This window comes from Chionomys nivalis, chromosome 22 (assembly GCF_950005125.1).
Source record: "Chionomys nivalis chromosome 22, mChiNiv1.1, whole genome shotgun sequence".
Lineage (NCBI taxonomy): Eukaryota > Metazoa > Chordata > Mammalia > Rodentia > Cricetidae > Chionomys > Chionomys nivalis.
The window spans coordinates 38575231-38647319 of record NC_080107.1 but is presented as its reverse complement, the minus strand read 5'-3'; the positions used below and the strand labels follow the sequence as shown (position 1 = coordinate 38647319).

General features: G+C 38.2%; 1 protein-coding gene across 4 annotated transcripts; it reads left to right on the top strand.

The window, feature by feature from the left end:
* The first annotated feature begins 21701 nt into the window (after positions 1–21701).
* On the top strand, positions 21702–44900 carry Hnmt (histamine N-methyltransferase). Of its 4 annotated transcripts, none has more exons than XM_057755124.1 (7): positions 21702–21751; positions 22242–22388; positions 26702–26754; positions 35409–35516; positions 36449–36576; positions 39542–39635; positions 43909–44900. In XM_057755124.1, exons 2-7 carry the CDS (start codon positions 22252–22254, stop codon positions 44262–44264), a joined length of 876 nt encoding a protein of 291 aa, XP_057611107.1. In that variant the 5' UTR covers positions 21702–21751; positions 22242–22251; the 3' UTR covers positions 44265–44900. The 4 variants fall into 4 exon arrangements, with proteins under 4 accessions (XP_057611107.1, XP_057611105.1, XP_057611106.1 ...); XM_057755122.1 differs by lacking the exon at positions 21702–21751 and adding an exon at positions 21922–21988; XM_057755123.1 differs by lacking the exon at positions 21702–21751 and adding an exon at positions 21972–22067.
* Positions 44901–72089: the final 27189 nt, after the last annotated feature.

The following is a 72089-nucleotide window of genomic DNA, read 5'->3' as shown; positions in this document are numbered from 1 at the left end:
TGTGTCCTAGGAATGGAAAACAGGCAAACTGGCGCTGGATTCTTGAAAAGTGCATTGGAAAAGCAGTTATCTCTCCCCCCCCATCTCCTATCTTTCTAGGAAATTCCATGTAGACCATGAGCACAGGTCTTGTCTTAGACACTTTGGTTTATGTCTCCAGCTCTCTAAGGGTCACAAAAACCACATTGTAGTCCCAATCTCACAGCCCAGCGTGCAGGCTGATGTATCTTGTTGGATTATTTACTCTTTTTGCTGTGATAAAAAGGCCATTAATAAAAGCAACTTAGAAAACCTTTATTCGGGTTTATATTTGGGTTTATAGTTCTAAATGTAAAGTCCACAATGGTAAAAGAGATATGTCACTAGGTGCCACAGCAGAAATCTGGGAGATCACACCCTCAACCCCCAGAAAAAGCAGAGAGAGTGAGCTGGATGTGGAAAGAGGCTAAAATCAGTCCCTTCAGGAATGTTGTACCTCCTATCGGTTCCATAACCTTCCCAAACAGCACCATCAACCAGGAACTGAATGTTTAAATACTTGAATCTCTGGGGGACATTTCTCATTTAAATTGCTGCACATGGTGTGAGGAACACAGCCTGTGCCATTGATCCTAATGCAGCAAGTTTCTAAGAACACATTTCCTGGGGCAGAGAGATTGCTCACTAGGAGTCCTGGCTGATCTTTCACAGGACAAAGCTTGGAATCCAGTTTCCATAGAGTATCTCACAGCCTCTTCTAACTCCTACTCCATCTGACGGCCTTTTCTTCCCTCTGTGGGCAGCAGACAAGCCTGTGGAGTGAAGCCGTACATGCAGAGAGGCCAAACATTGATACACATACAATAAAAGCAAAGCATAAGCTGTTTCTTCTTGTCAGTTAATCCTCCCAGGAGAATTCAACCCCATGACTTCGCCTTTTTCGGAATTGTTTCCTCGCAATCTAGAATGAGTCAAAGTGTTATTCTAATATTTTATTTCTTGAAAGCAGAAAAATGCCTTCACCATTTGTTTTCTTCCTACATAATGCACTTATGTGTACTTTCAGAGTGAGCATTTTTATCGTCTTCGTTTGTCATTGTATTTAGATTATCAAATGCAGATGTATTGGCTTCTGACACAGTTTGCTGAAAATGACTGCTTTGAAACATGAAAATAGGCTGTTGCCAAAGTTGTTGCCTTTCAATTTATGCTTGGGATGAAGAACCCAAGGAAGGTTCCATTTGTGTAAGTTGCAGAGGGGCTAACAAAGACTAATGAATAATGGCATACGGAAAACGAGAAACATGATCTGGGACAAAGGCCACAGACACTGCAGTACTGACAGCGTTCTTGCCATGAGTAGAGGTGATGGTGTGTTTATGAAGAGACTCATTATGTCTGCCTTTAGATCCACAAACAAAGAAATTTATTTAAAAACTGGAAAAATCAATTTCAGTGCAATGTCTTGTATTGCATACTATTCACCATCTTTTTAAAAAAGTATAAACAAAATACATTCACACATAAATAATGATACAATTTAGAATTATAACATAGAATTTAAAAATGAACTGTTTCTTAGTGTTTTCAGAAGATATTTAGAGGTAATATATCAGCAATTCCAAGGGATTCTCAAAATTATGATTATTTTAAACACAAGTCTAAAAATCTTCACTCTAGGACTTTACTAGCTAAGATTATTGTTTAAGGAATAAAGTACATTAAGTATTAGTTGTAAGTAGTGATAGTTTATTTTCATTTTAATAAATAAAGCTTGCCTGAGGATCAGAATGCAAAGCTAAGCCACTAGAAGCCAGGAAGTAGTGGCACACACCTTTAATCCCAGGACTCTGGGAGACAGCAGCAGATGGGTTTCTGAGAGTTCAAGGCTACCCTAGGCTATACAAGATCCATCCAAAAACAGATCCAGGTGGTGGCGGCTCACACCTTTAATCCCAGTACTAGGAAGGTGGAGACAGGAGTGATATGGCTGGGCAGAGAGAGGACTTTAAAGGGAAAGAGACGGGAGTGTGGAGTCTGAAGATTTGTGAAGATAGAATCTTGCCCGTTAGATCTGAAGATTTGGTAGAAGTAAAAGATCTCTGTAATGGTTGGCTGCTTTGTTTTTCTGATCTTCAGCTCGAACCCCAATATCTTTCTCTAGGTTCTTATTATTTATGCTACAGTTATACACACACAAAAAAAAATCCCCCCACAAACAAACAACCAAACAAACCTACAGCCCATAAGAATATTCAAACAAGGAAAACCATGATTTAAAATTAAGATTTCCTAGTCAAGTCATGAAGGAGAGTTAGAGGAACATAGGGAGACAATGAAAGCAAAACTAGGTGCCCTGAGCTGCCAACTTCTTCTTCCCAGAGGACATTGTGAGTAGAAATGGCAGGAAGATATGGGGGAAATACTTAGATAGGATCAATATGAGAAGAAGGAGGACCTAGCATCCATTTATCAAATTTCCAGCCTAAGGCTTCTTCCATTCTAAAGGGATGAAATTATGATTTTCCTTTTTTTATGGTTTGATCCTCTGATTTTCCTGGATATACAGTTCTTTTTCCATGTCAGGAAACCAGCTTGGAGATTGCATAGATTCCTATTAGCACCCTATTACAGTAATAGTCCTTTGTGGAGTCACATGTGGACACTGCCATCCATGGACTTATTTTCGCATTGAAAGTATTTTACATCTTGAGAGTATGTTGAAAGGACAAAAACAATATCACATAACTCAGCTTACTAGTATGTCTTTTATTATACTGTTCCCACATGCACATTTTTCTATGTAGGTCCATTAATACATTATAGGCTAGGATTCATATATGAGAGAGAATAGGTGGTTTTATTTATTTGGAATTTGGATGATTTTGCTTAATATCACACATTCTTAGGACATCCATTTTCATGCAAATTCTATGATTTCACTTTTCTCCAGAGGCTGAATGATATTCCATTTTAGATATGTACCAGAATTTCATTATCCATTGATCTTCTGATAGACAACTAGGTTAGTTTCATCTTCTTGCTATAAAGGGTCAAGCAGCAGTAAACACGGAGGTGTGCATATCTCTATTGTAGGGTATGAAGTTCTCTCACTGTATGCGCGCCTGAGTGAAGTAGCTGTGTCGTACAGTGGTTCTAGCTCCACACTGACTTCCATAATAGCTGTATTAACATGGAATTCCACCAGCAGTGAAGGGTTTTTCTTTAAATCCCTCCAACATTTGTTATCAGATTTCTTGATGACAGCTGTTTTGGCTGGGGTGAGGTCATTTTTCAAAATAGTTTTAATTTGCATTTCTCTGATCACTAGGGATCCTGAACATCTTTAATTTTCTTTTTGAAAACATCATATATAACATTACATCACTCCCACCCCTCCTGTTCCACCTCCTCCCATTTCTCCTCCTCCAAAATCCATGATTTCTTTAATTACTATCATTACACACACACACACACACATATATTCTATGTATGTGTCACGCACACCTCACAGTTGTGATTTGGCAACTCACACAAATGAGAGCTCATTCCTGGAGAAAACCCAATCTCTCTGTCTCTGTAGCCATTGGCTCCCTGTAGCTTTCCATCTGGAGGTGGGGTATATGGAATGGCCTCTGTCTGTATTAGCATGTCAACTGGTGGCATTTTGCTGGCCTTGTTCAGGCATCCATACTGTTGAGAGCGCATATGTGAACCTTTTAGAAGTTATTGGACACTTGTATTTCTTTATTAAAAAACTGTATATTAAATTCATTAGCCCAAAGGCCCATATGAAAACCTAGTAGTAAAGGAGAAGCTTTCAAAATATGTAAATAAACAAAAGGAGTGTCAATAGAGTTACTATCTAATGGGGGAGACCATATCCTACCTAGACATTATGTGGTACCAAATGAAAGTACCAGGAATGAATTGTTTCTTTTTGAATTGTTAGCCAAAGCTGTCTTATAGGCCCTCTGAGCAATTGACAATGCTAATGGTTAGTCTTCAAAGCTGCATGGTAAGACAAACTGCTAAAGAAACCACAAAATTATGTCACAGGACATGGAGAAATTGAGCTTGTGCTCAATGAGACAGTCCACTCATACTAGTTAACATTTATAGTGCTGGAGGGTGCTAAGCACACTGTTGGAGGAGAAAAGTCGTCACCAATATCACCCAGTTAGGAACCCTAGGAGCTACGATATAGACTGACCTATCAGACATGCCCGCCTGTGCAATGATGGCACAAGTGTTATGGGAATAACCAATCATTATTGTTATTAGATTTAAGACCTGTTCTGTGAGATGGAGCCCATACCTGACGGTTAGTAAGGCTAAGAATCTGCGACTAGATCAATCATGGGCACTAGTGGAAAGCCTACTACAATTATTCTGTTAAATGAACAGTACAATAAAAAAAAGCCCTAGTAACATATTTCTGTAGCCATCGACAACTGCATTGTCCAATATAGAGAAGCTTTTTTCTTTTTTTTAAATAGTAGATGGTAATTGACACTGAACCCACAACTAGATAACATGCAGAGATTGAGAGATGTTAGATCACTCACTCAGTCCTGAATGAGAGGTCTTTATCCCACCCCTCTCCTCAAAGCTCAAGGTCAAAGAGAGGGAGTAGGCAGAAATATTGTAAGAACCACTGGTGGTGGGCAACTCAAAGAAAATGTTATCCAGACACAACAGATGCGCATATACATTCACAGAGAATGTAGGAGAATGTGGGAGACCTACAGAAATTCAAGCTGCACAAAATCTCAGCATGGAGAAGGGGAAGTGGGAACAAAGACCTACCCCTAATCAACAAGCTGTTTCTTATTTGTATTTGCTAGGAAAGGAAAAATAACTTTCTCCAACAGAGTGATGCTGGGTTTATCAACAACACTCCAGCAGAGGTCTCATGCTCAGGAGTAGTTGGCCAGCATAAAACAACCTCAATATGTTTCTGTGCTTTTAAAAAAAACCTGTTTTTGTTTGTTTTTGTTTTTGTCTTTAAGAGGGAGAAATAATGTGAAGTTGGGAGAATCTGTGAGGAGTTGAGGGAAGGGAGAGAAAAGAACATTTTAAAAAATAAAGATATAAAAAAAATATATGTATTTTTAGCCTGGTTATCATTAATTGTCTTAATCTGTTTTTTTTCTTAAAATGCTGTTATATCTCTATCAGTTCTGAAACATTATTTGTAAGGTATAGTAATCTTGATTTACAGTTATCTATTCTCAGAGCTGATGGTTTTTTTCATGCAATGCTCTCCTGGGCTTTTACAGTTGCTGATGAAAATTCTAGGTAGTTCTGATATTTGTGTCTTTGTACTTGAGTTAATTTTTTCTTATGCTGCTTATTGGGTTACTTCTTCACTCTGAATTTTTGACATGTTTGCAGTACTGATTATGGAGACTCTCTTCTATAGTCATACCTATTTAGAGCTGTATATACCTATAATTTTCTGCTATAATTTTGTTGGTTTGTTTATTCCATTTAATTTTGCCTCTGACCTTTCTTCTACACCATGGTACCCCAGATTTGGCATCTGGAATGCATCTCAAACTTCTTGATAATATTGTTCTTGCACCTTAAATTTTCCCCTTCATTTATGTCTGTCTCTGGTATTGTCTTTACTCTCTCTGTTCACCATTCTTGAGCTTTATTATTCTGTATTGTCTTGCTTGTTGTGTGTGTGTGTTTAATATGACTGATCATCTTCATTTGAATTCCGTGTAGTTCTTTTTCAGTAGTCACATTTCCTTGGTAAAAAATTTGGTTCCATGTTTTGGAACTTTGCTTCCAGTTTACCTGCTATTTCCTTTACTTCAGGGATTGTCTTATTGAGGTTTTCTGTAGGATTTCTTGCATGTGTTTGTTTGAATAGTCGATAGGATCATTCATTCTTCTACAGTTCATTGAGACTGGCAACCTGATTTTCCTGATTCTTTTATAGTGTACTTCTTATAAAATATCAGAGTTTCATATACAACTCAGTTTCTCTAAAGAACTAAAACAATAAAATTATTAAATACAAAAGTGATTGGATATACATCTGTAAGTTGGTTTTGGTTAGCATGAATAGAGACCATTATAGCCTTTGGAATTTTTTGTTTTTGTTTTTAACTTTTTAAAAACATATTATTTTTATTGATTCTTTGGGAATTTTACATTTTGTACCCCAATCACACTTACTTCCCAGTCTTTCCATATCTGCCCCCAACTCTTGTGACCCCTGTTCCAAATAAAATAAAATAGAAAATAAATAAGTCCAGTTAGTGTTATCTATATATTCACTGGCACATGGTCAAACTCTTAGTGGCCTGCCTTTTAAATAGAACTGAATCCTTCCCCTCCCATACCTTGGCTAAAAGCCATCAATTGTGGAGCACTAACATCAGCATCTTTATCACACTTTTTCAGAGATCTTTGCAATGGTTTCCTGTTTATGTTGTTATCTTGGGGAGAGGTTTGGGGTGGGAGTAGGGATTGTTACAGAAGCTTTCCATGTCTCCCTTTCTCAGCTGTGCACCTACAGACCAATACTGCAAAAGTAGCTTCCTTGTTCATTACAGTCAGCAGGAGCATGGCTTCCAAATGGTTTCTGGTAACAGCATAGGCCATGAACTTGCAGGCTGCAATGAAACCATGGACCCAGACAAAAGAGCAGCCTGGCCAACAGACATCAACATGTCTTCAGGCTGCAGCACAAACCATGGACATCTATCTGCATGACCTTCAGTAGTAACGTGAGCCATAGACATCAACACAGATCCTGGCTGCAGTAGGGTTTCTGGACATCAACATGGGCTTCAGGCTGTAGAACAGATATGGGCATCCACATGGCTATAGCTGTTATCATGGGACACAGCGATCAACTCGGCCCCCCAGCCACATCAGGTCGATGGACACACACAATGCTCCCAGCTGCAGCACCAACTAGGGATATCAACACAACCCCAAGCAGCTGTATGGGCTACATACTTCAACATAGACCCTGACCTGCAGTGTGGCCCTTGAGCTTTAACATAGTCTCAGGTTGCTCACATTCACATGGTCCCCCATGTAGCAAAGCCTGAGGCCATCACCGAGGTTTCAGTCAGCAGCACAGGCAGTGTACAACCAATAGATCTCAGGTTTCCTCATATCCTGGGACCACAGATTCTAACATGACCTCTGGTGGCATCATGGACCATGGTGTTCTTTTGAGGAGGTCCAAGTGAACCATTCCTCACCTTGAGCCTCTGATGTGGCCCAGAGCCAGGGCGATCCCTTGGCCTGTTCAGGTGCTGCTATACACCACCTTGCTGACCATATCAGGTGATGACAATATGTCAATCTCAGGGCTTTCTCACATCTTGTCAGTTCTGCCTCATCTCCTGGTGCGGGAGAATTGTCTGTATTCTGTCAATCATGTTTTAAATAAATGCTGATTGGCCAGGCAGGAAATATAGGTGGGACGGCCAGACAGGAAGTAAAGGTGGGACAATGAGAACAGGAGAATCCTGGGAAGGAGGAAACCCATTTCTCTGCAGTCCTGCCCAGACCACCGAAGAAGCAGGATGTGACCTGCCCCACTGAAAAAGGTACTGAGCCATGTGGCTAACATAGATAAGAATAATGGGTTAATATAAGTCATAAGAGGTAATACAAAGCCTGAGCTAATGGGCCAATCAGTTTATCATTAATATAGACTCTCTGTGTGATTTTCTTTGGGGCTTGCCAACTGTGGGAACTGGGAAGGACAGAAACCCCCAAAAGCAGGACCTCATGTTACAATCTCCTGTCCCACCTCTCTCTGCAGCACAACTTTCCCATCTCTCCATCCCATATTTGTATATCTTAGTGGTGCACACCACCCATGTCATGAGGCAGGGCTGCCTGGCTGGCTTCTGCCACCTGCTGCAAGGCAGAGCAGCCTCTTCTTGAATTTTTTTTTTAAATTCAATTTCATTTTACTTATTTTTTTTCATTTAAAAATTTTAGTTGAATGATTTGTATCTGCACTGGTGTTTATGTTTCTTCTTTGGTCGTTTGCAGAATGCATTCCTGTACCAAAGACACTAGAATGTAGTGGTGAAAGTTCTATATAGGCACCAGCTGGATTTCTCCATTTTCAGTGTAGGTGATCTCTTCAGCAATGGGTCCTAGCTGTCAGTTTGTGGGAGCAACCTATAATCTTGACAATAGCCTGAGTGATTTGGGGATTCCCATGGGAGCTCTGTGACAAACAACTCAATTAGATGTATCCCAATCCCAGTACTGGAGGCTTCCTTTGCTGTCAAGAGATAGCTAGTCAGGACTCTGTCTCCCCAATTATTTGGTTTATTTAGATTGCCTTCATATATCTATATATTTTAGGGAGCTTTTACTCTATTATGTTTCCATACTACCCCCCAAAGAGCCCTTAATTTTAGATATCTACATTCCAGATACCCCGCCATTCATCCATAACCATACATTCTATTTCCCTTTCCTAACAAGATCTATCACTTATCTCTAGTCCTCTAGAACCGCTGTGGTTCTTATAGATTACAGCTTGGTTATTATTGACTTAACTGCTAATATATACATATAAGAGAATGCATACTACATTGTCTTTCAAGTCTGGTATACTTCACTCAGGATGATTTATTCTAGTTCCAAGTATTTATCTGCAAATTTCATGATGTCATTTTAACAGCTAAGTAATACTCCATTGTGTAAATGGACCACATTTTCTTTATCCTTTTTGTTGTTGTTGTTGAGGGACATCTAGGTTATTTCTAATTTTTGCATATTATGAATAGAGTAGCAAAGAATGGTTGAGCAAGTGTCTTTGTGGTAGGATGAAGTTTTGTTTTTTTGTATGTATAAGAGTGATATAGCTCGATCTTGGGGTAGATTGATTAAGTCACATCATGTAAACTTTCTTGTCAACTGGTTTTTGATTTGTTCTCTGTAGGGACATAGCCCCACCCATTGGGGGCGTGTTCGCCTCGGGCTAATGTTTACGGATAAATCTGCCGGGCGTGAGCCCAGCAGCCCTTTTCTTTTGCTCCGCTTTTCCAGTGCTCCGCGGGAATCTGTGGTCCTGTAAGTCTATTTCCTTATTAAAGCTGTATATATCTATATAATCTGTCTGCATTCATTTGCGCCGCCACAGTTCTCATAGAAACTGGCAGAAATAGATGTATAATAGGAAGAAGAACTTTGTCATTTAATCTCTTATAGTTATAAATTACAAGAATGGCTATGTTTCTCCCTTGTTTTAGTTCCTCCTAGAACTGAAGGTAGTAGGTACCTTAAGTATCTACCACCCAAAACACAGGACCCTCCCACACCACTCCCAGATGTTTCCATGTAACCAGATCTGTCATAGCTCTCCAGGCTTGAACTGGGAGGCACATCTTATACAGCAATACACTCCCTCCTGTGCATATGACTTTACACTGTCCAAGCCACTTCCAAAGTCAAGGTACAATATGCTTATACATTCTCTCTTCTGCTCCAACTTGCTATTTTTATATCAAATTTACAACTAAATAAAGAATTCCATGTACATAGATCTCACTTAAAAATTACCAACTGTATGAAAGATCATGCCAGTATCCTCTTCAGTGCCTACCAACATGGCAGAAATATTTTGCAATGAGAATTTCCTGAACTCCAGGGTACAGAATTTAAAAAAAAAATCATAAATTTCGCCAAAGAATTCAAGGATTTTAAAGATCACATAAAAACACAGGTTGGTAAAATTAAGGAGAAAGAACTTAAGGAGATTAAATACCTGAGTTTTATTCAAGAAAACACAAACATAAGGCTTGTGGAAATGATGAAGACAACCCTGGACTTGAGAAGGGGTTTCATTAAGGAGGTAGAAACATTGAAGAGGATTCAAGCTGAAAATGAAATTGAATAACCTAATAACTCAACAGAAAACAGGAAAGCCTTTTAAAGTGAATTAAACAGTAGAAAGGATATCAGGACTGAATATGAAGTACAGAATCTAGACAAAATAAGCAAGGAATATGAAAAAATTAAAACACAGAAAAGGAACACACAGGAAATGTGGGACCCCACGCAAAAATCAAACATTAGAATTATTGGCGTAGATGAGGGAGAAAAATAGCAAGTCAATGGCATAGACTAGATATTCAACAAGATCATGAAGAAAACTTTCCCAAAGAAAACACACACTCATAAAGATATAAGAAGCACACAGAACAAAAATAGACAAGACCAAAAAAGAAAGTCCCAAGAGAATATCATAGCACTAAGTATACATAAAAATAAATTGTTTTGAAGATAGCAAGAGAAAAAAATGCAAGTCACATATAAAGAAAAACTGATTAGAATAACCATTAATTTTTCAATGGAAACTTTGAAAGGCAAAAGAACCTGGAACACTGTGTTTGAAGTTCTAAAGGATTATATAGCTAGCCTAGAGTATTATATATATAAATATATAATTTTAGATTATATATATAAATCAAAACTATCTGTCATAATTGAAGGAGAAAGAAAAACATTCCAAGACTTAACAGTCTAAAATAAATTATATAAAACAAAACAAACCTAAAGAAAATACAGAAAGCAATATTTAGGGCCAAAGAGAGAATTGCACATAGCAGAGAAACTATGGATAGCAATACAAAGCTATAGTTATTAAAACTACAACACCAAAAAATCAAGAATATAGTGATCACAATTAGCACACACATTTCAATAACAACTTTAAATATCAATGACCTCAGTTCTCCAATCAAAAGATAAAGCTGATTGAGTATATATAGAAAAAAATCCATCTATTTATTGTCTGTAAGAAACACATCTTTACTTTAAAGATAGGCACTTTTCTTAGAGTAAAGAGATAGAAGAAAGTACGTCAAACAAATGGGTCCAGGAAGCAAGCAGGCATCACTATCTAAATATCCCACAAACTGGACTTCAGCCTAAAACTAATCAGAAAAAATACACTATAAGACCTGCTTCTATTTATATTTTGTTTCTAAAATTTTTCATAAAATATATTTTGATTGCATTCTTTTCCCTACCCCAACTCTTCCTAGACACTCCCTGTTTCCATCTAACTTCATGGTTTTTTTCTAAACAAACAACCCAACAAAACAAACAAAAACCAACCAACCAAACAAACAAAAAGCACAGAGTATATTTTGTGTTGGCCAACTACTCCTGAGCATGAGACCTGTTCTGGAGTGTGGTTGGTAATCTCAGTGTCAGTCCATTGGAGAAAATAGTTTCATTTTCCAAGCAGCTATCAATTACAAATAGATTAGTCAGTGTTGGGACTTTGGGTCCACTTCCCCTTCTCAATGCTGGAATTTTGTCTGACTTGTACTTAGTGTAGGTCTTGTTCATGCTTTCAAAGCCCCTATGCGTATTGGCCCTGTTGTGTCTAGAAAATGCCATTTCCTTGAAGTTGTCTACCAACTTCAGCTCTTATAATCTTTCTGTTTTCTTTTCTGCATAGATTCTGAGCCCTGAACAGAGGAGTTTGACAGAGACATATCATTTAGGGCTGAGTGCACCAAATTCACTCTCTACACATTAACAGTTGTGGGTCTCTGTGTTAATTATCATCCACTGCAAGAAGAAACTTCTCTGATAAGGGTTGTACTGATCTGTGCTTATATCAATGTGTTATTAGCAGTCATTTAATTGCTAGGTTCATTTAACATCATAATAGTAGGATTTCCCTTAGGAAATGAGCTTTCTAATGTCAGGTTTTTGCTCTTATTAACGGTATCCATTATGCGTTCAATCTTATGAAGTGGGCTTTATGTCCAACCAAAAAGTAGTTGGTTAACATCATAACAGTTGTGCCTCTATTGCTTCAGAACATTTTACAGGCTGGTCTCTATTGTAGCTCACAAAGTTTGTAGCTGGGTGAGATTTAAAATCCTTCCTATATATGTATATATTTTAGGAAGCTTTTATGGTAGTAGATTTTTTGCATGGCTTTTCAAAATGCCTTGAGGTTTAGTTATTCCTCCCATATTCCCCATTTTACCTTGTTCTCCCATATATCACTCCACTTAATATTCCTAATTTTGTTTAAGGTTGAAACAAGACCATACCCAAATCTGTTAAACTCTATACCCACTGCCTCAGATAAAAGTAGAATCCTGGAGATCCAGATGGGGCCTCATTTCTTTCTCCACTTCACCCACACACCTTACCTCTGGGAGGAATTGCCACTATACTATCTTTTATTCTGAGTCCTTTGGGATACCAGAGCTATTCATGAGAATATTACACAAACATGGATCTGCCTTTCCCTTCAGGTACTCAGTCTTTGACAAGGATGACCAGTTTATTGGCTACACCTTCTTATAGAAAATTTATGATATATCCATTTTAAATTTAAAATTTATATATGTCAGTTTCTACAGGCCCCTGAGGTCTTGTCCCAAGAAAATGAAGAGGCCAACATAATTCTGCATACAGTCGTGTGGTGTATTGAATAAAAATGGCTCCCCAAAGGCTCATATATTTCAATACTTAGTCACCAGGGAGTGGCCCTACTTGAGAAGAAATAAAAGTATTTGAAGTTGTGGCCTTGTTGGAGGAAATATGTCACTGGGGGGTGGGCTTTGAGGTGTCAAAAATCCCACACCAGGTCCAGCATCTTTCCACAGTACCAATTTTGCTGCTTGCTTTCTGACACGAAGATAATCCTCTCTGAAACTGTAAACAAGCTCCTAATTAAATGTTTTCTTTTTTTTAATAAGAATTGCCGTGGTCATGGTGTCTCTTCACAGCAATAGAACAGTGACTAAGACAGAAGTTTATACCAGGAATGGGGATTGTTGTTATATGCCTAAGTATGCTGTTTGTTAGATGAATATAGAAGACTTTGTATTAAAAAAAAAAGCAGTTGAATGTTTTAAGTAGAATTTACTGGGCCATTCTAGCAGGAGCATGGAAGACGGCAATGCTGACAGCAATGTAAATTATACCCACCTCAAGAGGTTTCAGAGGGGAAGAATATTAGTAAGTGACCTAGATATCATTATTGTGATATTTTATTAAAGAATGTGACTGCTTTTTGCCTTTGTTATAAAATTCTGCCTGAGGAGAAATTAAAGTCTTAGATTAATGGTGTTGGCAGAGTAAACTTCAAGACAGCCTACGATTGAATGTGCCCTGTGGTTATTAGTAATCACTCTTATGCAGATCTATAATGAAATGAAGCAAGCTGGATATAGAGAAATGCAAAATGTACAGTTTCAGGGGAAAAGGAGCACCAGAAAGTGATGAACTCTGACGTCAGACTTGGAGATGCAGTTTGGAATTTGCCTAGCTGGTTTTTGGTCTTGTTTTCATGCAGTATTTCCTCACTATGATCTCGTCCCTCACATTTGGAGTGGTAATGTATATTCTATGTCATTATTTGTTAGAAGTATGCGACCTACTATTTTATTTTGATTCTATAGGGGTTACAGTTAAGAGATTGCCTTGAGTCTCAGAAGAGACTTTGAACTTTTAGACAGTTTTGAAACTGCAATACTCTGGGACTTTTGAAGTTGTAAAGAATGTGTTTTGCAATATGATAAGCCTATGGGGTCCAGGGAGTGGAATGTGGTGGTTTGAATAAGAATGGCCCCCATGGGGCAGTGGTAGCACACACCTTTACTCCCAGCACTTGGGAGGCAGAGGCAGGTAAGCAAGCCTGGCTAAGTTATCTCTGTTATCTCTGTCATCTTTCTCTTCCTGCTTTCAGGTGCAATCTTGATCTCTGTCCCAGGTGCTGGTCAACTTTTTGTTAGTTTGACACAAGCTAGAGTCATCTGGGAAGAGTGAAGCCCAGTTTTGAGAACTCCTCCCTCTGAACTGGAGGCATGCCTAGGGGCACAGTTTTGATTATTGGTTATTGATGTGAGAGGGTCCCAGCCACTGTGGGCAGTGTCATCCAGCCAGCAGGTGGTGCTGGCTTCTAAGGAAGCAGGCTGACAAAGCCAGGGGGAGCAAGCCAGTAAGTAGCACTCCTCTGTAGTTCTGCTGAGCTGAGCTCCTTCCTCCCTCTAGGTCCTTGCCTTGAATTTCCTCAATAATTATAAGCCGGCAAACCCTTTCATCCTCAAGTTTCTTTTGGTTACAGTGTTTCCCACAGCAATATCAAACAAACTCGGCAGATACTATTAGCAGGTTTGTGGAGTATTGCCACGATGACAACCTGACCTTATTACTTTCAGGAGAATTGTAGGAGGCGTTTGGAACTTTGGATTAGACAAGCTGTTGAGTTTTCAAAGCTTAATTGGCTATTGTGGGAGCTTGAAAGAAAAGAACGTTGAGGGCAATGCAGATGTTGGAGTCTCGCTTGTGATATTTCAGAGGGAGTCCCTAAAAGACTATCGGGGCTATTTGAGTGTGAACAAAGCCTCCTAAAAAGAAGCTGTGTTTGGCAGAAACTGATTGGCCAATTAGAATTTTAGTGCTATGGAGAAATTGGAATGTTGCATGTACAAAAGGCTGATTATCTTATTCTGGGCTAGTTCTAGCTCCTCGTCCAGCTCCTTGCCCACCTCTGTGTCAGAATTAGCATCTTATGATTTATGTAGTAGATAAAAATAATAATACTACTTTTTAGACTCTCCTGGCTTAGAGGACCACTAGCTTCCACCAACCAAAACGCTAAGAATGGAGTCTCATCAGATAGCATCTCCCTTCTCACTGTACTCTCCTTTAAGATGTACCCACCAAGGCATTTTAAGCTTGACTTGATTTAAAAATTTCCTTATTCTAAAAGCTTCCTGAAACTGCTTTTACATTGGAATGTGGAATTTGGGGTAACTGAAATATGTGTTTCTGGGAAATGGTCTCTCAAAGAGTTAAATATCTCCTATTCTCTTTAATTTGAGAGCTGTGGTTTGATGCTTGTGTTTACAAGTGAGATATTTTGTCTTAAGGATCAGTGGCTTCTGGTGAGCTGAAGAATCAGAGCCAAGTTCTATTGAAGTGAAACCTTTGCTTTACTGGGATAATTGATGCTTCTTGGCTGGAGCTGAGATATCAGCTGTGATGAAGATGAGGTAAGCATTCTTGGGGTATAGCTTTCTGGGGGTGTTTTCTCAGGGTTAGCACAGAGACCTGTGTTTCAGAGGAAGCCAAGGCCTCACCTTAAGTTGGCAGCTGACTAGGTAATGTGTTAGAGTTCCCTATAAGGTACCACAGAAACAGCAGGGTTGAAAAGGTCATGGAGAGCAGCTGAAGTTTAGCTCAGTGAAAGGCCCAGAGCCATTGCTCAAGGTGCAGCTTCGGCTGCAGTGGAAATTCCAGGGATAAAGGGGACATTGAGAGAATCTGAGCCTCAGTACCACGTGACTAGCTTGGAGTAGCTGCAGAGATGACAGGAGAGGTTATCAGTAAAGGTGCAGTTTCTGTCAGAGTGGAGAACCTAGAATACTGGAGATGCCAGAGCAGGGGGATGACTGCCAAGGACAACGGGCACTGTGCTGTGGCCTCCCAAAGCTACAATCTGAGTGTTTCAGATGGGGGATGATTGCCAAGGACAACGGGCACTGAACTGCGGACTCCCAAAGCTACACTCTGTGTGATTCAGATGGCAGAATCAGAGACGTGCAGCTGCCTGGACAGTTTGCTGTCCACAGGATCATGAGCTTCAGATGCTGGCACTGAGCTAAAGCATTCGATTGATATTTCTGAATGTTGGTTTTGCTTTGAATTTGATTCTAATTGTTTCCTTTTTTTTCCTCTTGGAAGAAGTATTTGACTTGTTTTTAAAGTTGAGAAATTGTAGACTTTTAAAGAGATGTTCGATATTTTATAGAGATTGGACTTTTAAAATGTTGAAATTTTAAAGAAATGGGACTTTTAAAGTTATTCTGTGTTTTATATTGTGATAGTAACATGAGTTCTTAGGCATGAATGAGAAAGGAAACAATATGGTTTAATGATGTGGGGGGGGGTAGGTAGGGCTGGAGCGATGACTCAAAGGTTAAGAGCACTGACTGTTCTTCCAGAGGTCCTGAGTTCAATTTCCAGCAACTTACAACCATCTGCAATCAGATCTGGTGCCCTCTTCTGGCACGGAGGTGTACAGGCAGGAGAAACATTATATACATAATAAATAAATAAATAAATAAATCTTAAAAAATAAAGAAGTTGATTTCATTTAAAAAACAATAGCATGTGAGTTAAGTTGACAAAAATGTCAACTATGATCATTAGTTTGTCAACTTGACAAAAGGTAGTGTCACCTAAATGCTGTTAGATCAGACTGTAGGTAAACCTGGTGGCACATTTTCTTGATAATGAGTGATATTAGAGGGCCCAGCCCACTGTGGGTAGTATCATTCTTTGGGTAGGTTGTCTTGGATTTTATAGATATATGTATATATAAAATAGGATCAACAAGCCAGTGGAGGCAATCCAGTAAACTGCATACATCTGTGTCTCTTCTTCTGCTCCTGTTTCCAGGATTCTGTCTTGCCATCCTACCCTGATTTACCTCAGTGATGTAATGTGATCAGGATGTGTAAGACAAATAAACCCTTTTATCCTCAAGGTGCTTTTGGTCAAATATTGTCAAATATCCCATTCCTTCCCAAGTGATGCTTTCTGTGCTGTTCAATAAAAAGGAAAGCAGAGCTCTGTGTTATGGAGATGTCTACAGCTCACAGATAGATAAACACACAGAGACACACACAGACACAGGGGCAGATTCACAAAGCAGGCTCACACAACAGACAGAGAAAAGAAGATACGGGCAGCATGAAAGAGAGAATTCAGATCTGGACTTGTGATGTTTAAGTGACTCCAAGGGGGTTTTCTTTTGTTTCTTTCCTGAATACAACACTGATATATTATTGGTGACTCAGAGTTAATCTGTGAAAAGGAAGAACATTTCATCTAATGAATGAACTAATTCTTGGTTCCAGGTATTGATTTTTTTTTTTTTTTTTAAGTTTTGTTTAAAGTCAGTGAGCATTGATTGATGTGGGCAAACCCAATCACTGACTTCCAGTACCGGAATCATGAAGAGAATTATCTGTGATGCTGTACCCATACTTTGGTAATAAAGCTAGTGTTTACAAGTGGCCAACAAGCTGAGGATATGCCTCAGTATTTGCTGTAATAGGAGTGACGGGCTAAGTTCCTTGCACCCAGCTGCCTGCATGGCTAGATTTATACCCGAAATAATTACATGGAAACTGTATTCTTTTAAACACTGCCTGGCCTGGCCTATTAGTTATAACCTCTTATTGGCTAGCTCTTACATATTGATCTAACCCATTTCTAATATTCTGTGTAGCACCATGAGCTGGCTTACCAGGAAAGAGCTTAACTTGCGTCTGTCTGGAGTGGGAGAATCATGGCCACTGCCTTATTCGGCTTCTTTCTCCCAGCATTTTGTTCTGTCTACTCCGCCTACCTAATTTTCTGTCCTATCAGGGCCAAGCAGTTTTCTTTATTAATTAACCTATGAAAACAACAGATAAATACAAGACCCACCTCCATCAAGTATTTGCCTTTATAAGTTGGAATAAATGATAGGATTGAAGGTTGCTATCTGCTCCAAGTTGATCCCCTCCCTGCTCACATGTAGCTTTCCATAGAAGATCTTCCCAGAAGATGGATATCGTAAGAAAATGCCAGCACATGAGCAATAGGACACTGGAACAATAACCTCAGTACAAATGTGCCAGAGCCCCTTAATCTCAGCACCTCCTTTTGTTTTCACCGAGCGTAAGTCTGAAGTTGTCTAAATTAAACACAATACAAAAACCAGTTTTATTAGTAAGAACTAAAGTAATAATAAGTAAATCAATCAATCAATCAATACCTGTCCTTTTATTCTGATCAAGAAAATAAATCGGGCGGTGGTAGCATGTAGGGCCCACAGGTCTACCCCTCCTCCCAGGGTCCATATTGAGGATAACAAAACATCTTGTTGTAGTTTCTGGCGAAACATCTTGTTTGTTCCTGTGCTCCCTCTGCCCACCCTGGTGGCTACATGGGAGTTGTTTGCTCATCTTGAGCCTGGTAATTTCCCACCTGTTTGGAGGATTTCTACTGTGCAACATTTAGGTATATAAGGCTTTCTCTAAGCTTGAATAAACGGTATTCTGCATTCCCTCTTCACAAATGACCCACGACTCTTGTGTTCCTTAATCTCCAGCCCCTTGCGAGATCCCATAATGCAGGCGCTACAGGGGCACATACCTTTAATCCCAGCACTTGGGAGGCAGAAGCGGATGGATCTCAGAGAGTTTGAGGTCAGCCTGGTTTTACAAAGTGAGTTCAAGGACAGCCAGGACTGTTACACAGAGAAGCCCAGACTTGAAAAAACAAACAACAAAAAACAAAACAAAAAAAAGGAAAGAAAAAAATAGAAAAACCAGCAGACTGTCCATGGAGGGGCTCCCCTCTCTCTGTTCACCCACACCCAATCTCTCAGGCTCATTAGGAAACAACCTAGATGTCCCTCGACAGAAGAGATAATAAAATGTGCTATATTTACACTATGGAATATTACTCAGCTGTTAAAAACAATGACATCATGAAATTTTGCAGGTAAATGAATGAAACAAGAAAAAAAATCATCCTCAGTGAAGTAACCCAGACCAAGAAAGACAAATATAGTATGTATTCACTTAAAAGTGGATATTAACTAAAAAGTAAATAATAACCAAGCTACAATCCTTGGACCCAAAGAGGTTAAGTAAAGGGCAGGTGTCTCGGGATGATGTATGGATCTCCCTGGGAAGGGGAAATACAATAAGATTTGTGGGTAAACTGGGATGTGGGGGTGACAGGAGTAGGAGAGGGTAAGAGCGGGTTAGATGCAGGGAGAGAATGTAGGGAGCAATGGCTGGAATTGGGAGGCATTGGGGGGGCAGCATGAAAACCTAGTGCCATGGAAACTTCCTGGAATCTATGAAAGTGATCTTATGAAGGCTTTTAGTAACTGGGGATATGGAATTTCAGTTGGCCATCTCTTCCTTGCCAATGGTAGCTCATTGAATGGGAACTCTAGTTTGGTTAGACAATACGTAAGAATCTTAAGTTCATTTTAAAATTGTCTTAGAATTACATCCTCATGTGCTGAAAATACTTTTAAAGATAATAATGGTTCTATTACCACTGAGAAGTTATTGCAGTGATAGATGTTGTAGTGTGTGGTCTAGTATTCCAAAGGGAGAGAAAGAAGAATTCTCCAGATTTGTCCATTCCAGCCAGCCAGCTTGATATTTGACTTAAGGATTGGGAAAAATATTTTATATGGCATGATAAAAGGAAGTTGTGGTTGCTGAAACCAGCACTTAATAAAATGCAAGTCACGCTGAAAGCAACAAGATTTCCTCTTTTAAAAGAGAATTTTATATGCAAAACCAATCAGAAAAATGCCAGTGACAAGTAAATATTTCAAGAGTATGTGGAAATGGTTATATAAGATTTTGATATGCTAGTATATATTTAGAATACCCAAATAAGCATCCTTTATAAGTTACTCAACTACATAATCTATATTCTGTAGAATGTTTGATAAAATCTTGAAGATCTTGGAGTATGCAGAACATTGTGAAATAACACACTAGTCCCAGTGGTCGTTTCCATGAATAGAGAACCCTTGGCATCCTGTGCTTATTTATAAGTGTCTTTGGTTTTCTCAAGGGTTTCTCTGTGTAACAGTCCTATCTGTCCTGGAACTAGTTCTGTAGACCAGGCTGACCTTGAACTCACAGAGATCCACCTAAGCCTGTCTCCCAAGTGCTGGAATTAAAGATGCTTGCCACCACCACTGGCGATGGTTGTTGTTGTTGTTGTTGTTGTTGTTGTTGTTGTTGTTGTTCTTCTTCTTCTTCTTCTTCTTCTTCTTCTTCTTCTTCTTCTTCTTCTTCTTCTTCTTCTTCTTCTTCTTCTTCTCCTCCTCCTCCTCCTCCTCCTCCTCCTCCTCCTCCTCCTCCTCCTTCTGAACACAGAGTCTTTCCAACCAAGGAGAATTGAAAAGCAGATTATATAAAAATATAATACTTATGGAATGAGCAATGTTGTCCCCAGTCTTGATTTCAGGTTGTTTAATGACTGGGTTTTATTTTCCCAAAGTTAAAGGCTACATTAAGAAAAATGCTTGCTAAAATGTTATAAGGATCAACATACTTAAAGTGCACACGCATGAAGAAAGCACCAGGATCCAATTGAAATGAGAGGGAAAGGACTGAATGGAACTTCTAACAGAATGGCCAGATTTGCTCTCACTTATTGTCAATGAAATGGAATGAAAATTAATATTCACAAGTATCATACAACAACAAATTTGCACAGTCATAGACAAGCATGGTATTTTCTGTGTATTAAAAGCAGGTTCCTGTATCGTTATTGGGAGTGGACAAAGAATTTGGGGGTTAAATTAATGATTTGGTTTAAGAGTCTCAACAATGTTCAAAACCAGCAATTCCGTTTCTAAGGAAACAGCGCCCTTTAGACTGATAATCAGAAGTTCTCCCTGAGTTTTAGGTGTAAAAGCGTTTCTCCTCATGCTGTGTGTGTGTGTGCGTGTGTGTGTGTGCATGTGCGTGTGTGCGCGTGTGTGTGTGTGTGTGAGAGAGAGAGATTGAATTTAGTATTTTTTTGAGATTTTTTCTATGAGTTTCTTTAGTTTAGCATACTGTGATGGGAGTGCTATCTAGGCTGTCCAAAGTCTGTGAAAAGTTTTTGTACCCCATAAGCCTCTCCACCGAGGCAATAATTCAGATCAGACCAAATCAAACCGAATTAGAAAAAGCCCAGGTTTAATGGATACCAACGCTCCCGGATGACTTCCCAGCTCCTCAGAGAGGAGCAGGGGAAGGAAGACTGGAAAACAATGTATTTGTTCTCTGGGGTGCTATTTAAATACCCTGTGGGAGTGGTCTTTTGCATCTCTGGGGAGGGGTCATCGGTTGGCTGGCTGTCTAGGAGGTGGAGTCTGGACTGAGGAAATGCACAGAAGGAGCTTGGTATGGAACTTCCACTGGAACATTCCAGGTTCTTTGGATATAGGGATGCCAGTGGCTGGGGTTGATGCTTCTACCCAAACATCCGGATGCCAGTGGCTAGGGTGAGGCTTCTACCCATACAGTTTGGATTGAATATTAAGACTTTTATGAACTCATGGGTGGGAGTTATGACTTAACACGCTTAAAACATTCTCCAGGCCTTCCCCATTCCGCGGCCATACTTTGAAGGAAGTACTCCACCTCTTAGAATCTCAAACTCCTCGAGTCCAGGGCGGAAACCCCTAGAGGAACAGCAAAAAGTAATCGTTAAACTAAGTTTTGAAAGACTTACGCTACTTCTGATGCATAAGAACTCAGTGGAATTAGATCTGCTATTAGTACTGCTTAGATCTACCTGCTGGGAAAAAGATGGAGGACATGTAACCTGCACAGAACCTCGCCAACCGTGTAGGCGCTAGCGTCAATGCATGAGCACATTTTTTAACCCTTTAAAGTAACAAAAGCCTACGTAAGACTTGCCTGGAAAGCAGTTATGCCTCTGCTCTTGTCTTTCCTAGCTAAGGACCACCCAGAGATGAAAGTGGGACTTAGCTGAGCGCTAAATACCTGTGGTGAAGTTTTCAGCTTCAAGAGGCTCAGAAATTAGGAATAAGCGTGCTAATCCTTTTATGGGAATATGGAAAGCTTCAGGCTACTTTAAATTTAGCTGAAAGTGCTCACGCTTCCTCCTTGACTTAAAAAAAGAATCCGGATTTGACTCCAACACATCAACCGTTGAGCTTAAGATTCAGAAGTCAAGACACATGAAGGTAGGGAATTCTTGGACAACAGACACACAGGGCCAGCTGGTTGCCCTAGATTCTCGCAACTGTGGTCTTGTAGCAATCCTGGTCAGTGTAGTGTTTTGCCCAAAAAAACGAAAACACAGCTCTCTTTCCTACTTGGAACTTACTTGTGACAGCTGCGGAAAAACAGGAAGTGATTGGAATGCTTTCACAGCCTTTCTGGACCTCGGCTGCTTTACTGCCTCGCTCAGCTGTGCAGGGGTAAAGCACCCGCGGAAAGCCTCATTGAGCTCTGCTTGCTAGTCGGGTGCATGTCAAATGCAAAGCTGGTTTAAGTGCTGTAATTGATTTCTTATTCATGTGTTATTTTTGCCCTTATTTGCTCGGGCTTGGGGAACGGCAGGATTATTGAAACTAGTTGGGGGAGGGGAGGGAAAGAGGGAAAAGAAAGGAACTAGGAACGAGGAACCAGGAGAGGAAGTTAAATGTAGCTCCCCTCCCTGTCTTTATTTAGGGAACCCAATATGGCATCTTGCATGAGGAGCTTGTTCTCTGACCACAGCAGATACGTGGAATCTTTCCGGAGGTTTCTAAATAATTCCACGGAACACCAATGCATGCAGGAATTCATGGACAAGAAGCTGCCAGGCATAATAGCAAGGTAACAAAAAGGCATTTCTGTCAGGGGGCTAACCTGTGGGCCAAAGATAGGTGGAACCCAGCCCAAGGGGTAGGCAGAGGTGGAGGAAACCCCGGGGTTAGGTCAGAGCTGATCACAGCTGCCTGCTGCTGCCCGGCTCTGCCTAAACCGAGTGGCCTTGCTATGCAGCTCCCTGTTTGCTTTACCGACCAGGAGACTGATTTGTGCTGCGGAGCTGGCCGCAGGATAAGCATTAACCATTTGAAGCCTTCACAGGCACAAGCCCAACCGTATCTGGGTAAAAAAAAAAAAGATACAAATCACTAACTTCAGATTTCCTTCTAACTTCCTTTCAAATTTTATGTTAAGAAAAAAAAAAAAGGGTCCCAAAGAGATTCTGCTTTTCTTGTCCTTAGAATCAAATATAGGTAAACTGCAGAATATTGCTTGCCCCAGGGCATAGAATTAGTGCTTCTCGATTCAAATAATACTGATTTAAATTCATTTCCTTTGTCTGTAATTATAATCATTCTCCCAAAAGCTGTCATTTCCTTTCAACTTAATGTTATCAATATGATCTTAAAACAGAATGATTTTACCATTATCAGAAGCTGGTTTCTGTCCTTCTCACAGACTGCCTTATTTATCATTTATTTTTGATTAATGTGTTCAATGTGTCCCAAAGCTGATAAGCATTATTGAGGTAACAGATTCCACAGGCTAAAGATAATCAAGTCAACTATCTGGGAATAAATCGTTTTGACTCCTTCTGTTTTAAGAAGTAACTATGGAAAACTGGTTAAGAAATGACTGACTGTGGACCTCATTTACAAACAACAAAGAAATCTGGTGTCGTATCTTTTGCTCTCTGAATTTCTCTGTGGAGCTAGTTTCCTGTGATAGTTCCTCTGCCAAACCAGCGCGGACTTCTGGGGCAAATACAGAATTCTGTGCTTCTTTTTTTTCTCTTTCCCTTCTCCTCCTCCTTCTCTTGTCAAGCACTTAAACAGCTGAGTCATTTCCCCAGCCTTGTATTTTCTGTCTTAACAAGGTTAGTGAATTGATGTATAATAGGATAAATGCTATAAAATCTGAATCATCATGGACTCTACACCACACCCTATACACACATAGGTTCCACTAAGTATAAGTGGACTTAGGATTTACAATCAACAGCACAAGAAGTTGGGAGTGGTGGGAAGATAAAGTAGAAATTGGAAGGGAAGATAAAGGAAATCCCCACAGAGTGGAGGCTTCCTGTGAGACCCCAGAGTAGGCACAAATGATACCCCAACACCTGTTTCCACACAAAGATCCTTTATTAAGCTAAGAAGAAAAGTTGAAGTGGCTGCTCAGCCAGAAAAACATCAGTAAATGACCTTGCAGGTGTAATTTTTAAGGGGAGAACAAAGGGAGGGCCTGTGTTAGAATGGGCTAGGATGTGGTGGTATGGTTTGATTGGGCACGTTAATTAGGTGAACCAAAGGGGGCTTTTGATTGCTGGACTTCAATACTTTGATAGCTGGACCTTGGTAGTCAGCCTCAGGAGGAGGAAGTGGCCAAACAAGGGAGTAGACCTTGTGGGCCAGCTTTAGGAAAGTAATCTCACAGTTTTTAGCAAGGCAGAGGGGACTGGGGAGAAGGGCAAGCCTGCCAGAGCCACAGACTGGAGTGAGCTAGTGTCCCTTCAGAAGGAACACTGGGTGAATTTGATCAAAACCTATTATGTATATGTATGACATTTTCAAGCTAAAAAAATTTGAAGTATTAAAGCAGATACCAAGTAGGCAGATTTTATCTGAAATTATAATTTACTTCTTTGGTCCTTTCCATTCATTCCTAAAAATATAGGTTATGGGTTTTTTCCTCAATACTTTTTCAGCTTGCAGAATGCACATTCATCCCTTAGCTTAACCAGATCCTTGATTTTCTTCATCTTCACAGTTTAGTCTGAAGCTGGATGGGTTTTAAGCAACAATGACCCTTCCCTGTCTTTTGAATGTGTCCAGTCTAGATGGAATGTTGACCGTAGAATATGTGACTCAGGAGATTGTGGTTATAACAAAATTCATGCTGTGATGGTAATATAGACAGTCATGAATATCTGACTCCAAATGCCATTATTAAGGAAGTAATTTTACTAGATATGGGGCTCATGCTCTAATTCCAGCGTTTAGGAGACAAAGTTGTCATGAGTTCCAGACCAGGATGAGCCAAAATGTGAGACTCTGTTTCAAAAAAAGAAAACAAAGGAAAAAAAGAAAAATAAAGGAAGGAAGGAAGAGAAAAGGAAAAAGAGGATATATTTAATATATTTTCCTCCTGAAATTACATGCTGCTTCAGGAGCTCTGAACCTTTTTGCTTGAAGTAGTTTTCAAAGCTGTGTGGTGCTACAAAATGCTTTCAAACCTCCCTGTCTTTAAGGGAGAGTTTGCTGAAGTAGGAGGTTGGGTATGGCAGTTGCATATGTAATGCAATTTTTTAAAAAATAAAATGTGTTTGTATTTTAAAAATCCAAATTATTTTAAAAAGCAGATAACAACAGCAAACAGTAAAAAAATAAAATAAAAAAATAAAAAAAACAACAGCAAACAGTGAGTGATTCATTGTCCCAAATACTTTGTCTATGAATTCCACTCTCTAAAGATAGCTACTTTAATTTTTTGTCTATATCAAAATCTTTAGTTTCTTTCGAGACAGGGTTTCTCTGTAGCTTTTTTTTTTTTTTCCCTTTGGAGCCTGTCCTGGAACTAGCTCTTGTTGTAGGCCAGGATGGCCTCGAACTCACCGAGATCCACCTGCCTCTGGCTCCTGAGTGCTGGGATTAAAGGCGTGCGCCACCACCGCCCGGTGTCAAAATCTTCAGTTTCTTATAAAGTTTTTTTTCCTGTAACTTTAAAAAAAGGTATGTTTTGAAATTACCTAGAGCCAGTGAGAAGGAACCACAAAACTCGCAACAAACCCGCTTAGGAGTTTATTAGAGGGGGCATGTACAGGCCTGGGGAGTCAGTGTGCAGAGAGAGAGAGAGAGGAGAGAGAGAGAGAGAGAGAGGGGGGGGGGGGTGCGTCCAGCTTTGTGGTGGCGCATGCCTTTAATCCCAGCACTCGGGAGGCAGAGGCAGGTGGATCTCTGTGAGTTCGAGTCCAGCCTGGTCTACAAGAGCTAGTTCCAGGACAGGAACCAAAAGCTACGGAGAAACCCTGTCTCGAAAAATCCAAAAAACAACAGCTGCTTAGGGCATGCACACAGGGGGTTGGCGTGAGACGTCACACATGCACACAAGGGCTTAGCTGAGCCATATGTGAATGTAAACACGCATTCTCACACATGAGTCTCACGAGCCCTTTAACTTTCAGGCACTTCTGCCTGAGGGCTTGTCTGCACGTGCATTGCTCTAGAACTCGGAAGTACAACTTTATTTGTGGCTGAATACATATTTTCTTCAATTTTGCTACATTCTTGAGGTGCGATTTTTTTTTTTTTTGGTTTTTTGTTTTTGTTGGTTTGTTTACTCAATTTTGAAAGTTTTCAGAATATTGAACTTACTATGATAACTGTCAGGAGTTCATCCTTGAACCAGATGTGTTTCTTAAATTCTTCTTTTACAGATATTTGTTGAATTAAATTTTTTTTTTAAAAAAAAACCTTGATAAATTAAATGCAAACTTGTGTCAGTCTACCTTGCTGCCTCTTTTTAGAACCTTCTCTTTGCCCCTTCATCCAGGGCAGCCACTGTGCACTCAGACTTCCTCCTGACCCTTAAATCTGTATCTGAAAGAAGCCCTAAGAATTTCCTTCCCATGCTGTGGGGGCAATGCACTCTGATTTTAACTTGAAAGCATTGTCTTACTCAGTTTTTTGAAATGTTGCTTCCTAGGATAAGGATACAATAAACACATAACAAAAAACACATAAGTATTTGTTTACTAAAGGAAAAAAAGGGGGAAAGAAGAGGAAACAGACTTAGAGGTAGCACAGACTACCAAGTGCTTGCCCAGGCCCAGGCTTTCCATCATCAGTGTTAAAGGTCCCCAGAGGTCCACAGAACTGTGTCCTTGTGTTCTAGTCTCCAGAGAAATGCCACGTTTTACATGTGAGGTGTGTATAGTAATGTTTCTGTGTCTCTGAGTTCAAGAAAGGAACAGAGCCCATGTTTTCAGATACTCTAAAAGGAGCAATAAAAATAAAAAAATCTGGCCACTTTCATGTCGGCTTCTTGTTTGATCATCGATTTAGTCTTTGCTCTTCAGTGGACTTGACAGGAAGAATTGGGAAAGCACCTTTTATGTTTTTCTCAAATTTTATAACTTTGTTTGTTTGCTTGCCTTTCAGGATTGGAGAAACCAAAGCAGAAATTAAGATTCTGAGCATAGGTGGAGGTGCAGGTATGAACGATACATGTAAAATTTGATATTCTGCTGTAGGCATCATGGTATTTGATAGCCACATTGTTTATACTCTAGAAAGTCACTGTGTTTTACTTTTGTAAAAGATCACCATATACATACTAACAACATCATTCAATTCTAATTAATTGCCCACAATAGACTATAGGCTTTCGGCATTAGCCTTCATTATAGTTTGTAGGACAGATAAGAAATAAAATTTTCTTATTGTTTTTGTAAGTGGAAAAACCAGGATAACTTTGAAGATTATTTCTTATCCAAAGTTATTTACATACATATAGCAAAAGGAAGTTTCAGAAGCTCTTGTGCTTGAGCCCTTTAAGGAGTTGTTCATGTACTTAATATAGTAGTTAATTTACATTATTGTATACGCTCTCTAAAATGAATTGGGCCTCGCTACTCTCTTCTTCTGAATTAATTCTAAAAGTAGTTTTTAATCATTCAAAGCACTTCCTTATCTGTGGTTTATTAGCATCACTTGGCCTTATTATTCTGAAGAGTTTTTATTCTAGGAGAAAAATACTAACTCTGGGAAAGCAGATTGATGAAAGTATCATTTGTAACTACCTTGAGTGAATTGTATAGCTTTGACTGATACGTCAGCTAAGATTTTTCTCATCAGTAAAATGGAAGCACTGAGTCTTATCTATAGGATTATAATAAGGAAGCATTTATAAGGAGCTTAACATATGCTATTCGCCCTGTAAGACAAAGGTTTTTCGTCTCCAAAACAATAAAATAACAAGTTTTGTCTTAAAACTTTATTTTTATGGTATTAGATATCTTTGGCTTAATGTGTTAACATGAAACATGCTGAGATAGCTATGATTACAGCTGACCAAGTGGAACTATACTGGCACTCGTTACTTGGTGTCTTTGATTCTGTTAAATACAAATGTACAGTGCCACGTGAATGAGATGGATTGGAGCCCATATGAACACAAAGGAAATCAAGAGCCCTTTAGTGAAGAAGAATGGCTAGTTTATGGTGGCATTATTTGTCCTGTTTTCATAAAATTCAGCGTGCTATAATGTAATTAAGGCTAATCCTAAAAATCCATTTGCTCTGTTATCTTTAACCGCACAGACCAAGAGAGTAGCAAAGATAAATCAAGAAGGGTACTGTTGTTCATCATGCTCTAGAGAATGTTTAAGCTATGATACTGTGGTTTTGCCTACTGATACTAAAGGACAAGGATTGGAATGGTGATGGATTATTCAAAGGATGTCCCTGTTGATTCACTTACTGGTAGAATAATTTCCAGTGTCTTTGCATATGAGTTTAGTTAGTCTCTAAGTAGGAGAACTGTAACTTCATAGTGTCACATGTGCTCATGTGCTCAGAGAATATGAAAAGCACTACACAACAATAATTAAAAACAATCTCTATCACCCTTTAGATAATTGTCTTTTAATATAAAGTTAATTGAATTTCTAATACAAATATATCCACATACTTTCTTTTTTGATGTTAGTTTGTTTTTGTTTTTTAGAGACAGGGTTTCTCCGTGTACCCCTGGCTGTCCTGGAATTCACTCTGTAGACCAGGCTGCTCTGAAATTCAGAGACCCGCCTGCCTCTGTCTCCCAAGTGAGTGCTGGGTTTAAAGGCAGGCACTACTATGCCTATCTATGTGTCCACATTCTTATGAGCTATCTTATAAAGAATATCCAGCCTATACACTGACTGTTTACATTAACATGCACCTAGGTGCTAATAGGATTCATCAAAATAAAGGGGAGAATACTTTGAGTATTCTCTTTCACTGGAGGCTGAACATTGTATTGATACCAGGCTCTACCTTGGAGAGAATATGAAATACCTTTAAGATCATTCTTCCTAACAAACTGAAGAAGAACTTGAAGAAAAATTCAAATTCTTTTTTTTTTTTTATTAATTAATTTATTTAATTATTAAAGATTTCTGCCTCTTCCCCGCCACCACCTCCCATTCCCTCCCCCTCCCCCAATCAAGTCTTCCTTCCTCCTCAGCCCAAAGAGCAAGCAGGTTTCTCTGCCCTGTGGGAGGTCCAAGGACCACCCACCTCCATCCAGGTCTATAGCCATTACGTGCAATAGGATCAAGAACCCATTGCCATTGTTCTTCAGTTCTCAGTAGTCCTCATTGTCCATTATGTTCAGCGAGACCGGTTTTGTCCCATGCTTTTTCAGACCCTGGCTAGCTGGCCTTGGTGAGTTCCTGATAGAACATCCCGTACTCACTCAAATTCTTTACTTAGCTTTCATTAACCAAATGAAATAAACAAATAGTACATTTAATAGTTGCTTGGACAAAGTGCTCTTGTTATGAATGAATGGTATTTCATGTCGTTTGAATTTTCATATGGCAGCTAGGGAATGCATCTGGCAACCTAAAGGCAAGCGCTGTCCATTGAGGCCTCATATCCTTGCCTTAGAGAATCAGGACCTGTCATATTTTTACCAAGGAGATTTATAACATCCTTGAGCTTGATTGTACTTCTGAATCTGTCTCTGAACTCTAATCTCTTGCAAGTATAGCCTTTGATCCTGGTCTGTACTTTGTGTTCAGTTCCCACAATGCTTCACAGCATCTCAGCAGTCTTAGCTCACCAGACTGGGCTCTGCTTTCATCATCTGTGTGTTCTGTTCTCAGATGCATAGGCAACTCCTGCTGATTGTCTTCATCCGTCTGGTGAACAAGTTCTTTCCATTCATAGCAGTGATACCGTTTCTTCCAGCACAACTGAGCAACACATACCCAAAGCAAACAAACTAAAAAACTCCATAAGTAAATTGTTACTTATCATGGGTAATACAAAAGTTAGAGAGAACTAAATTCAATAATCTAATCCTATCCAGCTTTTTATTTGAATTCCCATTAACCTATTATGTTATGTACAGGTAGTATGAACTGTTTCATAATATTTTGGTAGTAATTTTACTGTTATCAGTTGAGAGCACTTGGGTTAAATAAATTTTTGTTATGAAATACATAGACACCAGTATTTCTATACAGGATAAAAAAAATAGGAAAGCTTTTAATTCATTCTCATTTTACAAATAAGTAACTTGAGCATTATTAGGTAGAAGAAAGCCCAGGGTCCAACAAATTGTACAAAATGGATGTAAAATTATTATTATTATTATTATTATTATTATTATTATTATTATTTTGGGATTTTCGAGACAGGGTTTCTCTGTAGCTTTTTGGTTCCTATCCTGGAACTAGCTCTTCTAGACCAGGCTGGCCTCGAACTCACAGAGATCTGCCTGCCTCTGCCTCCTGAGTGCTGAGATTAAAGGCGTGCGCCACCGCCACCGCCCGGCTGGATGTAAAATTATTAACTTGATAATAATAAATAATTTATAAATGGCCAAAATTTGAAAAATATGATCCTTGGGGCTGGAGAGATGGCTCAGCGGTTAAGAGCACTGGCTGCTCTTCCAAAGGACCTGGGTTCAATTCCCAGCATCCATGTCACAGATCATCGCTGTCTATAACTTCAGTTCTAAGGGATTTGACACCTTCACACAAGACATACATGCAGGCAAAACACCAACGCATGAGAAATAAAAAGTACATTTGTTATAAGGTTGAAAAAGAGAAAATATGATCCTAGCAGATTTTCTTTTCAACCCCTTTCTCAAATAAAATGTTAAGAGAACACAGATGTTTATTGGTTCCAGCTGTTAGGTAAGCAAGTGGGCCGGTGTGTCTCGTAATTTAGCATAGCGGCAGGACAAATATAATTAGAGTGGGGACAAATGAGCTGAGTGTCTGCTAGGCTTAGAAAGCAGTGTAATGGTGGCCCTGTGGCTTTCGAGGAATAATAGTGTGTGACCTGTTCAGACTAATGCAGCAACAGAGGACCAGACCTGAGCAGAAGAAACCCTACAGGCTCATGGTGCCAGGTTACCCTCCTTGTGGGCAATTGTTTTAGAGAGAAAGAAACTCCAAAGTTTGGTTGTTTGAATACATGGGTATATTTACAGTTTAATAATACTGGTATAGTTATCTTTAGACAGAGCGTGGTTGCTTTTCCTGAATGCCTGTTAACCGGGGTCATCATGCCTGCCTGCCTAGTGTAATAGTTCTTTTCCTGAAAGACGCATAGGACCTAATTAGTGGCTGCTGGCCAAGGTTGTGACCTCTTAAACTGCCTAGCTGAGGCATGCTCTTTTAGCTACATTTTGCTTTTGTATAACTTATTTTTTAAAGCAAGTTTATTGGTAAATCCTTTGTAACATCAGTGTATTACTTCCATTTCTTCCTTCACTAGGAGATGGCAGGAAGCAAAGGTTAATGTTTAGCTATCAGGATTAATAAATTGAGAATGATGGAAAACAGAGATTTGTGGATGAGAGAGCAAGAAAAATTAACTTGAATGTACTTATTGCTGTCTTTAGATAGTTCCTGTTGAAAATCCCACAAAGTATTTGTTCTTAGAAATTGAAAGCCCAAGAGAGTGAAGTTTCAGTTGACTATAAGAATTTGCCAGTGGGGTGGTAGTGGCACATGCCTTTAATTCCAGTACTCAGGAGGCAGAGGCAGGCAGATCCTTGTCAGTTTGAGGCCAGCTTGGTCTACAAAAGCTAGTTACCAGACCGTTAGTTCCAGATGTGTTAGAAGAGGTCGTAAGCACTAGTATTTTGAATGTGTGGGCCATTATAATTACTTATGGTCTAAAATTCTATGGCTTTGTGCGTACCCTTCTAGGAAATTGCCTCTCTATGCACAGGGCTGTCACAGTGTTTGGTTCTGTTGAAAATGTGAAAATTTTTAACTTTTTTTTCATTTAATACATTTAGATCATATTTTTTTCTTCTTCCATGGCCTTCTTGATATGCACTGAAACTTTAGTCAAGGTCTTAACTACTTGTAACTTAAAATGGCTAAATTTTGAATTATTAATATATGGCAAAGTAGCAGTTATTACATTATGAGAAGGAAGGAGATGATGGAACACAGGAGTACAAGACATTGGAGATGATGGAACATGGGGTATAGGACATTGGAGGTGATGGAACATGGGGTACAGGACATTGGAGGTGATGGAACACGGGGTACAGGACATTGGAGGTGATGGGACACAGGGGTACAGGACATTGGAGGTGATGGAACACAGGGGTACAGGACATTGGAGGTGATGGAACACAGGGTAGAGGATATTGGAGATGGAACACAGGGTAGAGGATATTGGAGATGGAACACAGGGTACAGGACATTGGAGATGATGGACATAGGGGTACAGGACATTGGAGATGGTACACAGGGTACAGGGCATTGGAGATGGTACACAGGGTACAGGGCATTGGAGCTACTGTAAAAGCAGAGCTGACAGATTCATTGAGCTCACTTAATAAGGGTTGAAATAGTAAAACATGATAATTTGCAAAGTGCAGACAAAACTACCATCATTTGTAAATTGAAAGACTATTTATGAGATGTAGTGTTGGTTTACTGGTTATGAACCATTGCTGCTCTTCCAGTGGATTTGGCTGGATTCCTAGCACCCACATGGAAGCTCACATTCATCAGTATCTCCAGTCCCACGGGATCCAGTGTCCTCTTTGGCCTCTGAGGACATGGTACATATATGCTTCACAGATATACAGACAGGCACACACACACAAACTAATTTTAAAAATTAAAAAGATTATATACTTTGAAATGCATATATGTTCAGTTGTGTAGCCATAGGATTAATAAGAATGAAAGAGTGGTCTCTCTCTCTCTCTCTCTCTCTCTCTCTCTCTCTCTCTCTCTCTCTCTCTCTCTCTCACACACACACACACACACACACACAAACACACACATACATGATATGTCATGATGTGGTTTTGCAATTTTCCTGAAATATAGATTTGTATCTTGCAGATCCTTGGGTCTGTTGTGATGTAGTCTCTTCATTGGAGAATGGGGTTCTGCATGACCTTTGCTATTAAATAATGCAGTACAGTTTAGAACACAGACACTAGGGTGGGGAAATGGCTCAGGATTAAGAGCATTTCTTGTTCTTGCTGAGGACTGGCATTTGGTTACATGTATCCATGTCGGGGGGCTTATAGCATCCCATAACTCCAGCTCCAAGGGATCCAATGTGCTCTTCTGGCCTCTGTGTGCACTTGTCTACAGATGGTACACACAGGCACATGTATGAATGCGTGCTCACAAAAGTAAAGGCAAACATATTAGTCTTAAAAATTTAAATTATTGAGTTAATATATAATAGCTATATTCAATAACTATTGTATATATTTAAGTATAAACACTTATCTTTATATACTGTAATATTTATAGTAATCCTTTAACATAGGCTATATTGGGCCTAATTTGTAGATATGAAATATAAGATAGAAAATCAACAAATATGCAAGTGAACTTGTTATAGTGAGGCAGCTTTTCAAATTTTTTCGGTGCATTTGTTGTCTTGAGTTTTTTCTTTGTTTCTGCTTTCATTTTAAAAGAGATGTCATTCTGTAGTTTAGTCTGGACTTGAACTCATGATCCTGGTGCCTCAGCATCTTGACTAGCACCAAGACATTCTTAGATGTTTTCTCCTTCTTTATATTCTGTAGTGATTGTCTACGCACTTTATTTTCAGACGAGAAATGAGCTCTTAGAGGTTTGTCATTCTGTGAGAACGTGACTCGACACTTGCCAGGCGTTACTATTCTTCTGACATCTCTTGGGGGCTTCATTTCAAATCGAAGAAGCTCATGTTCAGATGCCTGGGATCTTCAAGGGTTTAAGATATTTATCATCCAGTAAGAGGTGGCAGAGTTGAGGGCTGAAATGCAAACTCAAGTCTAATTTTCCTTAAAGTCTTAATTGCCTTTAGTAATTCTGTTTAATTAAAGGGAATCTCAGCCGTAAGCATCATGAAGATGTACCAGTTCTTCAGAATAATGTCAGAGTTCTAGTGTAGCGGTTTAAAACCCAGCAGAGAGCTAACATTAAGCACATAGGCTGTGCCAAGGGTCTTCTCTTCCATAGTGTTCCCTGCACCCCTCAGCATGCTTGCTTGCTTCCTTATTGGTTATAACTTAGCTTTTGTACTTTGATCATTGGCCCTGTAAGGTGTTGTAATAATTTATTGCATTTGATGTGTGAGAAGTGTCCTATTGCCCATTTGTACATTTTTTTTAAAAAAAAATACTGTTGTGTATTTTATGTGATACTGCATTGTAGGGAATGTAAATATTGCCTTCCTTTACCTCCCTTGAGTTCTTAGCTGTGTGGACCCTCATAGAGAAAGACAGATTAATAAGAGAAGAGAAACCTCCATTGAGAAGTAGCTCAAAGCAGTGGCTTGATACTTCTGTGTGTAAAGAAACGTCAACAAAGGACAACTGATTCGTAAGGAGATGAGAGAACAAAGGAAGGAAGTAGTTTTGGGCTTCCGAGGCTGGGAAAAAGAACAGAGAGGCAAGTGTATGGGCAGAAATGATCTGCAAGCTTTGCTTGTAGATTCCTAGAGCTGTTTCTAACAAGGAATAATTTATAACCGGCCATTAGGAAAACAACAACAAAAAAGTAGGTTGGGGGAGTTTTTCTTCTCTTTGAGCTCAGTTACCTTTAGCAGTTCTAGTGTTAAAAAGGTCATCAATATGGGGATGTAAATAGTGTCATGAAATTGAACACTTGTTAACATTAGCTGTTCCACACCCAGTTTTACCAACTTTAGGCTAGACATGTGAATATAAAAAAGAACCCTAATCAATCTGAACCCATTTTGTTAAAGTTTCAGTTTTTGCAGGCTCGTGATGTAAAGGCATAATAGTGAAAGTGCCCTAGAAAGAGAATTGCCAGGATTCATATGTAAAGAAACAGCAAGTGATGACAATGACTGGTCTGTAGCTAGAGACCCAGAGGAGTCTGCGAGTCCAGCGTCCAGTACAAAGGCTGGCTGTGGGGAGCCTCAAGAACCATACAAAAAAAAAATAAATAAATAAAAAAAAAATAAAAAAAAAAAAGAAGAACCATACACTTGCATTTGCCTAACAAATTTAATTCTGTACACTGAACACTACAGAATGTCAGTGCAAAGGATCTTAGCTGATGCACCATCTCTCCAGCCCCATCAAACCTACAGTACAAGGGAGGATTTGAACTACCTCTTTTCATTTTGCTGAGAAAGATGCACGTTAAAAAGAAATATCTGACATATTGTTGTATTCTGTATGTATGTACCTGACTTACCTTTTTACTTTAAAAAGTTTTTAAGTGTTCTTCTGGACTAGATTAGTTATTAGTTCTAAGTTGTGTTTTCCTCATATTTTAACAACTTTGGGTTAAGTATATCTTTCAAATGATAAATAATAAAATTATACTTGACTACAACAAAACTTACTGTTTGCTTCCTATAGTTTGTGATAACTTTGTAAGTCAAAGCATAGCAGTAGACATATGAATGAAGATTGTGTGAATGAAAGAATTAATAATTGAACTTTATTCACACCCCTCTTCATATCAAATTATTATTTCTACTTTTAATATAATGTTTGTGCTTCAAAGATATTTAGGCAATGCAACAGTTGAGTGTTAATCTTCTTGCAAATCTTTTTAAATGTAAGTCAGAAAGTAAATCAGTCCAAGTTGTTCTTAATTACTGCATTCAGTGAAACATGCTCTATTTATTTCTCTTCTAGGTGAGATTGACCTGCAGATTCTCTCCAAAGTCCAGGCTCAATACCCAGGAATCTGTATCAGTAATGAAGTTGTTGAGCCAAGTGCTGAGCAAATTGTCAAGTACAAAGGTAATGTACTAACTTTTACCTCCAGAGGCTTATCTTCCTGTTTCATTTGTTTGCTTGTGGGTTTCTTTTGTGTGCTTCAAATGGTTAATAGCACACTGACTACTATGTATTTGGTAAGTTTATTTGGAGAAATACCTAATTAATTCTTGGTAGGCAGGAATAAACACTTGGAACTACTAAGAGTGAATACTTGAATTCCTCTATTGACTTCATGCATTAATCTGTTTTATATTCAATTTCTATTCATAAAATTCTGCAGTTTGTTTAATCTTTATACTAAGATAATATAGCCTATATTTAACTATATTTTCAAATTTACTTCTTTTTCCTCCAATTTTTTTTAAGTACTAGAAAACAAATATCTGGACAAATCTACTGATTTTCTGAGCTAGATAATAAAGAAAAATATGTGTCTTTTATTTTTTTGTTCTCCTATATTAGGGTCTCTAATAGAACAGAACCAACAGGCTGTGGTCTTGCTAGTTCAACAATGACTTCTGGATACAAAGGCCAATAATTCAATAGTTGTTCAGTTCATAAGATTGAATCCCAACAAAATATGTTATAATACTTATAAAGCTACAAAAGTAAAGGAATTCCTTAGCAGCAGGAGTGAAGACAAAACAGGCAGAAAGAAAAAAAGCTCCCTTTTTTTCACATCTATTTATGTGAACTGCCATCAGAATGAATGGCCCATACATTGATGTCTTTTGACATCAAATGGTTCAAATCTAGGCCTGATCTTCAACCCCCCCCCCACAGGTGTGCCTAGCTTCTTGGATGTTAGTTGATTCCAGAAGTTCATCAAGCTGGCAACCAAGTTAGCTATCACAGTTCTATAATATTGAATGCATTAAAATTCTAAATAAAAATGGGTTCCATATATAATTAAATTAAAATTGATAATAGGCTACCTTTTCTGGGTATTTTAGAGCGTGTAGCCAACACATCAAACATGGAGAATGTAAAATTTGCTTGGCACAAGGAGACATCATCTGAATATCAAAAACGGATGTTGAAAGAAGAACCTCAAAAGTGGGACTTTATTCATATGATTCAGGTAAAAAATAGTCTTATAATAAGATGCTGCCAAAAAGATGTTTTCCACAAACTTGTATAAAAATGCACTATATTTTAATGTTTAATATGAAATCTTTTGGTTTCTAGTTTTATAAGCAAACACTTTCTGCCTTAAAAAGATGTTGTTAAATACAGAGACTCTCTTTGACAGTTAAAAGTTGTTTAGAGCTACAGAGTGATTATATATTCTAGCGAGTTTTCAATGGCTCTCTTGGTTTAGATGACCAGCATATATGTAAATGTTCCAGACTTTTTCTGAATCCTCTCGGTTTTCCTGTTGGTAGCACCTATGATAGTATGTATATAATAGAAGGGATGTGCTTTATAATAATAGATCAACAGTGTGTTACTCATATTAGCCAGACATTTAGGAGGTCTTTATTTCCATGTTTCAACAGCAATGGACGAATAAGCAATGATGATTGCATACATGGTATGAGGTGCCAGTTCCAGGCATCACTGAAATTTCTGGATAGTAAAGAATATATCCGTATTGGAAGTTGGTTAGTATTAGGCAATGGTAATTTTGTGTAGAGCACTTAATTGACAACAGAACTCTTTCTTCTTGTGGTCCATAATCACAGTGACTTCAAAGGTATACAATAAGAAGCCAAAGAAAATGTTGAGTCTAAAGTCAACATATTTAAGCAGTCTAAACCTTTAATTCCTCAGAAAACAAATATTTTATCTGTCAGAGGTATTTAGCATGTCCAGAAATCATGTGCTTTTTCTCTAGATGTGTTTTCCATCTTCAGGAAACTGTTTCCTAGTCTTCTTCTCCTTCCTTGTCCTGCAACTACCTTGACCAGTCAGTCACTTCTAATTGATCAATACCAGGTTGTCTTGAAATCTCCTCGGCCAATGCTGTTAATCCAAAACACTTCAATTTAGCCTTGGACAGATTATTTGGTCATATGTAGAAAACAGCCACATTCATCATCAAACATATCACAAGAACAGTCTCTTGGCCACTTGTTAATATTCTCCTCCAAAGCTTCTTGACCCAAGCTCTCATAATCTACATATGATCAGTACCACTGTCTTCCATGCTTCTACTAGTTTGGCCCATTAAGTCATGCTAAAGCATTCAACTGATTTCTTAATCCAGAGTCCCTGAGTTCACATTCTTTCAACAAGCAGCATGGTCAGTCCTGTCATAGCATTACCCATTTCCTGGTACCAACTTCTGTCTTAGTCAGTGTTCTCTTGCTGTGAAAAGACACTATGACCATTACAACTCCTATAAAGGGGAACATTTAACTGAGGCTAGCGTTCAGTTTCAGAGGTTTGGTCCATTATCATGGTGGGAAGCATGGTGGCATGCAGGCAGACATGGTGGAGGGAAATAGCTTGATAATTCCATATCTGGATCCTCGGGCAGCAGAGAGAGACACTTGGCCTCGAAGCCCAGCACCAGTGACATTTCCTCCAACAGGACCATATCTACTGGAACAAATATTGCCACTTCCTTAGCATTCAAACCTATCAGTCTATGGGGCCATTCTTGTCGGAAAACACCACACCCTCTGAATTTACAACCCAGTACCTGTGCACCTTGTACCTGTGTCTCTTCACTGCTTATCAAAAGCCATTTTTTTCTGCTTCTGCCTTATAGCCCTACTCTTCTCCCTAGTGTACAGTGCTATAGCCCTGGAGATTTACATACTTCTCTTAGAACTTCCAAGCCAGGCGGTGGTGGTGCATGCTTTTCTCTTAGAACTTCCACATCTGTTTTCTTTCTTTCTTAAAGCAAAAGTCTATTCTCTTTCCCTTTTTATGTACTTAACATGTGTCTAAGTTATGTCTCTGCATTGCTATTTATAGTCCAAACATTCTGATGACATGTTTTCAGTTTGGCATTTACTGTCAACCTAAAAATCACAGTGTGTTTTAGAAAAAAACATCTATTATGACCAACAACCTTGAATTTGGTGATCTGGGTGTCTATGGTAAAGCACATAGAGAAACTTGATGGTAGTCATGACTCCTGGAGTTTATTTCATTTTATTTCATTCATTCTTATGGGGAAAGTCATAGCTAAATTATTTGACCTTTATTTTTCTGTTAATTCTATTATGGTCATACTACATAAGAAAGTAAATTCTTGTCCAAGAGAGATTAGTGTGAGATATAAAAGGTTTCTGTTAGGTAGATTCTGTAGTGGCTAAAGGATACATGTCGTTAAGGCTAGAAAAACCTGCACTTGACTAGGAATGGTCTAGAGTTATTAAAAATGGTTTGACTAGTCCCTAATATCCTGTGACAAAAGCCATAGTTTTATGCTTTATATTTTCCACTGTCCTAGAGAATCTGTCCATGTCATAGCTTGTCACTTTGCGTGCGTGTGTGTGTGTGTGTGCACGTGCATGTGATTTTAAGAAAAAGAAAATGTGTATGTAAGGTTATGGAGAATCTTGTTAAAAGGCTGGATTTTAAAGTACTATTGTAGGAATGGGGTTTACTTTCATTTTGCTAACACCATTTTCTCTTATAAGTGCAAAACTCACAAAATGAGAATAGGCACAGTACTATTTTCCACTTGCAAGAATAAATTTGAAACGCCTTTAGTTACAGGTGTGTAAGGTCTGTGTTACGGAAAGATGAAAGTAAGTTTAAAGATGTTTTGCTCTCGGACTGAGGATGAAGCTCGGGTGCAAAGTACATGCCTGGCATATTCAAGGCCCTAGGTTCTTTCCCCAGGAGTGGAGGAAAAAAGCAGCAAAAGCTGTTTGCCCACTGGTGGGCAGATGGCATATTTGCCCTTCCCTAAATGTCAAATTGTTCTAACTCTCTGACCTTTAAACATTTAAAGATTTTTCCTGGTAAAAATTAACTTAGTGTGAAAAAAATCAAAGCTTCCACTGAGTATGTAGTTCAAACATACAAACTATGTAGTCCTGAGCAGCATAGAGAAACATCTCATGTCTTTCTCCCCTCCCACCTAGATGCTGTATTATGTAAAGGATATCCCAGCTACTCTGAGATTCTTCCATGGTCTTCTAGCTGCCAATGCTAAGATTCTCATTATCCTTGTCTCAGGTAAGCTATTTCAATCAGCTGGGTTTTAAAATAGCAGTTTGAACATATACATGGATTCATGTGTTTAGATAAAGTTAGTATATTTTGTATTTGTTATGAAATTCATTTTAAATTAATTTTTAGACAAGTAGAAATGTCATTCACAACAACACTCAATTTGAAGAACCTAGTGGAATCAAAATCTTTTTGTTTCCATCTATTCGGAATAATATCCTTATAGAGATTAGAGAGATGGCTCAATGGTTAAGAGCACACATTATTTTTTTTTTAGAGGACTGGAATTTGCTTTTGAGCACCTACTTCAGGCAGCTCACAACTACCTGTAATTCTAGCTTAATGCATGTGCACATGCATGCACACATGTACACACACACACACACACAATTGAAAATAAACTCTAATAGAACCTTACAAAAAAAGAAAAGAAGAGAAATTTTTTGCCTTATGCATCTGCTCTGGTTATTTTCTGTGACTGTGATAAAACACTGATCCAAACAAACGTGGGGAGAAAAGGGGTCACAGTTTACAGTCCATCATTGAGGGAAGTCAAAGTAAGAACTCAAAGCAGGAAGTAGGAAATGAAGCAGAGATGGTGGAGCAATGCTGCCTACTGGCTTGCTTCCAGGCCCACTCGCCTACTGAAGGCACTGTTCACACTGGACCCGCCTACTTTAATTCACAATAAAAAAAAAATGTGCCCTGTGGACATGCCCACAGGCTCACCTGATGGAGGAAATTTCTCAGTTGGGAATCCCTCTTCGAAGGTGTGTCCAGACTTGTGTCAAGTTGTCTAAAACCGAGTGGCACTGCATCTGTTTTATAGAACAGAAAGTCCAAGGGATAGTATTTTTAGCATGAGAACAAATAAATACAGTGATTACGTTTACCAATTTTATGTCACTTGAATGTCTTTCTCCCTTCTTTGAGATTTGCTAATTAGTAAATAAAATTTTGAATATTTGAATGCAATTACTTTGCATTTCTAAAGCCACCAGTAACACAGTTCATTATAGCTTCTTTTATAAACTGTTAAAATGATCCATTTGGTTTACTTTGTGGTATAGTTTTATTTTTCAGAGAGGACATTTGATTAGTGTGTTGCTTCCAGGACCAGGTTATATAGTTTTACCTAGAAAACATTGACATTAAGGTCATTCATAAGATTTTGCTATGTAGTGTAGATTGGATTCAGAATTACTGGAGTATTATGGGCACCTGCCACCATGCCCTATCTCTTTCTTTAGTAGTTCTTTGTTGGATTTCATGTGTCGTTTACTTGTTGCTAGGTGGTGGTTTCTAAATACACCGCAGTCCTTATCAGCATCACCAGACAACAGTTCCATGCAATGAAACTGTATGCCACAAAATTTGTCTTCACATATGAGGAATAAATTTTAAAATGGCAGATGCAGTTTTTGCTTATAATCCCGGGTTTACTTCATGTAAGGGTTAAGAGCCAGGAACTCTTGCATACAACTGACTCCCCAAGCTGTAGGTGAAGCCTGTTCATTCATTCCTGCTCAGACCTGAAGTAATCACTCAGAAACTGTATTAATTAAATCGCTGCTTAGCCAATAGCTTAAGAATATTTCTAGCAAGTTCTTATATCCTAAACTAACACAGTTTCATTAATTTATGTATCACCACAAGGTCGTAGCCTATTGGCAATGTTCCTGTGAGCTCCTGCAGGGGCGTTTGTCTTCTGTGGTGGCTACATGGCTTCTCATTGACTCTGCCTTCTTTCTCCCAGCATTCAGTTTAGTTTTCCCACCTAGCTCTATTCTGCTAAGCCACTGGCCAAAATAGCTTTATTCATTAACCAATAAAAGCAACACATATACAGAAGGACTTTCTATACCACCAAGCAAACATTCTGATATACTATTTTTACCTCTAATTAGTTAAAATTACTCATTTATGTGGGAAAAGTCTTGTTTTTTATTTTGAAAAGATTATGTAAATTGAATCTTTTTTGCCAACCTATGTCTAAATTAGGACACTTAGTAAGAAGTGCTTTGTATTACAAAAGGGAACTTGGTTTTCCATATTGTGGAAAATTACTTTTATGATCTGCATCAATAAAACAGAAACATTGTTCTGAACAGAAATTTATCCGGAATTGACATGCTTCATATTAATAACCGTTCTACTACTGGATCTGACATTTTGAGCAGATCAATATTTGAATGCTAGGTATTTGCCAATAAGAAAAAGGCATTATATTCTTTAATTCTTTAAAATGTGATAGAAGTATTTTATGTACAATTTAGAGTTGATCTAGCACCTTTATAGATACAGTAGTCTGATGACGGCAGCATGGAGAGTTATTATAACCCGTGTTTATTGGCATCAAGAAATGTGAGGACAAAACAGGCCCAGGGAAAGATATGAGGACACATGGGGTATGAATGCTTGTGTGCTTTCTACATGTGTAGCCTTAGTTAATTTTAGGCTATTTGCTGGGTAGCCAGGCCCATGTATTCATGCATGGGATCCAGATGAGCACTGTATATTTTTATATGGAACCAAAAAGACAGTAAAGACAATTAATTTTTTTAAAATGGTTAATTTTGAGTTAGAAATTATTCAGTAAGTGTGCTTCAGGTGGTGGAAATGGTTTTCACTTTTTTTTTTTTTTTAAAAAAAATAAGTAGTTCACACGCTCTTATCCTGACTGAAGGACAGGAGGTTGTTGTCTGAAAGAGGTAAGCCTTTGTAATCAATATAGTTCCTAGAACCGAGAACGAACGTCTAAGAGTGTTCAGTTCATTAACCTGGAACTCGGATGAGGTCCTCCTGTTACCATAGTCGCTACTTCTTGGAGGAGGTTTTACCGCAGAGAAGAAAGGTCACATTAATTTCTTCTTAAACCACTGAGTAAAGTAAGAAAAGATATTCCAGAAATCTGCCTAAATTTGTTAGAAATATTAAATAGATTAAATAAAAATTGAAATACTTTACACCTTTTCTAATAGTTTGGTTTGCAGTTAAATAAGATATTAAACCCGAGGAAAGAAATGGTACTGCCAAATATGTTCGTCATTTTTCATCAGTGCAGTTAGTTGACTAGGTTGTTTCTAGTTTTTCAAGTCATACTCTCTCACACGTAACGATGAAAGCTGCATAGTAAATGGCTATAGTTTTTATCCCAAGTGTCTTGGGTATCCCGTCTCCCATCACTGCCTTGGCACTCTCCTGTTGTTTCATATCAGAAACCCTTAGGAACTCAGGAGAGTGAAGATCAGTACCTTTGCCTCTCGGTCTATTGCTGCACCTTTGGGAAGCCTTGGGTGCACAGAAAATGCTCAACAAATGTTTGGATTCAGTGGAGCAGTTGTTATTTGTGTTTTGTGATGACAGAACTACAAGGTTCTAAAAGTCCTCCCAAAAAAGGAGAATATGATTCATCTAAGAATGTCTACGAATAAAACACAGAAACTCTGTGTTTGCACATGTATTTACGCTGAAATAAAAGGCTTGGTGAAATACAAACATACATTCTCATGGGCATATATGCTGGATATGCTGATAGTCAGACAAAATTATATACGACAAACAAGTAAAATTAGGACAAGAAAGACAGGTTGAAATCAGAATAAAGTTGGGTCATTTACTGGTCAGTATACTATAATTGATCTTCTATTTTCCTCTGCGTTGCTATGTTTCTGTTACAGAGCAATTCCAACTCAGTAAGTATTCACTTAGTGGTAACCAGCAGAACTCTTTGATTTTCAATATGAAAAATGAAATGCAAAAGAAGAGAAATAAGTACAAAATATGTGAATTTTGTTTTAAATGAAGAGTATTGCATACTAAAATATTTCATTAATGTATTTTGCTCATTCAACTCCAATTTTCTTGGCTTCCTGGTCAGTTCTTAACTGCGCTGGCCTTGCCTTGGCTTTACAGCCTTTGTAGCTGCTCCCTCCCTCTGGAGTAATCTTCCCTGTGATGTCTAGCTTTGGTTGCTCAAATGTCACTGTACTAAACAGACTCTGTGATCACCATAGGTAAAACAGCAGTGCCTGAATGGTTCTGACCATCCTTACCCCTTACTCCGATTGCTTCTTATTTACTCGTTACATCATAGATACACATTTAGTTATTTAGTTTAATTTTCTCCCAACTTTTGTTATGCTACTTGAATTGAGCTCCACAAAGGATCTGAATATTGTTTTGTTGACTGCTCTATTCTAAATGTATAGTATAATGACTGGAAGAAGCTAAAAGAAAGAAAAAAGAAAGAAAATATGAACTTTGTTCTTTTGCATAGGAACTAGTGGCTGGGACAAGCTATGGAAAAAGTATGGATCCCGCCTACCCAGGGATGATCTCTGCCAGTACGTCACCTCCTCTGATCTCACTCAGATACTGGACGGCCTGGGGATTAAGTATGAGTGTTATGACCTTTTGTCCACCATGGACATCACAGACTGTTTTACTGATGGTAATGAAAATGGAGACCTGCTATGGGATTTTTTGACAGAAACTTGCAACTTTAGCAAAACAGCACCACCGGATCTCAGAGCAGAAATTATGAAAGATCTTCAAGAACCTGAATTTAGTGTTAAGAAAGAAGGGAAGGTACTTTTTAATAATAATCTGAGTTTTATAGTGGTTGAGGCATAACTATAAATCACGAGTATTCAGAATTTACATTTTGCATAATTATTGGTTAAAACTAATCTTACAGTAAGAATATAATCTTATCTCTTATAAGTGAAATCTACAAATTTTGGAGACATTCTTGGTTTCCACCAGAATCATGTGGGCTACTTCGAGTTATATCTTGTCCTTGAAAGATAACATTCAGGCTGCACACTATCTAACTGGAAAGATATGGCTTGAGTTTCATTGGATTACTACTAATAAAATTCTTTCCATTTTCTCATTGTTCTGGAAATTCTTGGAATAGTAATAAAAATGTGCCTCTATACTTTGAATAATAGCAAAGTGACATTTATTGATTATTTCCCCACAGAAAGTAGATATGTCTCCACTTTTAAAGATGGGTTTGTCTTGCTAGTTATTTCTATTGCGATTTCTATCGTGCCTTTTATTAATATCATCACAAAGTTAGAGGTTGGTGGGATGGTTGCTCCAGAGGACCTGGGATCAGTGTTCAGCATGCATGTCTTACGCCTCACAACCGACTGTAAGGCCAGCTCTAGAGAATCTGATACGGTATTCTGATCTCTGGAGGCATCAACAATTGTGTGCACATACCCCTCCCACACACATAATTAAGAATTAAATAAATCTTTAAAAAGATTACAAAATTGGCTCTTTGTCATGTGATTCTTCTACATTATCTAAGATATAATCATCTTTTCCCTTTTTGATATACTGAAGCTTTTATTTTGTGAAAATCAATTTAGTTCACTTTTTCATTTCTTAAGTTTTAGTTTCTGAAACATTTTCTGAAACATTTTAAAAGATCTCTCTAATATTTTATAATAATTTCATGACTTTGTTCCAAAGTTACCTTTGGATGGATTTTGGAGAATTTGGGGAGACTTACTTGATATTGTTTTAGGTAATCCTCTGTTATTCTTAAAAGAAAAATATATCTTAAGTTAGTAAATAAGTAATAATTCATAAGTACTTTTTATAATAAGAAAATGATTCCCATTAAAGCAGAGTAAAAGATGGATCTTACTAACTTGGGGAACTGTGACTTTTACAGTGTAGAAGCCTTAATTCATGGGTGGTGTTTTGTCATTCTCGTGATAGCATTAGCACTTTATGTTGCATGATAGTCAGCTTTGAAAAGTTTGTGGCCCGTCTTTTCTCTGTGGCTTGGAATATGTTTATATTGACAAATAATCAAGTGATGTGTTTTCTTGGACAGCTTCATCAATTTTTTAAAATTATAAAATACAATAAATAAATGATAGCTACCTAGTCAGATTCCTGAAAAAGACCACTGAATGATCATAGTAAATCGATGATTTATGGATGATTGATGGGGGTGGGGCAACTTCAACAGACAGGTAGAATTCAAGACTGTAGAGCGATTGTGGCCTTTTGTAGAAAATGTATGGATGGGCGTGCTATTTAATGATAGAAATGGATATGCTCACAGATTGTGCTTTACAAATATGACCATTTTCTCATTCCTGTAGGCCTTTCCTAGAAAATGCAAGGATAAATAAATTCTCATCTACTTTAGTTTAATATAATGGAAATATACAGTGAAGTAGCTTCTGAAAGGTCAAATTGCCCTGACTGTCCCTTCTCCCTTTGGGGACCACATTTGCTTTAAAATAAAATAAAAGACTTTTCATTCATCTTACAAGGTGTTTGACAACACCAAAAGGGCCCTCCTTCCCTGCTGAGAAAAGGTCCTGAGATATAAAAACACTTGATTCCTCTGGAGGCTTGGCTTTTTGACACATTTTACAAATCAAAGGTTATGTTTGTAAAGACGCCCTGGCCTGCTTTTGACCAGCTGGCTAGACAACTCAAGGGACTCAATAAACTCTTGATTTGCTTAATAAAGCATGGTGAAGTGGCTAGGAGGTTAAGGGCACTCACTGGCTGCTCTTCCAGAGGACCTGAGTTCCATTTCTAGCACCCACATGACAGTTCACAACTGTCTGTAAAACTTCAGTTCCAAGGATCCGATGCCTTCACTGCGACACCCATACAGACCAAATACCAGTGCACATTAAGTAAACAAACAAAAAAGTAAATAAATAAAGTAAAGCATGGTGATTTGTAAGTTTTATACAAGCCTTCTTTGTTTCCTTTTTTTTTTTAAAAAAAAATTTTGTATTATTTTGTGTTTGTAAGACAGACTCATTTTATAAACCAGACTGTCTTTAACTGTGTAAACTAGGCTGGCCTTCACCTCATAGCAAGCCTGCCGTATCAGCCTCCTGAGCACTGAGATTAGAAGGGTAAGCCTGGCTTACTAGGTACTGTTTTAAACAGAAAACCATCTCCACACATGGATACAACTTAGTGTCAGGGTTACAGGTAGCCACCAGAGATGGCCTCTCAGACAAAGTTCACAGCCAGTTGAAAGTCTTTATACCAGCTGGCTGGGGCTGCACCCTGGTATTTGGGTGTCCTGGGTGTGGCTTCGAGTGTCCTGAGCACAGAGTTTTTAAAGGTAAAGACCACATCTTGACACCTCAGTCAGTAGCTACAAAGGGTTTGAGGGTTAGACTTTGCAGAAGCAGCTAAATTAAGTCACCAGCTATAGGGGGTTCTTAAGCACAAACAGGCTTAAGAAAAATTAGCTAGGACATCCTGAACTAGAATGGAGTTGGGAAATTTTTTTATATGATTCTTCATCAAGGAGATCAAATTCTAGTTAAACCTGAAATGGCCTCAAAAATAGAATATGGAACAACCCTTGCATGGTCTTGTCGAGTCACAATAGGCCATACAGTTTCAGTGGACACAAGTATTGACTTCTTCCTGTATCACCTGATATTACAAAGGATATGGGGTAGTCATATATTGACTTTCCAAGTTTGCTTTTATGATTAAGATGAAAAGAACAACACATGATAAAATAGGAATGTTATTTTGTGCATCATTATAAATCTCTCAGTGTAGTGTTGTGCCTTGCAAACGGTAGGTGGGTGATACAGGATGGCTGACAAATCCTTTTCTTTTGAACCCAATGCTTGTATTTTATGTGTCTAGTTATTACTGGAAATATGGCTCAAGATATTAAACAGATGCTAGAACAATTGCGAGGCATACTTGAGGCCCCGAGTTTGATCCCTAACACAAACAAACAAAAAGCAAACCAAAAAAGAAACAAGAAAAATAGAAATATTTTAAAAAGAAATAATACCCTCTACCCAAATTGAGTCGTTTCCCCTAGAATTAGCATAAATTTGAACTACGAACTCTTTCAGGTACTTGCTCTTAGAGGTTATTGTCAAATGCAAGAGAAAATATAGTGTGTTACACAGTATTTTTTTTATTCTTTTTTAATTAAAATTTCCACCTGCTCCCCGTTTCCCATTTCCCTCCCCTCCTCCCAAATATTGCTCCCTCCCCCCACTCCCCTCCCCCTATCCCCACTCCTCTTCTCCTCCCCCCACACCATTCCCCCTCCTTCTCGATACTGAAGAGCAGTCCAAATTCCCTGCCCTGCGGGAAGACGAAGGTCTTCTATCTACGTCCAGGAAGGTGAGCGTCTAAACAGGCTAAGCTCCCACAAAGCCAGTTCATGTATTAGGATCGAAACCTAGTGCTATTGTCCTTGGCTTCTCATCAGCCTTCATTGTCCGCCATGCTCAGAGAGTCCAGTTTCAACCCATGCTTATTCAGTCCCAGACCAGCTGGCCTTGGTGGGCTCCCAATAAATCAGTTCCACTGTCACAGTGGGTGGGTGCATCCCTCGTGGTCCTGATTTCCTTGCTCATGTTCTCCCTCCTTCTGCTCCTCATTTGGACCTTAAGAGCTCAGACCGTTGCTCCAAATTGAGTCTCTGTCTCTACCTCGATCCATCGCCAGATGAAGGTTCTAAGGTGATATGTAAGATATTCATCAGTATAGGATAGGGTCATTTCAGGTTCCCTCTCCTCAGTTGCCCAAGGTACCAGCTGGGGACATCTCCCTGGACACCTGCGCAGTGTGGCTACACAGTATTTGAAGGCCTGATATTTTCTTATAAAAATTTGCAGCCGATAATTGACACTTTTACCCTGAGCCAAGGAAAATTAAGTGATTCCCACATTCATAATATGAGATGAAAAATTCATGGAGAATTAATGTTCATCGTCTAAAATAAACTATGTAGAACCTGTGAGAACCAAAATTATATTTCTTTTTTTTTTGGTTTGTTTTTTGAGATAGTTTCTCAGTAGCCACATCTGTAGATCAGGTTGGCCTTGAACTCACAGAGATCCTCCTGTCCCTGCCTCCTGAATGCTGAATTAAAAGCATGTGCCACAACCGCCTGTCATATTTTAAATTTTAATTACTATGCCTAAGAGATTCATGAAACAAGAATGAATCTAACCTATAATCTCCTTGCCCAAGGATCAATATTTTGTAAAATGCTGGAGTCTGTTGTTTATGGGAGATAACAAGCCACAAGTTTTCACTTCCCTAAACAAGTTTGTTTGGCTAGCTACACCATATATGTTTGATCACATATGGGCAGGAAGTAGGAAATACATCAGGACAAATGCTTGCCCCTGATTGGATCTGGTGGGAAATGCAGTGAATTGTGGGTTTGGCCTTTTCAAGCCCCTGCAAACTTAAATGCGTTGGGGCCATTTCCTTTCTGGTTAGAGTCCTTAACCTGGCCAGTATTTAACAAAAGCTTGATTCAAATTTGGCTTTAAATTGTGGCAGTGGTCTTCTTCTTGATTGGTGGGATTAACAATTCAATTTAATACTTTTAAATGTTTAATATTATTATTATAATAAGTATAATAATATTATTATTATACTTACTGCATAATAAATTGTTATTTAAACAATTTTTATATATAGTCCTGTTAGTCCTACAAACGTGAACTGACAGAGGCTGTGACTGCACGCGTTAGATCTCCACGTGATCACATCAGCTGAAATTCCAGCATGGATAAATGAGGAGCTCATCTAGTTAAGAAGCTATTAGCAGGCCATGGCTGCTAGGGAAGCAAGAGTAAGTTTTCTTCAGAGCTGTAGACTGAATACTCTAGTAGAGAGTCATACGTCCACATAAATATACGTGGCACTAAGTAGACTCAGTGTTTTTATTTTATTTTTAAAGGCAGTACATGAAATTTGGAGGGAAACTACTTGAAAAGAACTGACCTTATACATGGTGAGGTGACAGAATAGGCATAGGAGGGTTGGGCAACCAGGTGGTTCTCATCAAAATACAGTAAAATAACATAAGAATTTCTCAAATAAAACAATATAATAAACATTAATTGCTGAAATAAAACATTGGAAAATTAAATACAGGCTGCAGTGTGGCTAGGATAGTTGAGTACTGTTTCTTACTGTTTGTTGAGTAGAAACTTTTTTGTTGTTGTTGTTAAAATAGGGTCACAAGTTTTGGATAAGAAGTACAACCGTTTTATCACTTACCTGGATTATGCATATGCTTAATTTGTATAATGGTGAATAGTCACTCAACAGAAGACATAGTTATTCATCATGGTTTTTAGTTCCATTTTAAAGCAGAGAGACATTACCATTGAGAGATTCTGTGCTTTTGAGGTATTCATTAACTTCTTTTAAAATAAACGATACGGAAGAGATGCAGATTGTCTAGTTCCATCTGCAATTTAAAGCATGTATATGTTGGGAATATTATTTTAAAGTATGTTGCTTTTGTTTATGTTGCATTTGTTTAACGCTGTGAAGCTGTAATACTTTGCCCGTCTCCACCACCTGATGATCTAAATGGCCAATAGTGAGGCAGGAGAAAGGAAATCTGGGGATGGCGGGCAGAAAGATTATATAGAAGAGGAAACTGGGAGAAGGGTTTCTGGAGAAGTAGCCAGAAAAGGAGGATGACATCAGGGGGCAGCCATCGAGCTACACAGCAATCCACGGAGCAAGAATAAGATTTAAAGAAGTAAGAGAATGGGAAAAACACAGAGGTCAAAGGGTAGACAGGGTGTATAAGTTAAAAAAAGCAGGCAAGAAACAAGCCAAGTTAAGGCTAGATGTTTATAAATAAGAATATGACTTCATGTGTGATTGGTTTGGGAGTTGGGTGGTGGGCCCCCCAGAAGAGTCCAAAGAACATAATATCGTATTGCTACATGTATAGATTTTAGAAACTTATTTTTACATATAAATCAGAAGATTTTTTTCTGGATCAAACCTAACAGAGTATCATTATTGAACAATACTACTGTGGAGTATTGTAAGTAAATTTTAATAATAAGAAATATGAAGTTAAGTTCAATAGTTTGGACCTATGATCTAAGTACTTAGGAGACTGAGGCTGGAGAATCCCCATGAGTGTGTAACCTGGGCTACATAGTGAGTTCCGGATTGGCTTGAAGTACAGAGTGAGAGTTTGCCTTTGAAAAATTCAGAAAGCAAACAGAAAATAAATGCAAAGATTATAAAAATAATAAATAATTTTAACTATACTGGGCAGTTCCTGCCAAAACCAAAACAAAAGCCTAATCCATCAAAGTCCATATAGTTCTGGGAAAATCTCAAAATGGATTAACTTTTCTTTTTAGCTTCCGAGGTTCTGCTTCTGGCTAACTGTTCTTGTTAACTGAAGGATGTCAAGCCTAGGGCATAGTTTTATTCTTAAGAGCTCAACCTTTGCTCAGGGATACACTAGGATGCCAAACACCCACTGTAGCCACTGGCTGGTTAATAAAAACTTTCTATTGACTTAAACACATGTCTGAGCATTGTTTTCTAATGAATACCCCGCAACAGCACTGAAGCAGAGATCACATGGAATCTTACTTACTGACTTGCTACTTTTCTTTTCATGCCTGCTGGCCAGAAGAGGGCATCAGATCTCATTACAGATGGCTGTGAGCCACCATGTGGTTGCTGGGAATTGAACTCAGGGCCTCTGGAAGAGCAGTCAGTGCTCTTAACCTCTGAGCCTTCTCTCCAGCCCCCCTTGCTACTTTTCTTAAACAGGCCTGGCCTACCCTCCCAGGGATAGTACCTTCAACAGTGGGATATGTTCTTCTACAGCAATCAAGAAAACTCCCCATAGACACTCTGAGGCAGGCAGTTCTTCAATAAAGGTTCCCTTTTCCAAAATGATTCTAGTTTCTGTCAAATTAACAAAAACTAACCATCACAATATGACTAAGTCTATACGTCTGAGTGTCTGACGCACAGGTCACTCAGGTATTTCTAATACAGCTGTTGGTCTTTATAGCAAAAGGTTGTGAATTACAAATTTATCTTAATTTAGCACATATGCTTATGTATTTTCTTAATTTATAATAATACTTGAAAGCAAACAAGACATCAATATACAGCAAATGTTAATGGGATTCTTAATAACAGAAAGGAGTTAAACAAATAAATGAACACAAAAGATTTTAGATTCAATTTAAAGACATTATCTTTTATAATATTGTTTTATAGTAAAAATTTTTAACCAAGAGTACTATTGTGTTCAATAAAAATAAAATACTATAAATAGATTAATATCTAATGCTGTATCTTTATTTTTTATTGTATGAAAAGCTACCTTAAATACATATTATCAATGAAGTGGTTTTCTACCAAACCATGCTATTTCATGCTGAAAAATGTTAATATAAATAATAGTATAAATCATTGACTCATAGACTACCAGAAGGCACATATAAAAAACCCATATCTTTATTGCACATATTTCCCATTAACTGTAATGTATTACTAATTGAAGTCCACTGAAAATTCTTGTAGACTTTATTGCTATAATGCTGTATGGCATGCCAAACCTGACTTGCATAACAAGAAGTCCTCTCCAGGAAATATTCTATTAACAATGACAATGCATTTGTCACTATGATAATGAACTCCAGGGCTGCTTGTAGACTATAAATTACCAGGGCACCCTTTGTGCTGCTCTGGCTCCATTTGTCAGGGCTTCCATTTTCAATTCCTGTTTTTTTTTTTCTTTCTCTCTTCTCTTTCTTTCTCTCTCTCTCTCTCCCTCCCTCCCTCCCTCCCTCCCTCCCTCCCTCCCTCCCTCCCTCCCTCTTCTTTCTTTCTTTCTTTCTTTCTTTCTTTCTTTCTTTCTTTCTTTCTTTCTTCTTTCTTTCTTTCTTTCTTTCTTTCTTTCTTTCTTTCTTTTTTTCTTTCCTCTTTCTTTTTCTTTCTTTTTTTGTGAATGATACCTCAACAATTTTTAGCTACATCTTTGTTCCCAAGGATTGGGCTCCAGACAGAAAACAAAATTATCAACCAATAAACAACAAACCCCTTCTAAGTATGATTCACATTTCCACCAAGGAATAACAAAAGTCTGGTATCTTAAGTCATATTGGAGGGATCTGTGAGATACAATTAGTGCCCACTAAGAACAAAATATATTTAGGTATAGACCAGAGCAACCACATACAACCAGCGTTTGCAGAACTCTCATTTTTGTGCCTTCCAATTTAATGTTCAAAACGAGAACTTGATATAAATGTCAGGCATTAAAGGTAACTACATGTGTCAAGTGTTCTCCCCCACCCATTGTATGTAAGGAATATCATGACAATTCCTTGAATTTGCGGAGAAGTGAGGAAATCTTACAGCAAAAGAAAAAGGAACGTTTGAGAAGCCATGTCGATTTGAAATAGAAATAGCCTCGACTGTGTGCATAGAAGTACCTTTGGCTTGGAAGCAAACTTCAGCAATCTGTGATTGTGTGTGTGTGTGTGTGTGTGTGTGAAAGAGTTAAAATGTCCTTTCAGCTTTTTGTGGCAAGCTGATTCCATATTCATTAGTCCTACTTACATACCTCTAAATAGAGTTGTAGATAATAACAGTTACAAATAGCCTCCCCAGTTGCCGCATTAAGGATGTACATTTATATACAGATATTAAAAATGATGAGAATGCTCAGGTTTCTATCAAGGGAAATAAGAGGCTAAATTTCTTTGAACAAAGGTTAGACAGACCATCAGATATCAAGTTCAGGGAACTTAAAAAGAAGAATAAGAATGGTTCTGATGCTCAGAATGGCCACAACTCAAATGTTAGGATTCTTTTGAGGAACAGAGTTATCGAGCTCATGCACAACCTCCATCTCTGTCGCCATAACCTTTTGGTTCATGAGATCACTAGAGGAATGGTAGAGATGGCTGGGGAAAGAACCTGGCTGTCTACAGAATAGATCATTTTATTTCCTTGATAAATAAACTCCTCCTCTGCTCAAGTTATCTTTGGGTGAACATTTACAAGGAACACAAGTATCTTCACATCGTTTGCCCATTTAGAGAGATCTACACACACATTTCTTCCCCAAATAGTCTTTATCAACTGTTTCCCACTCATGTCCTTTTCCAGTCGCTGACAATCCAGTCAGTTCATTAGCTATAGCCTATTAGTCAGTAAATAATCTCATGTCTGACCATTTCTCCTTCCAAGCAAAATATACAAACATGTGTATAGCCCAAGTTCTACCAAATTTGAAGATTTGCCTTCATCCCCCGTCTTTCTGGATTATCGCTGTAATGCTGGAACAGCCACATCTTAGTGGTACCTGGGAAGCATGCACAATCACCAGAAAACCATGCCCAAGTCATCTCTTCCTGAGCCAGCAAGTTTTAGAACACTCACTGGACTGGCTAGTTTTATGACAAGTTAATACAGCATAGAATCATCAGAGAGATGAGGGTATCCTTGAGAAAATGCCTCCATGACATCAGGCTGTAGGCAAGCCTGTAGAATGTTTTATTAATTAGTGATTTGTGTAGGAGGGTCCAGTCCTTTGTGTGTGGGGTCACCCATGGGCTGTTTGTGTTGGGTGCTATAACAAAGCAGGTTGAGCAAGCCATGAGGAGCAAACCAGTAAGCAGCACTCTCCCATGGCTTCTGCATCAGCTCTGGCCTCTAGGTTTCTGTTCCATTTGCGTTCCTATCATGATTTCCTTCAACAATGAATAATAATTTGGAAGTATAAGTCAAATAAACCCATTCTTCTCCAACTTTCTTTAGTCGTAGTGTTCCATCATAACCATGACAACTCTAACTAAGACACTCACCAAGAGGCTATAGATATATGCTTGGGACTGTAAGGAATTGTCAAGGAGTAGTAACCATAGAAATCTGGGTAATTTACTTCTTCAAGTAACTCGCTGGTGCACTCAGGACCTGTGTAGGCCCTATGATGTCTATACCACTTTCATTTCACAATGGATCGCTGCTGTGCATGCCAGATAATGCCTAGCTAATGATGGGTAGCTTAAGTAACAAGGTAATTTGGTGGCCCATTGTCAAACACTCATTTTCCATTAAGGCCCAAGTAGTAGCCGAAGAGCTGTCTCTTAAAGGGATGCAGATGATGTTAGAACCTTGCTCCAAAATCCCAAACATTTCCTCTATGATTCACCTACAGGGATGGCTAAAGGCTCCAAACAGCACCCCAATATGCCACTGACACCTCAAGTACCTTTGGATCTTCTAGATCATACAGTCTAGCCTGCACACCAGATGCACATATTGAAGAGCCTTTTCCTGCTCAAGGCTTCACTCAAAGCTTGAGGCTTTCTGAGTCAGGAATGTGCTGTCTCCAAAATCCAAATAGAGCCTCTAAGCATTGTGCTTCTTTCTTGGTGGTGGGAACATCCAGGTGCAATAAGGCATCCTCCACCTTTGAAGGACTATCTCTGTATGCTGCATACCCCTTGACTCCCAGAAACTTTACTGAGGTAGGAGTAAAAGACCCTTAAACTCATGGTGGATTTTTTCCCACCATTTGATGTCCATATGCTTTGCCAGCATGGTTGAGGTGGTTGCTGCCTCCTTCTCACTTGGCCCAATCAACATAAAGTCATCAATGGTGTGAACCAGTGTGATATTTTCTGTAAAACAGATGATCATTGTCCATCAGAATTAAATTACACGACAGGACTAGGGAGTTAGTGCAACCTTGAGGCAAAACAGTAAAGGTATACTGTTGGCTTTGCTACCTGCAAGCAAATTGCTTCTGGTGGTTTTTCTGGACAGGTACTAGAAAAAGAAATTTGCTAGATTGATAGCTGTATATACAATGTACCAGGGGATATTTTAATTTGCTCAAGTAAGAACACCACATCTGGTAGGGAAGATTAAGTTTTTGACAGTAAATTCGCATTTTCCATGATCCGTCAGTCTTCTACATTGGCCAGATAGGAAAGTTAAAAGGAGAGGTGGTGTTTGCATCTTTTAAGTCCTTGATGGTCAAACTAATTTCTGCAACCAACCAAGGATATAATACTGATTTTAGTTCACTGGTAGAGAAAAATTCTAAAAGCTTTCAATATTTCTCACTCCACAGGTTAGGAGAAACAATGTGGAAATTTTGTCAATTTCTTTGTATATTTATTCCAGTTATGCATTCTGGAACTAGGTAAATAATTAGAGAATGCATTCAGAGATCCACTGGAGGCACTGTGAGTCAGACTTCCATCAAAACCCCACTAAACACCAGCTCTCTATAAGCCCCTGTTTTAACTAGAGGGTCATGATGCTTCTTGTTGAATCAATGTTAGTTCAGAACCGGAATCCAATAGACCCTGGAGAGTCTGATTGTTTCCTTTATCTCCGTGCATGGTCACGCAGGTAAAGGGCAGTAGGTTCCTCTGGGGAAAATGCATGAAAGATTAGCATTAAAACCATTTGGTCCATTGTCACGAGGACCTGGTCACTCCTCCACTCAGTGAATTCTGTGTTTGAAAACTGGGTCATGTCTGGAAACTGGTTCATGGCCTGAGATCCCTCAAAGATAGTATTTCTTTCACTTTTTGAGATTCTTTTTCTGCTTATACAAATTGAACAAAAACGTAGCAGGCTTGTCTATTTCATTCCTGGAAACGCCATGGCTGATTAGCCAGTACCAAAGGTCTATAGCAGTCCTTCCTCCATAAAACTCCCTTTCCCTGTGCTACCCATTATGGGTCAGGCCATTATAAACATTTCCTTGTCCATTCTACCCATGATGACAGCTATGGCAAACTTGGTGATTCACTGCTTCCACCTGCCCTCCTACCCTAGGGCCCAGTTTAACCTATCACATTTGATTCATCCAATTGAGCAGCTGTGTTTCCAACCCTGAGGTCTGGCTCAAGGAAAAGAGAAATGATAGAGGCCTCCAGATGTGCTGGTGATTTAGGTTTCTGAGGTACTGTTGAGAGACAAGAGGCATAAAGAGACCAGTCTCACTTCGGCAGAAGAGGCTCTTTATTTCAAACAGTGGGAGCAGACACTCTGGAGGGACCAGGGTAGTGCCTGAGGATGGAAGGGGATACAGGAAGTTTATACAGGGGGGTTGGGGAACGAATGGAGAAGTGAGATGCAGCTGCAGGGGGTACAGGGCAGTATGCAATCTCTACTACCTCTTGGAGTCATTTGACCAGACAAGGCCATTGTATCTTTAGAAACTGCCTTGTCCCAGATATCAGGATGCCAGTCATAGTGGGCAATAGAGTTAGGCAGTGGCAGTGAGGGGAAGGGGAGGGGAAGGGCCTAGAGTTTCAACACAGGGCAGAGGATTTCAGCAAGCCACAGGGGAACAGAAACTCTCGCCTCTGGCAGAGTTTGTTCTGGGTTTGTGACCTTTTCACCACTTTCTGTCTTATAGGATTAGTGAACGGCTTGCCTTCTGAACTCCCATTGTGGAAGTTTATTTTATTTTATTTGAGACAGTGTTTCTTTATGTAAGATAGCTAGGTCTGTCCTGGAACTCACACTGTAGATCAGGCTGGCCTCGAACTCACAGAGATCTGTTTGTCTCCGACTGCTAAGTGCTGGGATTAAAGGTGTGTGCCACCACTGGAAGTTAGGTTTTACCCAGCATATTTGTTCTAGCTTTTCAGTTTCCATGAACCTTAAAATTCCTTCAACAACATCGGGTACCTCCAGTTCCTTTTTGGTAGGCGATCTTTTGACAAATGTTTTATCCAACCAATGAAACTTTGATATCATTTCTAACTGTGTGAGCATCTACATAAACAGGATCTCCATTCAGTGACCTCATATCGATAAACTCAGCCTGACCCAGTTTTATTTTCTTTCCACTGTTCTTACAAATCCCTAAAATCCATTAAAACACTTATCTCCCAGAGTTTTGCTTGAATGAGCTAGTGAATTCCCTAAGTTCTTTAGTGACGTAGTGTGCCTCCTTGTGACCTACACTTTCGGTTTCCCCTCTAGGAACTTTCTCAGTTTTAGTTTGGTTATAGATGTAGGGGCAGCTATTGGTGGGCCCTGAGAGGCAACACTATTTCTTGCCTGGCATTTCCTTCAGAGAATGTCACTGCCAGTTTGTCAGACAATGAATGACAAATACACAAAGAGAGAGAGGGGACAATATTGTAAGAGGTAAGGATGTGTATGCATATCCTATTTCCTCAGGTGAGATAAGCCCTTCAGAATCCGAGGGATCCTCCCGCTCATCACCATTGCAAGTTACAGGATTTCACCCTTACCAATCAGTACCCTTACTTTCACTTGTTTGTGAGATTGTATTTCCTTCCTCCAGACTGTCGCATGTAATGTTCCCCAGTCTCTTTCAAATTTAAGGCCTTTCTTTAAAATCAATTACTATTGCACACCAGTGGCCTTGTTTTTATAGCTGATGTTCTCTGAAACAGACTTCAACTTTCATTGTAATTTAGTCAAAATTATACTGAGGACTTGGTTTGATTTCCCTCAGTTTGAGCTCTGTGGCTGCTGAAGAGAAGATTCCCTTCTGGGGCACACTTTAGATTATGTGAATCCGGAGCCAGTTGATAATGTCACCAAGCCTATTTTTTCCTTTCACCCTGTATCGTTTTGCTCTGTATCAGTTTCTCGTTTAACAGTTTATCCAGAAATGCTAGAAGCGACCAGATATTATTGTTATTTTCCTTATTTCCCACAAATTGTCAAAAACTTATGTATAGAGTCACCGAATTCCTTGTTCCCCACACGAGGTGCATTCATTTTAGTAAGTTCTGAATAGCTCACAACATGACTTTATAGTTCTCTCCATGTTTACAGAAGAACCTTTAGTAACTGTGGATGTTAGCAAATTAGAGAATGTGTTCCAGGTACTTAATTAGATACTTTATTAGTGTGATTAGAGGCTAGTATCTCACTAGTCCAACAATGATTGTCCACATACAGAGAGGCTAAGAATCCAATAGTCATTCTTACATGTAATACATATTTTTTTAAAGAAAACTCTTAGTTTTCTGCTTAATGAATAGACCAGTCTATTATGGTTTCTTCTGGCCCTGTGTAAACATACCATGTTATGTAGATATATTTATGAGAAATAAAGGGAGATGAATGAATTGAGATGGGTTTGGCATGACCTGGAATGAAATAAAGTAACTAAAAACTTTACTAGATTTTAAGCAAAATCCCCATGAGTCATCAATATGAGTGGTTGGAGCTGTAAATCTCTCACAGTGACTAGATTCTAAGATTTTTCAGATCCTACATAAAGATCGCTACATAAATATAAGCCCAATATTCCTTTCTCTGTAGGCTGAATATTTTCTCTTATCTTATTGATGGAAAGTAGTCTAATTTACAAGCACAGGGTTACACAAACATGAAAGTAGTTACATAAATACTACCAATAATTTATCAGTGAATAGTTATCAAGGTCATCCTGTGTGCTGTAATAACCAGTTGGAAAGATCAGAGCTTTCATAGATTGTGTTTTAGTAAGGCAAATATGAAAAGGGAATAAATAACAAGATGTTAATCAGGCTTTTCTTATTTCATTGTCTTTGTATTTTACCAGCGACCCTAAAGATGAGAACGGTTGATATAAAGTGGCTCTGAATTTGAGAGTATGAGATCTTCTATACCAGACAAGGAAGAAAACTAAATAAAATTATTCTTGACATTTATGTCAAAGTACCCTTCCCCCCGCAGCTATAAAGTGTGCAAATCAAGCCAGGTGTGGGATAAAGAATGATGGGCAGAACTTTGTCAGTGAGCATCCCATTACCGTGGAACAAGTTGTTTCATCCTTAGAAATTTGAACCTTCGAAAGCAGAAGTCTGGGAAACCCAAGAACTGATCATCTTTCTCATAGCTGACAGCTTCCCAAACCTCTGCCACAAGAGCTATCACAAGCAAATCTTGTGTGCTCCAGGTGACCAGTGAGAGGGGTGGATGATTTTCTCTGTTCCAGATGCAGTCTCAGGAATACACATTAGTACCTAGATGATGTGATCCCCAAAACCACGTGTGGGAGAAAAGAGTGCAAACATACCAGGAATTTAAGAGCGTGTAATCACCCCACATATAACACATTGCTATGTGAGAAAACAGCACATTGGCTATCTTCTTGCTTGAAAGAGAATGAGCAGTTTGGGCTATAAGCCTATGAAGGCACCGGCCAGTTTACAGTCACCCTCTTCTACCCTCGCTCCAGGCTAAGGGACATGAAGTGAAACTTGTGCAATTGCGTGTGGCTGGGAGAGCCAGTGAAACTAAAAGGAATTACAAAGATCATGCTCTCAATGTCTAATGTATTCTTCCGACCCAAAGAAATGCCATGCTGGGGAGCTAAAATGTTTCAAAGAGTGTAAGTAAAAGAAATTTAAAAACAAATTTAAGAATGTTTACTGGATTAGAACTTAAGCACTTGAGAGGAGCTGGAGAAGTTATAGGATTATTCCTTGTGGAAGGATATGATTCAAGATATCAAGGCTAATGGAATGCTGATATTCTGCTTTCATGCATCAAACTGGGATGATTTGGTAGCTTTTCAAAGGAAAAAAAATAACCTTTCAGTTGTAAATAGAATAAGCTAAAGATAATGATCTAAATCAGTGAGAAGAGACTTCTCTAAGAAATATCCTTGAACCACAGATGTGAGCCTAAGAAAGAGCCAAGCACACAGAGATCTGGCAAGAATAGTCTCACCAGAGGAAATACGACCCAGAAGGCAGAACTTGTCTCCGCTTAGAAGTAGACAAGAAAGCTGCCTCACAAGATCGGCTTTTCCCCCCTTCACTCATCTCCATCTGTAGCCTCACAAATCTAGTTTTAAGCCACCTGCTCAATAACTCTCCTATTTGCAAGCCACCTTTGGAAACTGTATCTTTCCTTTCTCATCCCTTCTCAATTTCTCCCAACCTCTTTTTGCCTGCTGTCATCTCTACACACCTTATTTGTGGCTTTTGAACCTGCTACATTCAAGAGTCATATTTGACTGTTGAGACATTTTACGCCTTTATCATCCTTCTCTGGCATCTATGCACCCATAGACCTATCTCCAGACCTCTGGTTTGGGAGCTATTTCTGCCTGATCCACGTAAACAGCTGACCCACCAATTTTACCTGGTTTACCTTACTTCACATATCTCATGTTCAGTCTAAAGGAGGCCAGATTATCAGATTAGACACCTAACCAAAGAAAGAAATTAACATGCCTAATTTAAATCATAAAAAATAAAATAAAGTAAAATATGCATGGATGGCTAAGTCAGTATGTCTCCCATCAAACCTGTCTTTTACTGTAGGTATATGCCTAAGGAGAACAACCTAGATGAACTCCAGGACACAGAATTTAAAAGAAACACTAAGCTTTATCAAAGAATTCAAGGAATTAAAAAATAGCAGGAACGAACGCTTCATTGAACTTCAAGAGGACAATAAACATGTGACTGACATCCAAGAACACTAGACACATACAATTGACTGAAAAGATAAAGGTAATTTTGGATTTGAAAATGGAATTGGATAGAGATGAAAACATTGATGATAGCAGAACACATGTAAAATGAAAATGGAATTGAAAACGCCAGTATTCAGAATAGAAAATTCAGGAAAAGTACTAAAAGTAGAATGAATCAAGAAAAGACAGAATGTCAGAATTTGAAGGGAAAGTAGATGATTTAGATAAAATGAGTAAAGAATATGAAAATTTAGAAGTTGAGGCAAGGAACACTCAGGAAATGTGGCATACCACCAGAAGATCAAGTATTTAAATCATAAGCACAGAATGGAGAGAAAAATCCAAGGTCAATGACATATATCAAATCTTTAATAAGATCTTAGAAGTAACTTTCCAATGCTAAGAAATAACATAACCAAAAGAGATACAAGAAGTGTATAGGACCCTATCTAGACAAGATCAAGGAATAAAATTCCCACAGTACATCATAGTTAAAACACTAATTATATAGAACAAAGAAAAAATATTGAGAACTTCAAGAGAAGAAAAATACAAGTCACATGCAAGAGAAATCCCATGAGATTAAACCTGATTTCTCAATGGAAACTGAAAACAAGAAGAACATGGAGCAATGCATTCAAATTAAAACAGAATTTCCAACCTAGACTACTGTACTCAGCAGAATCATCTCCCATAGTTGAAGAAGAAAGACATTTTACATGAAAAATAAAACAAAAATCTGGAAAAAAATGTCCGGGGCAAAGTTTCAAGCTGAAGACAAGAATAAGCAAATCAAGAGACTCTAGAAAGAAAACCAACAATGACATAATTTAATGAAAAGCAAAGCACAGGGACAACACAAACCAATTTTAATCCACACACACTTTTCAATAATAATTCCAAATATTAATAATTTCAATTATCTAATCAAAAGATAAAAGCTGACTCATAAATACAAAATTAAAATCCATACACTGTTTTCTACATTAAATATATCTTATCTTAAAGATAGACATCGCTTTAAAGTAAAAGAATGGAAAAAAAATGATTCCACGCAAACAGGATTAGGAAGCAAGCAGGTGCTCCATCCTATTATCTGACAAAATAGACTTTAAACTGAAGTTAATCAGAAAATACAAAGAAAGGTGTTTTATACTAATAAAAACAATCAATCAGTGAAGGAAATATCACAATAACAAATATGTATACACCAAGCTCTGGTGTATCCAATCACACACACATGTACACACACACATACACACACACACACACAAACACTAATGGAAGTAAAGATACAGATTAACGCTAACTCAATAATGGTGATTCTAACTCACTTTTTCAAATAGATCATTTGGATAAAAATAATTAGAAAAACCTCAGAGCTAAATAACACCTTACATCAACTGGACACACACACACATACACACATACACAACACATAATATTGCAATCAAAAGATACAGAAAATGCAGAATATGGAAACTTCTCTAAAATAGAAAACATGCTGGGACACAAAGCAAACCTTAACATACAGAAAAGTTGTATCACATCTGATCATTTAGTAATAAAACTTAATATCAAGGATGAGAAAAATTCTAGTAACTGCATAAAACTGTAGAGATTAAACAACTCGTCACTGGATGATGAATGGGCCAAGGAAGTTAAGAAAGGAATAAAAATATTCCTGTAGTTAAGTGAAAATGAAAAGACAACGTACAATACACACACGCAAACACATGAACACACAATCAAACACATACACACACATTGAACATCTGGAGTACAGTAAAAGCAGTTTGAAGAGGGACATTTAAAGTCATAAGTGCCTACAATAAAAGATCAGAAAGAGTACAAATTAATGCAATAATGCAGCTCAAGAAATTTGGAAAACAAGAATAAACCAAACCCAAACTCAGCTGATGTCAAGAAATAACACTAAAAATAGAAATTAATTAAATAGAAACAAAACAATACAGAGAATCTAAGAGCTGGTTCTTTGAGAAGATAAAGAAGACTGACAGACAAACAAGACTGACCTAGTTAACCAAAGAAATAGAGGACCCAAATGAACACAGTCATTAATAAATGTGCACACACTAGAAGAGATCAATCATTTAAATAGTGCTTAGAAAACCGGGTGATGTCCATTTATAGGAGAATAAAATTGGACCTATATCTTGGGCCCTGAAAAAAAAAAAAAAAGCTCCAAGTGTATCAAAGACCACAAATTGAAATAGAAAGTGCTGTAACTATAAAAGAAAAACTCTCATAGTGCCAGTACATCATGAAGATTTTAGTATTGGAAAGGTCTTTCTGAATAAAAACTTTGTTTTTACAGGGATTAAGGTCATCAAGTGTTTGTTTGTTTTGTCCCTGGTCTGTTTCTTTGAATAACACCTACACACATCGCCTTGCATGGATAAAAGGGGTTCACTTCATTCTTGATGGATGGACAGTCAGTTTGTTTCTGGCTTCCTGCTGGTTACCAATACCACTGCAGGAATCTGACGTGAGATTCCCCTCTGTCTGTTGTGAATATGTTTTACTACCATTGGTTAATAAAGGAAACTGCTTTGGCCTATAGCAGAGCAGAATATAGTCAGACTGGAAAAAAAATATATATAGAGAGAGTAAGTGGAGTAAGAGAGACACCATGTAGCTGCCGAAGGAGACAGATACCAGAACTTTATCTGGCAAGCTACAACCTTGTGGTAACACACAGAATAATATAAATGGGTTAATTTAATATGTAAGAGTTAATAAGAAGCCTAAGCTAATAGATTGAGCACTGTTTTAATATAGTTTCTGTGTGATTATTTTGGGTCTGGGTGGCTGGGAAACAAAAAAATAGCCTCTGCCTACAAATTGGCATGCCAACATGGGCTGACTATGTCCATCTAAAACCTGAGAGAGCTTGGAAAGTAATTCTAGACACAAAAGAACAGAGTTTAGTGCAGCTTCTTGGTAGCTACATTTTTTTTTCCCTGATGGGCTATATTTGCTGGCAGTAAGCAGGGTTGCCAGCTGCTTTAAGAGAGAGCTTCCTGACTCAACATTGACAGTAAAGGCTGTGCAGCTTCTTTAGGGGAGAGTTTCCTGGTTTGTGCTAGCTACACAAAGAGCTCTGGCTCTTTCAGGAGGCCGAACACTTAAATGGGGTCTGTGAGCAGCATGTTACAAATTGCTTAATGGTGACATAGACCCACTGTGACCTTGGAGCTGGGGCAATGTGCATGGCTCTCAGAGGCAGTGAACATGCCTCTGCCATGTTGGATTGGGAAGAGCCAACAGGCAGGGCCATGGAGTTGGTCCTAGCAATGCCCACTTAACATTTAAAAAAAGCACTCCTGGTCAGAAAATAATTACAGATAGGCACACAATAAAGGCAAATTCAGATGGAAACGACCTCTAAATTGGTCACTGTGTTGGATAAATGTACATAAGATTAAGAGAAAGAGAGAGAAAGGAGTATAGATAGTTATAATAAGGAGTATAGACAGTTATAATACAAAAGAGTACAGACAGTCATAGATTAAAGGAGTAAAGATAATAAAATAAGTATTAAACTGGTAAAAAATAGAGTAAAAAATAAGCCACATAAAGATAGAATATAATAAAGAGAGTCTGGATTATGTATATTAATGTGTTTTCTTTGAATTTTTTGACTGTGAAACAAACTAGCAGTTTCTGCCTACAAGAACCAATTTCTGTAACTTTTCCTCTAAACTCCATGGTCATGTCTTATCATTCATGCTTCCTTCATGCCCACCCTCAAAATAAGTATGAGTAAAAATTATTTTTTCTTTTAAATACTCTATGATTTATTTTATTGTTGCCTTTTTCTCACCTCTCTGTTGGCTAATCTAGTCATTTCATGTTCTCCAAACTGTGTGAAAATAAATTATAATTACTCACTAGAGCCATCTTCCATAGAGAATTTTACCAATAGGGCAATAGTTCGGAGTGCCCAAGACGAGCCTGGAAAAGAGAAGTCTGACAGGGAAACACAAAGCCAACCAACCACCTGTCCTCAAGATGGGGACAAATTGGTATGCAACTTGCATTCCATAATTTCTAGTGTAGCCATGTTAATATAGACAGTCGGGTCTTTCCCCAGATCTCTCTTTTGCTTATTTTCTTTCTTTTGAGAAAGCAAACATCTGAGTGGTAATGGTAAGCATGCAGGCTGATGTGCATGAGAGGTGGAAAATTTGGGAATCAGCAGCACAAGAATGCAACTAACAGTCAGAGGGGCAGATGGAATCTCCAAGGAGATATGCAACTGGATAAGGTAGATTTGTAGGAACTTTGGGATCTCTGACCTCTCAAGATATAAAGTAATAATTCGGTGAAAATAGAGAGAGGAACTATCAAAAAAGTGAGATAAAGGGACAGATTGAAATCTGAAGAAATCCCACCTTTATGTCTAACATTGTAAATTATAACATGGCTCTACTAAATGTGGTTATATAAAGTTTTTGACCTGATTGTCTCTATATTATATAATTTGGGGAACGTACAAAAAATGTGTTTTTCTGTTAGAGTCTTTTAATCATTGATACCTGCAAAAGGGTGTCTTAAGAGTCTTTGCAATTCTAGGTAAGGTTATTTCATGTTAGCTGCCTAATTAACTCATGTCATCAATGGAGCTTTTTTCATTTGAATTAGTCCCAAGTCCCTATAAAATGAGAATTTTCCTCATTTGCTGAAGTCTTCCAATTACTTTCTAAGTAGAATTAGTAATCCACTAAACTTTTATTTCCAGAGAAATGAGTTCAAGTAGAGGTCATCCATGAAAATGAGTTTAATGATCTCAAGCTAGTTTAAACGCTAGATGCTAGAAAGTTCTATCTATATTGGTTTATTTCCAAAAGGGAATGAAAGATTTGGATTTTACATATTTATTTAGGAACAGATTTCAGAAAATGACTGTGCTTTCATTTAAATCTTCATAACCATCAAGTAACATATAAGAGATTAAGGTTCATGGAAGAACTGAGAATCCTAATGTAAAGAAGAAATAAGTTAGAAAGTAGATACTAAAGATTCTCTGAATGAAAGATACCGTGGACAAAAAATCTATAGGGAGGTGGGTCCATCAGGATAAAATTTTAAACTCTCAATTATCATTTCAACACCCCTTCAACTCTTTGAGTTAGGTGGCATTCTTTATTTTAATTTAGCAATGGTGCAAATGATCAAAGGAGTCAAGTACCTTGCTTGAGATGACACTTAGAGTAAACTTTAGACTACGGTGCTAATTGAATTTGGTCATTCTCAGACTCACATTCTAAGGTTCGCTATAATGGTATACAAATCTCTTCAGTGTGGTAGGGAAAACTTCAAAAAGCAAATCCTCAATTACAAAGTTAGGGTTTCAAGCTATTAGTCATTCTTATCAACAGTCTATTTCATTTATCAAAACTGTAGTAAGCAGAAAATAAGAGTTGAAATTATTTTTAAGAGAGATGTTTCTGTACTAAAGGCAGTCTGCTTCAATAAGTACTGGCCTACATGGCCAGTATAGTTTTTTAGGAAAAACACTATAATTTCAGTAATTGTATATTGCTCAATATTGGGAAATTCCAGGATTGACCATTAGACCTTATGTTTTGGGGTTTTAATAATTACAATTTTATGATGAAAATATAAAGAGTGTATTTTAATAAAGCCAGAGATTGATGTATCACATTAACAGTTCATAACTCTCTCTACAACATAATCAAACTCCCAATGGTGGTGGCATTCTGGACATCTATCTATTACGGCAGTTTTCAGCCATGAGGTTCTAGAACTGTTTGTATAGTTTTCCAGACTTACTAGTGACCTCCAGCAGCTTAAACTTTGGTGTTAAACCTCATGCAAATGTCTAATCTTTGCATTCTTGAGAGTCCATTGCCTTCTGCAAATGTTATCTTCAGGTGCAAGTCCTTTCCCTTAGACAATCTATTTCGTCTCTTGGTATCCATCTCCTGTGGCCAGAATCAAGGTACTGTTTTCCTTAATTACCACGAGTCTTACAGAAAATGAGGCTACAAATAGACAGAGAAAAGTTAAGTATTGACATCTACCCACCACTAAAATCAAAACTATAGACATTGCCTAGTCAAAATATCTTGCTATATTAATATTTTATGTTGACTTTTGGAATTCCAGGTATTTATGTTTTCATTATGAACATCTACCTTTCTGTAAGTTCCTTAGAGAAATAAATTTCTGAAGTATGCTTGAAGACAAAGAGATGTGTCATTTTTACATTTTAGGGACAAAAGCAAGTTCAAGATGAATTAATGAGAACCCTCTAAGGAGAGAGTCCTGGGCTATACAATGTGATTTCATTTTGAAAATGCTAAAGAAAACAAAACTGAGTAAACCACTGTTGTTAGCTAAGTCACTATCATGTCCTCCATCTTAAATAGTATTTAAGCAAATATTTAAGCTAGAAATATTCCTGGAAGACTGACTTTGCATGTAAGTAACACAGTCTAGGCAAAGCTTACAAGACTTATATGTTAGTGGAAAAGCAATCACATGTATTCATAGCCTGGAAATTCTTACATGCCTATTTTTATCAAAGTCCTTCCTAGGAAAGTATACTTCCAAGTATCTGAGTCCTCTGTACACTGGGAGAAAAGATGTAGTTCCAAATCTCAGTGATTCAGGTCAAGTTCACCAGGGAAAACATGTGGAAAGTCATTGAACTAAAATATAAATATAGTTTGGGCCAAAATAAGTCAAAGGAAAGAGTCAGTTGATGTCATAAAGTTATACTAAGTTGTTATTATCAGAATTAAGAGGAATAGAAAGGCAATGAAAAATTGTAGCTCAAAACAAATCATACCAATGATTCTGAATATTTTTAAAGATATGCATCTGCCCAGAAGACTTTATTAAAAATTTCTATCTTGCATATCACCTTAGAACCTTCATCTGGCGATGGATCGAGGTAGAGACAGAGTCTCAATTTGGAGCAACGGTCTGAGCTCTTAAGGTCCAAATGAGGAGCAGAAGGAGGGAGAACATGAGCAAAAAATCAGGACCACGAGGGATGCACCCACCCACTGTGACAGTGGAACTGATTTATTGGGAGCCCACCAAGGCCAGCTGGTCTGGGACTGAATAAGCATGGGTTGATTCCGGACTCTCTGAGCATGGCGGTCAATGAAGACTGATGAGAAGCCAAGGACAATGGCACTAGGTTTCGATCCTAATACATGAACTGGCTTTGTGGGAGCTTAGCCTGTTTGGACGCTCACCTTTCTGGACGTAGATAGAAGGACCTTGGTCTTCCCGCAGGGCAGGGAATTTGGACTGCTCTTCAGTATCGAGAGGGAGGGGGAATGGAGTGGGGGGAGGAGAAGAGGAGTGGGGATAGGGGGAGGGAAGTGGGGGGAGGGCAATATTTGGGAGGAGGGGAGGGAAATGGGAAATGGGGAGGAGGTGGAAATTTTAATTAAAAAAGAATAAAAATAAATAAATAAGTAAAAAAAAATTTCTAGATGGGTTTATGTGGCGAATGCCATTGACTGTTTTGCTCTTTTACAATACAAAATTATGTGAGCTACTTACATGCTTTTGAAACACCACTTTCCCCTAAAGTATAATTACTCTGCAGATGGGCTAAAAGTCATTGAGGGAATATGGGTGTTTATGTCTGTTATCCATGAGTATAATCACAGCTTATCATTGTTCATATGATGCTGAGCAAGTCACTTTGTCATTACAGTTGCTGTGCTATAAGGATCTCAAATCCTACCTTTCAAAGAGTGGATAGCTACTAATTAGGTACTAACTATATGGCACCTTCCCAAAATTAGAAACTCAACATACAGAAATTATTTTCATTTCTATTGCCATACTCAGTAGAGTCTCTTTGTCAAATAGTCTCAGTATCAGTCTATGGACACTCATACCCAGACAGATGATTTAAAGACTCAGACAGATAAAACTACCAATTTAACAGAATCTGTTTTTTTTTATTTCCCTATAACTTGTAGTCAATTTGACATACTTTCTTTATAAGGAATATGGAGCATTTCTATAAGTGATTAAAATATGCAATGTAGCCTAGACAAGGTGAATAAAAAAACAGAACAAGGGTAAGATGGGAATAATCAGAAGGGATGTTTAAATGGGGAAGTAGATAGCAGGGCAACAGTAGAGGAGAGGGTAGGAGAAGGATAAGTAACAATAGGGACTTTGAAAAGGCTATAGGGAAATCCATTATTTTATAAGCTTCATATGTATACGACTGTATATTTACGCATTTACACATACATATATAATATTCATTGTAATTATTCTATATACTGGATAATGTTTTTCTTGGAACCTATAGGTTGTTAAATAAAAACAAAACAAACAAAATTTTAAGTATGCAGGCATGGGATATCCCCCTTTGGGTTGTTGGTCATTGGTCATGGGTGTCTTGGAGACGCCCCCCCCCCAAAAAAAATCCAGATTATTGCCATTGTTCTTGGTTGCTCACTAGAATGTGGTGATAAGACCCTGTTGCTTAGGATACTACATAATTTAGACAGAGGACATGGAAATATCAAGTTAACACTGACTTCAATCTTTCTCCCTACTGGCTAACATTCATAATGCCAGGAGGTGCTGGGTGAGGAAAGACTCAGCTATGAATCCTAAGAGCTACAATGTTGACTGGTGTCGTAAAACATGGCCATGGGTGTAATAGCAGAAATAATAGTATGGGGGTAACTGAAGCCTTCTGATTGAATTTAAAGTCAGTAGAAAACACATTTATGGTATCGTAAATCTACCCAAATAAACTATACTTTTTGTTATTTCAAAATTCAAACACCCCAGGGGAATACCTATTATTATTTTGCCAAGAAGACATAGTATCTAACTGCCTTATAAGTTTATATCCCTCTGCCAATAGATTAGTGCAGCTCCCAAGCCTCACTGGAGACTGTTCTTTATGCAGTATGTGGTGATTAGCACAGAAGCTCACTACTGGTTAGAGGGCAGAGAATAAGTGACTATCAAGTGCTTAGCCACAAATGAGACATCTATATCACACCCCAGTCATCAGGACTAAAGAATCATCATGGAAGTAGAAGAAAACTGAGTCATATTTGGAGGAGAACCTGGGAGAAGCATGACAGGATCACTGCACTGACGAGCCCAAAGCAACTTTGCTTGCCTACATAAGATGTGTTACATAAAATCAAGTCAGTTACCTTTCTACCATGGACAGGGAGAACCTCATGATCCCATATTCCTAGCTGAGGAGATATTGAGAGTTGATGGCTTCTGGGGTGGGGGTACCAGTTTTTAGTGTGTATAGATGGACTGTGCTCATGGCCCATGAGTATATGGACAACACAAATTGCAAAACAAAATAGAAAAAAGAAGACATGAGATTATGAAATTGGGGGTTGGGCAGACTTGAGTGGAGTTAAGAGGGAGGGGTGGGGACTGAATAGGATCAAAATACATTGTTTGTGTGCATGAAAGTCTTGGAGAATTGATAATAATGTCATATTAAAAACATATTAGAAGTTAGGACAAATAGAACTCAGAATCAGCAGGAGTATCTCTGTAATTAGCGTATTCAAGTGAAGCTTAGAAGTTATTCCTTCCCTAACACACTGCATTTTATTAAAAGCTTTTTAGAGCTCATAAACATTCTGCTGATTTCCTCAAAACATGTTCTCCTGATAGGCTGGTGTTAAACTGTGCATATGAAATGAGCCCAGCTTAATGATGTGTTAAAAGAATTTGGTTTCCAGAACTGTCTCTTTTCTTAATAATGTGTAATCATTATCTATTTAGTTTTCTTTTAACTTGTCCCATGCAGGCAATGAATTCAGTTTAATTGAATATGCTTATACAGAGTTGAAGGCACTCATTTCCACCTAGCAAGTCTCCATCTAATCCTATTGAAAGCCCTCCAGATTAAAAAACAAAAACAAATGAAGAAGCAATATAAGATATGAGTCTGATAATGTAAATGAAGTCTGACTTTCAATCTACATTTTAGTAAGTCCCGCATTAGCATTTAGGTACATTGATACAGTTGAATGGAGCCAGTGTTGGGACTCATGGCTTCTGGATCTATCTTCACCAAAAGCACATTTGGAGATGATCTAATAATCTTCTGGGTTGGAGCCAGTGATGCTGAAAGTGAGACCCATCGAGATCATCAGCTGTCTATTAAAGCTATACCTCTCTTCATATTAGGAATACTGGAGAATGTGGCCCTAATTTTCCCTAGAAAAAAAATTTCATGGAGGACAGGGAGTGAGAGAACATTCTTAAAGGTCAAAAGCAAAGGGTAGGTGATATTTTTCTATAAGGAAGGAGAATAATAGCAAAAGGTTTTATAATGGTCTTTGTAAATCACTGAGCCTCTGGGTTAAGGCATGGGCTCCATTTGATTTACTACTTCATTACCCAAGTATCCTGTGTATTTGTTTCTTAGTGCATGAATCTCATCCCTTTTACAACCAGGGATGGTACAGCAAACAAAACAAACAAAGTCTTTATTTTCTTGAGACTCATATTATGGTTAGGGGAGATTCTAAAAAACAAAAACGGCAGATGATTAGCCAATAAATATGTTACATCAGGCACAAAGATTTATGAGGTAATAAATTTAAGGAGTATTGGACATAGTGTCAGAGAATATTTCTTTTGTTAGATACTATGAGGGTCAAATTTGACACTGTTGTTAAATGCTCTGAAGTAAGTTCATTTATGTATATTTCATATGGATATAAGAGACATTGAATATTGGTTGTTCCTTAAATTGACTTAGTTGATCAAATAAATTGGGTAGAAATTTTTTGGTAGTGTTTACTTATCATTTAAAAAATCATGTTCAATTATATTATAATTGCATCTCTCCCTTCCACTCTCTCCCCCTTGTTCTCTTTCAATGGCCTCTTTTTTCAATAATTGTTATTACAATTGATAACAATTGCTATCTCTCTTCTGTCTTTTATCAAAAAACAAACAGATCTATAAGGAATAATGATAAAATATAATAAGATAAAAATAAAATTAACACTTCAGAATAAGAAAAAACAAAGAAGCAATTTCCTGCATAAAGAAGTAATTCTTATGGAGTACAAAAATACTCTAACATTGAAGACTAGTCTGGTTCACCATTTGTATGCCTTGGGCTCTCCTGATGGCTTGCAGAAAGGATGTTGATAGTGAAG

What these genes read in the sequence shown, in the direction of transcription:
- Hnmt (XM_057755122.1), top strand. Translation starts at nt 21,930, where the DNA reads ATGCTTTCACAGCCTTTCTGGACCTCGGCTGCTTTACTGCCTCGCTCA. An exon ending in CCTCGCTCAGCTGTGCAGGG is followed by an intron (nt 21,989 to 22,241) that starts GTAAAGCACCCG and finishes GTCTTTATTTAG; the next exon opens with GGAACCCAATATGGCATCTT. An exon ending in ACTTTATTCATATGATTCAG is followed by an intron (nt 36,577 to 39,541) that starts GTAAAAAATAGT and finishes CCTCCCACCTAG; the next exon opens with ATGCTGTATTATGTAAAGGA.